The sequence below is a fragment of the Schistocerca cancellata genome, chromosome 6, assembly GCF_023864275.1.
Source record: "Schistocerca cancellata isolate TAMUIC-IGC-003103 chromosome 6, iqSchCanc2.1, whole genome shotgun sequence".
In the NCBI taxonomy this organism is placed as follows: Eukaryota; Metazoa; Arthropoda; class Insecta; order Orthoptera; family Acrididae; genus Schistocerca; species Schistocerca cancellata.
In genome coordinates this window covers 27,189,783-27,261,871 of record NC_064631.1, presented here as the reverse complement: position 1 = coordinate 27,261,871, position 72,089 = coordinate 27,189,783, and the positions used below count along the sequence as shown (strand labels likewise).

General features: G+C 38.8%; 1 protein-coding gene across 1 annotated transcript; it reads right to left on the bottom strand.

Annotated features, from left to right (window-relative positions):
- Positions 1–18,421: 18,421 nt before the first annotated feature.
- LOC126190977 (DNA replication licensing factor MCM4) lies at positions 18,422–68,804 on the bottom strand. Its single transcript, XM_049931646.1, has 15 exons — positions 68,673–68,804; positions 66,629–67,283; positions 66,382–66,545; positions 55,420–55,617; positions 55,063–55,297; positions 53,285–53,527; positions 48,605–48,833; positions 38,764–38,958; positions 36,299–36,475; positions 25,002–25,089; positions 24,751–24,911; positions 24,536–24,653; positions 22,001–22,242; positions 18,832–19,042; positions 18,422–18,739 (listed from the first exon to the last, which is right to left on the bottom strand). Exons 2-15 carry the CDS (start codon positions 67,269–67,271, stop codon positions 18,635–18,637), a joined length of 3,009 nt encoding a protein of 1,002 aa, XP_049787603.1. The 5' UTR covers positions 67,272–67,283; positions 68,673–68,804; the 3' UTR covers positions 18,422–18,634.
- Positions 68,805–72,089: the final 3,285 nt, after the last annotated feature.

The following is a 72,089-nucleotide window of genomic DNA, read 5'->3' as shown; positions in this document are numbered from 1 at the left end:
TGAGAATAATTGCTAAACGCCTCTGTACGAGCTGTAATTAATCTGTTCTTGCATTCGCAATTCGCACAGAAACTATTCGCAGTGGGTCGTAGTCAAACAGATCTGTGACCATCCGTGCTGCCATGCTCTCTGTATCTTCAGAATCCTCTGTTGGTCCTACCTGGTGCAGGTCCCACACACATGAGCAACGTTCTTGGATGAGTCGCACGCCGGATTACCAGATGTTCGTTTTTCTTACCGAACTGTTCGGCATATGATCCCCGTGTTCGGTCCCGAAGTATTAGTGGTTCGGTATTTTTAGAATCCCATTCATAGCACTAATTTATTTACCGATTTGTGAGACTCTGCTTTTAAAAGTTTCAGTTACGTGGTTGTAAGAAAAAGAGCTCCTACATAAGAAAAATATGTGCAGGTATCAAAGATGGTGGCTATTGAAGAACACTGATAAATACAGCTTTTACGAATCGATCGATGTACTGAATAAAACTTTAGAACAATGACAATGTCAAATGCAAGAACTCGTTTTTGTGGAAAACGGTTTTAAACGAAGAAGAAACGGCTAGTGTAAAAAATTATCGATGAGGGCGGCTCCATGCAGAAATGACTGTGTGAAAAAGAGTCTTCAATCACATGAATCATTTATGGTCTGGTGCTAGAAAAACATTGAATGTCGATAAAATAAAAGCACAATTATGCCTTCGTTGTAATCTGAAGTTTACATCATGCAGCTACTTTTACCAAAAACTTAAGAGGCAATAAGAATTCCATGAAAGTTGTAACTAGCAGTAATACGCATAATTTTTAATGTTTTAGTGTGTTCACCCGCAGTTCAGCAAATCCTTTGACCAGACAGTGTTCGGTAAGTTGTCAGTTTAATCTGGCAACTCTAGTCGCACCAGTGTTTTGTAAGCGTTCTACTTTGTAGATAGCATTTTCCTAGGGTCCTACCGATCATCCGAACTCTGCTGCCTGTTTTGCGTACAACTGAGCCTATGTGATAATTTCCTATCCTTAAATTTTTTTACAACCAGCTATTTGTATTAGTTGACTGAATCCAGTTGTGACTCACTGATATTGTAGCCATAGGATACTACGATATTTCGTTTTGTGAAGTGAAATATTTTACTTTTCTATATGTTTACCGTTGAACTTACAAATCCAATCGTGGAGGGCCTACAGTTTAACAGTGCCTCCAGACCATCGTTGCCACATGTGAATAAATAGGTAACTGAAAGAAACCCTAGAACCAATCGCATGTTGACATCCAAACTTTTCGATCGTAGCTGAAACTTATCCGCTTAGCCACCGAACCACACACCCACGCGGAAATCTTTAGGACTACTTTTCTTTGAGTTGTCGTTATTCTTTCGTTTGAATCCGTACCGATAATGTCAAATCCCAAACGTTATGTACATCACTACGAAAGCCTTACGATGGGGAAAGAATATTTTTTGTGAATGGACAGAAAATATAGTAGAGTGGAAATAACCTTTATTGAGTCATTGCTACTGACAAGGGACAATGAAGATTATCTTGTTGTTGAACACAATTCCAATCAGTTTCTGCATTAGTCCCTGAGTATTAAATTTCCAAGAATACATGACGTCCATCTTCTGTCCTAGAAGTTTAAAACGCTCAGATCCATTGACTATTTGATCTTAGTGTGATATTACAATACCGCTTTCATAAGACACATATGTAAGGAATTATACGCATTTAGTTTTGCTGCAGTATAGCGACAACCACACGCTGATGTCCTCCAGTTCTCTATTTACTAAATTAATTACATTAAACTCAGTTATTCTTTATGACATCTACAAGAAAGAGTATTTGAGTCATTTGTGAGGCTCAGTGGCAGGTCATTGATACACAGGATGTGTTAAAAATTCATGGGCAATGTCAGGGGTCTAGAACTTCACGCCAAAATTACGGAGAAAAGATCATTTAAACGTATCTGTTTTTGGGCTATTATTGAAATAACATTTTGTGTGATGTTACCGATCAAATTCAACCTGTTCAGCTCTTCGGAACATGTTACTGAATGTGTCCCAAGCAATTAGAAGACCAGTCCAACATCCCATTTGATAAAGTTATACGTCTCCAATAACCGTCCATAAGGACTAACAACTTCAAACCTTTCATAAAGATTTACAGTGTGTTTACTGCCATCGCAGGGTACGTTTGCGAAAACAGGCTGATCCCGTTCCTATCATTTAAGTGTTTTCATATATCCTGTTCCGCAAGTTCAATAAATCGTGTGAAATTCATTTTTTATGTGTGCATCCTTCCAGAGCTACAGTTTATTCTTTTCTGCGTTTCCTTTTATTTTTCTGCTACTAGCTTCGAACATGGCTCATTTTCAAGTGGTACATTTACTGTACCTCTAACGTTATAAACAATAAACTAAAATGACAAAGCGTAAATATGGAACACAAATATGACAAAGCAAAATAATGTCAGCATTCATAAATCACGCTGAACACCCCGTAATCTACCTCTTGAAAATAATTCATGCTCCAAAACGGTAGCGGAAATATTTAAAAAAAAAAAAACGTGAAAAAGAGAGTAAATTGCAGCTGCGATGGAATTCACATACAAAAAATACATTCCATATAGACAATACGTAGTTCTCCAGAAACTTCCCAAGAGACTTGCGTGAATATTTGATCCACGTTTGCAACTGTTAAAAAAGTATATTTATTTTACCTTATGCGTTTCCTTTTCTTCATTTAAAAGGTCAACAGTGGTCTGGAATGAAACTTTTTTTGTTCCAGATGTAAAAACAATTAATCACAGTAGATATTGGAGTGTATAAATGTATTTACATGAATAAAAAGAACCGTTTATGGTAAAATAAACACGTATTTCTTTAGTGTTTCGGGTGACAGATTCAAAAATCACTATGGCCATACCAATTAATTTCATCCATGGTTCCAAGAAATTTACGTAATGGAGGATGTATTATATGCACGTAAGGGAAATAGTAGTAACCTCATGAAATTGGCTTCAGAAATGTAAATCATGTGGACTCTCCAGGTAATGTCCAGTTTTATTTAGAAGGCAACTGGAAAACGGAAATATTTCTGAAGAGATGGTCGCGATCTTCCTTTGATTTGTATAGAAAAGGCAACTGTAGTTGAACCATACCTAAAATAATATTGCTGCCAGTTTCCAATGAAGCATCAAAGATCCAGCCGGTTGGCGTGAAAGAAGGGCGCTTCTAAACGCTTCGCCTACATATGGCCGCTTAGACTTCTCGCTCCACACTGCGGCACAGCGGAGTGTCGGGTGTGAGGGGGCGAGAGGGTGGAATCTGTGGTTAAGAAAGACCTTCAACGCCAAGGTGGGTAGATATTTAACTTGAACACCACGCAGCACAAAACCCCTAAATATGCATGTCTTCTGTATATACGTACCAACTGTATACAGCACATATTCTGGATAAAAAATTGAAAAGGCAACAAAAATGAATTGGCGTAAACTGGAGATTCGGATTAGTGAGGACCGAATAAACGAGATTCTTGTGGAATTTGGATACAACGAACGTAAAACAATATTTTAGTCTACACCACAACCATAGTTCGCAGAACTGTACTGATGATATAAAGCCAGATGAAGTCTTTATTCACCGCTGAAGTTATTCTGTTTCAGGTTACCACACATTATTGATCGCAGGCATTTGTATATGCTTCTCTCCAGTTCTGATCTATTAATGGCACCGCCAAACAACTGCATTATGACACCTCGTGAATTACACGATTTTGCATTTCCCTACACCTTTAGGTTTTGCACAAGTTTGGCGTCAAGACCTGAGCAGATATTTGAGCAGCTTTTTTTTTTCGGTCGAGAGTTTACAGCAGATGTGGGGTTCGAATGGGGAAGATTGAAAGATTTTCCTGCCGACGACACTAGTGATGTACCATAGAAATACTGTACAGTAGTTTTTGTGTGGTCTTGGAGAACTACGTTCACGGAGATGACGCGAGTTACACTGAACAGGTCCTTTGTTTCGTTCATTATTATAGTTTGTAAAGATAAAAGTAATAAATAATTTAACGTGAAGATTGTTTTTTTCTGCAAATTTTGGGAGCTCTCCAACGATCGACTAAACGAGTGACGACACGGTTTTAGCCGCCTCTCTACGAAGTTTACGACGCACTTTCCAGGGCGCTGTTTTTCTCGGGGTCAACGGCTTGTAACGTAACACTATACGGCTTATTCGCCACACTTCGCGAACGCTCGGCTTCGTGCAGAGCCCACGGGAAACCAATATTTAATTTAAAAAGTACCCACTAAGAGTCTTAATTTTGTCGTGTACTATCGGAAACATGCATGCATTTAAACCACAGTGAAGAATTATTAAACACATCGGAAATAGTCATTCGCTTCGCGCCGGAAACGGCTGCTGGCACTCGTAAGACCTACAGTGTCACGTGCTCTGACGTATGCCTCGGTTTTGCTATGGCGAAGTAGAGGCGTGTGATTGCGTGAACGACGGATCTACGACAAGGATTGACATTTTCACGACAATTAGCAATAGCAGAACAACGTATTGAGACATTTTAAACGCTGTGACAAAAGGGTAAATATCTCACGAAATAAAAACTTCTGTATGAAACAAAAGAACTATTCAGTGTGACTCGCTCATCTTCGTGAACGTAGTTCTCCACGAGCACACAAAAACTACTGTACAGTATTCGGTTTCTTTGGTACGACACTTGTCTCGTCGGCAGGTAAATCTTTCAATCTTCCCCATCCGAACCCCACATCTGTTGTAAACTCTCGACCGGAAAAAGAAAGTGGTACGCCGAGTTGTAATCCACAACGACAGGTTTATCAACGCATAAATTTTGTGACATTCTAAACAGAGCCGTAATTAGGTTGGGGCAACCATCGCAATGCCCGAGATCCCAAGGATTAGGCGCACCTGACTCAAGAAGAAAGAAACGAACAGGACAAGGAAAAATTGAAATGGACAAATTAGTAAAACCGATCTGTCATGTGAAGTTTTTTCCCTGTATTTATTAAAATAATAAAAATTGGTTTTGGAAATAATCTTGGCATATACATATGCCAATCATTTAGTCAACTTCAGCTAGCACCCTGTGTTCAGGGTGTATACGTACTCGCAAACAAAAGCAAACACTGCGTTAATGATCATAGAAATTGAAATGGTTTAAATTTATTAAGACGTTAAATGAAGATACTCTTAACACTCAGTAACGAAATCCGCCCCTGTTCGTAGCGGATAGAAACAAGTTAATAAGCACAAAATCATACACAGTATTTCGACTTCTATCGAAACAGCTATTCGGTCAGTTGCTGCTCCGAGAGGCTTCTCACAGTAAACAATTAATACTTCTTGTGTCAGATCAGGGGGAGGATTCACAGTGGCGTAACAGGGCATCTACAAATAGCACCCAAGGCTACAAATGAAACACAGCATCAAGCAATGACGACAATAGTGCTTAGTATTAACTGACCGCCAAAGGTTTAGCGAGAAGAGTCAACATACATTATCTGATCAAAGATACCCAGGATGATAACGAAACTTTGCCAGCGTCCAGCATGTACTATACAACTGTTGTATGTAACAAAGATCTTGGCAAAAAGATATGGCGTAGCCCTACTTTGCTCAGAGATGTAATTTGCTCTTGTTTACATGTATTAACGTTTCGCTATCACAGTGTAAATGAATACAGATTGTGTAAAAGTGTGCGAAGTGATGTACCAATTGACCATCAAAACGGAAACAGACAGGCAGACACTAACGGAGAAAAGCCGCCCATACTGTCGTCGTAAGTACAAAACTAAATTTTGCATTTATATCGACAAATAAACAGTGGTTGTAGCGATACATTAAAGCGTGCTCCATCTTCTTGTCATAGAGCCAGTACCCAGCATTATGCTAGAAATAATGATCAATCTTCCACAAAACAATCTGAAGATGAACCTGAAAATGTTCGAAAACTGGTTCATGAAATACTAGACAACTATTAAAAAAAAGGTGACTGTTTGCAGTATTATGTACAGGGGATAGACAAAATAATGTGAACAGTGATAACAATGGGATGGTTGTGTTTGACGGTCAGCAACGCAGTTAAGACCCGTGTTGCGCTGGACTGTGCGTGTCCACTACGGACTACGCATCAGTGCAGATTATTTACGTATGACAGCCTACACAAAACATGGAAAGACATCTGTAAACGTAATAGTGAGCGCAAATCAAAACTAAATGACATAAATCATCGTGCGCTAACACGAATTGTGTCAAAACAACACTGAACCACTGCGGCTAAAGTGACTGCAGAACTCAGTAGCCATCTTCGAGACTCCGTATCTATCGACACTGTCCGCCGAGAACTCCATAACGCGAATGTTCATGAACAAGCTGCTATACCGAAACCATTAGTGACGACAATCAACGCAAAGAAGTGTAAAACATGGAGTCAGGATCATAAATCCTGGACGGACGATCAGTGGAAACACGTCATATAGTCCGACGAGTCAACGTTCTCGTTATTTTCAACATCGGGCGCGTTTACGTCTCGAGAAAGCCAAAAGAAACCCACAGTCCTGATTGCTTGATTCCAACGGTTAAGCATGGAAGTGGAAGTGTGATGGTGTGGGCAGCCCTATCGTGGTTGTCCGCAGCTCGTGGTCCCGGGTTCGATTCCTGGCGGGGTCAGGAATTTTCACCTGCCTCAAGATGACTGGGTCTTTATGTTGTCCTCATCATTCATGAAAGTGGCGTGATTGGGCTGAGCAAAGGTTGGGAATTTGTACGGGCGCTGACAACCACGCAGTTGACCGCCCCACAAACCACACAGCATCATCATCTTATCATGGTATTCTGCTGGTCCCGTCATTACTCGCAAAGGCCTTGTACAGCCAACGATTATGTGAAATTTTAGGTGATCGGATGCACTCCATGATTCTAATATTGTTCCCCAACAGTGATGAATATTTCAGGACGATAATGCACCCATTCACACAGTCAGGACAATACAATCGTGGTATGAGGAGTACGCAATTGAAATGCACCTTCTTCCCTGGCCAGCACAGTCCGTCCACTATAATAGAACCCTTGTGGGCGGTATTGGAGTGCAGACTCTAGAGCCTCCCTCGTCACTACAGGAGTTAGAAAAGGTTCCGATTGAAGAGTGGCATAACATTCCACTGGAGACTATACAATCATTATATGCCAGCATTCCAAGAAGAATCGCAGCTGTATTACGGGAAAATTGGGGTCCAGCCCCTTATTAATAAACTGTTGCCAAGTACAGGTGTTCACATTATTTTGCTCATCCCCTGTATTTACATTCAGTTAACAGTCATAGGTTCTAAAATACCCATAATGGATAAGTTTAATCAACAGCCAACAGCTACATAAAGCCGAGGCAGGCCTAGTATACAAACAGACGGGGACCGTAGAGTATTGCGACATGTGGTTGTAAAAAAAAGTCGTATGAAATAAGCGGAAGGAATAACTCGTGAGTTTCTAAGTACAAAGTGCAGTCCAGCTATCGCAATGACTCTTCGTACGCAGTTAAAAAGAATGGGGTACGATGGTCGAGCAACTCCTCATAAGCCAAAAATTTCTGTAATCAATGATAAGCGACGCTTCAGGTGGTCTAAACAGCGACGCCACAGGAGAGTGGGACTGGAAACGAGTGATGAATCACGCTGTATACCCTGTGGAAATCCGGTGGAAGCGCGTGGGTATGGCGAATGCCTGGAGAACTTTACCTACCACCATGTCTAATGCAACCAGTGGAGAACAGAGGTGGTGGTGGTGGTATGGTATGGGGGTGTTTTTCGTGGTTCGGGTGTACTCCCTTTACTGCACTTTAGAAAACACTGTTACTGTGAACAGTAGCATAATAAGGCGAAAACTATAATTAATTGTATCAGCCTGATAATACACCCTGTCAAACGACACATTGAAATTATCCCCGTCAGAGTTGTACTCGTCATAAAAGTGAAGTGTGGATACACCCCATATTAATGTCCACTAACAGGTGTCCAGATACTTTCGATCAAATAGTGTATTAGCAGCTCGAGTTCCAGCAGCCGCTACCGATTCAATAGTAGGAAAGCGAGAAGCCAAGAAAATCTGAGCACACTGTACTGGGATTGAGGGTACAGACGGCACTGGCATAATAATCACATGTTTTAATTACACGTAAGCAGAAACAACAATTTCAAGTCGCATTTCATTCCATGTCTGACACACCTACAATTAAAAGGCAAATTAATTTTTCGACAAAAACAGAGCTTCATTCATGAAATTCGTTTAAAATTCGAAAGATTTTCTTGAAGGAAAAAAAAAAATTGTGTGTATGGGAAACATGTTTATCACACCACCGTGACACACTCGATTTAACGAATATGTCTGTATGAGCAAATACAGAATGTATAATTTGTAGTATTCAGATTTTTCTGTAATTAGAATATTTATAAAATTCATGTTCCTCCAACACAAACTGCCTCAAACCATGAAAAACAGTCTGGGTGACTGGTTTGCAAACTCAAATTATCCTGAATGTAACTGCAGTGTCGAAGATCTGCATATTCATTAACCATACATGCCTGTATCTATTTATGTATGAAAGGTGCAATCTATTTGACCCTGTGTTTTAGGTGCCAAGGTTAGCAGAACTTAGTTGTTTATCTTCTGATTGCTATCGTTGCTCCGTGTTGTTACTGCATGTCACGGGTTTTTGAAGGTTTTACTTACTGGGCATGGGCACATCCATGTTGCTCGCCAGTCACCTCATCTCGAAACTGATGCTCAGCAACGGCGTGGTCCCCTGCAGTGACTCCTGTATTGTTGAGAACTCCGTCGTGTTGTGGTATGTTGCTTGCTCTAATAGGATACGCGGAAAATAATAACCGCACAGTGAAGGACACTATCCAGCGATAATAGAAGGGCGTAACTGGACTGGGACGACCGCGCAGTGCCCCAGAAGATAAGGTGCCTCTGGCATTTAAAAAAGAAGAAAGACGAAAAATAGTGAAAAATTAAAATCGGAGGGAGAAGTGTGAAAATGTAATAAAATCGATCGGTCAAGGAAAGACTTTCGCTTTGTTAAAATAACCACAAGATTGTTTTGAAAATCATTTGAATGTGCGAGTCTGTGACTTTGTTGTCGACGTCAATTATCATTGGTCGAAGTAGAGAGGATATAAAATGTAGACTGGCAATGGCAAGGAAAGCGTTTCTGAAGAAGAGGAATTTGTTAACTACGAGTATAGACTTAAGTGTCAGGAAATCGTTTCTGAAAGTATTTGTATGGAGTGTAGCCATGTATGGAAGTGAAACATGGACGATAACTAGTTTGGACAAGAAGAGAATATAATTCGAAATGTGGTGCTACAGAAGAATGCTGAAGATTAGATGGGTAGATCACATAACTAATGAGGAGGTATTGAATAGAATGGGGGAGAAGAGGCGTTTGTGGCACAACTTGACTAGAAGAAGGGATCGGTTGGTAGTACATGTTCGGAGGCATCAAGGGATCACCAATTTAGTACTGGAGGGTAGCGTGAAGAGTAAAAATCGTAGAGGGAGACCAAGAGATGAATACACTAAGCAGATTCAGAAGGATGTAGGCTGCAGTAGATACTGGGAGATGAAGAAGCTTTCACAGGATAGAGTAGCATGGAGAGCTGCATCAAACCAGTCTCAGGACTGAAGACAACAACAACAACAACAACGTGAACTGTCCAAGACTGACGGAGCATCCTTCACGAGTGGCACATACAAAGAGGTGCAAAGCAAAATGAAACTTAAAGGTGCTGTAGAGACTAGTCAAGAAAGGGCACTGTATTTAGAAACGTATCATAACCTCAACAAATTTTTTTGGTCACAGTAGTCTCCAGTGATACAATTTAAAAACTTGTTTCGAGAGCATTGGATAATGCTAATGACAGACGAGAAACCACCTGTGCACATAGAGATTCATTGACGTCCTTCAGTCCATAACAAATACAGGGTGGCGCACAAAATGTGTTGCCAATTGTTTCTTTCACAATTTACGACGCACATTAGATATCCCGCAGGGATCTCTACAGCAGTACCAGCAGAGCTTGGAAAAACAAATGAGTTACGAAATGACATGTAATTCACGATACTGCCGCTAGGAGACTATATAGTAAGCAGCAATGGCTGACAATGGAAGCCTGACGACACAGGAACGATCGGCAATTGTGTTACTTTTTCATGAAACGAAAAGCCTTCTTGTGACTCAGAGGCGTTTTCGACAACAGTTTAACACACGATGGGTCCCTTGAAAGAAGACCATCCACAGGTTGTACGACAAATTTGTACAGGAAGGAAGAGTATTGGAAGCGAAGCGACCTCGGCCTAAGCCTGTTTGTTCGCCGGAGAATATTGAAGCGGTACGAGTTGCTGTACAGAGAAGTCCCGGGAAATCGTGTAGAAAGGCAGCAGTGCAACTGGGAAAATCCAGACGCTCCGTTCAACGCATTCTTAAAAGTGACCTCCATATCTACCCATACAAGATGACCTGTGCACAGAAGCTCACTGAAGAACACAAGCAGCAGAGGCTACTGTTTGCTCAGTGGGTGGAGGATAGGGAAGAAACTCTAAATAACGTTTGGTTTTCAGACGAGGCGCATTTTCATTTAGACAGTGTGGTTAACAAACAAAATGTACGCTTTTGGGCCACTGAAAACCCACAAGTGCTTCATGAACGACAACATTATGCTCCGAGGATTACAGCGTGGGCAGTAATTTCCAGTCACCGACTTATTGGACCCTTTTTCTTTGAAGAAACTGTGAACAGCGAGCGTTATTTGAGCATGCTTTGCAATAGCTTCATTCTACAGCTTCTTGCTACTGCTTTGCCCTTCAACAAGCAGTGGTTAATGCAGGATGGAGCAAGGCCAGATACTGCAAACACTGTGTTGGAGTTTTTACACGAGCTTTTTGACATGCAGATCATTTCGCTCAGGTTTTCAGGTAGCTTCAATGACGAAGCCCCCCCCCCCCTGCCCCCCCAATAGTCCAGACCTCAATCCATGTGACTTTTTCTTTGGGAGTACCTAAAGGAAAAATTTCCCTGAAACGTCCACGTGATTTAATGGAGCTCAGAAGACTTATTCTTCAAGCTAGCAGTGAAATTACAGAAGACATGTGCCATTTACGGAAGACATGTGCCGTAGGGTAATCACTATCTTCAGTGTTCGTTTGAAGGAAGTTAGGAAACGAAATGGTGGACATACTGAGCATATTGTATTGACAATAAAGTTTATATTCAAAAACAAAATGTTAACACATTTCGTGCGCCACGCTGTATAATATGCAAGAGTAAGAAATGCAATGAAATGAAGCAACAGGTCTTAAAAACATAAACTTACCCTTTCCAGCAAAAAGTAAACTGCTGTAAACAATTAATACACTGCCTAACGCCTCTCAGTTTGCAAGTATGGACGTTGCGACTGTATTTAACTTCTTAGGAACGGCACTGTCAGGAAAAAGGATGAGAGAATAGAGTTTAACGACCCGTGGAAGACGACATTATTAGACACAGGTCGCAGGATGGGTAAAGAAACGGGCAGTATCCTTTTTAAAGGAATCATCCCGGCTTTTGATTTAAAAGATTTAGGGGATATTCACGGAAAACCTCAACCAGGATGGGAAGTCTGGGATTTGAATCGCCGGCCTCCCAGCTGAGAGTCAAGTGTGTCTGAACCACTGCTACATATCGCTTGGTTGCTGTCAGAAATACCTAGCATCAAAGGATTATACGACAAACTACCTGACGAAACTTCCAATACCTGTGAAAGATGGGCCATATTATGTAACAAACAAATTAAAGCGGCAGAGAAGCTCTTCGACAATGTTTCCAAAGATGAGATGCCCGTAAAACGGCTTAAAATAACAGTTTTATCCAATGTTGACAATATTTATTCGCAACTGTCTACCTGTTATAAGGAACGAAGCGCGTTATGGATGCATACGTGGTAATAATGTTTTTTTAATCTACCGCCTGTGACGAAGATCAAAAAAATGAAGCACATACTGTTTCCAGAACAGCTAATATTGATGAGAACTTTATGTAGTGCCGTCTGAATGTATCTAACAGAACCCACGGCTGCTGCAAAATCTGTACATTCTTTTTCCAAGCTAAAAACATATTTAAAAAGTACTCATGTTCCACAGTGAGCCAGGACTTGTCTAGTTTGGAAATACTATCAGTGGAATAAAGGTAGCTCGAATGGAAACAGATTTGTTTGACTGGCGAGAGAGTGTAACAGAAGTGTTAGAAAATTTTAAGTGGCGTTGTTGTAGCTACAAACTGAAGAACGTGCTTCTAAAAATTCAAGAGTCATGTTTTACTGCAGAAACCGCGAATGTTCCTTATTCCCCTACGCATCCATGCTGCAGCGATCATAAAGATAAAATAAGGATTCATTTTTCCAGCGATTCGCACAGAACAAATGTAGATGTATAACTTACATAAAAAATGAAAGCGCACAAAATTCATATTTTTTGTAAAATAACACTATTTTGCATCTACCATCACAAGGAAAAGTCATTTTAGTAATATAAGAAGCAAACACAAGCATTGCACAAAAATATGAAAATGGAGAAATGTATGCTCGAATGTACTGCCCAGTCACATTAATGTGACCACCTGCTGAAAGCCTGAATGACCACCTTCTGCAGTACGTGTGTTACTCATGTTCTGGAAAGTACCCACAGAGGTGTGGAGTCCCGCCGACTCCAGGGCCGTGGCCAGCTGCGATAGGTCTCTCAGCTGAGGATCCATGAAGCGTACAGCCCAATCGAGTGGGTACCACAGATTCTCGGATGGGTTTATTTAAATCTGGGGAGTTTGGTGGCCAGGGGAGGCGATAAATCCAGCCTGGTGCTCTTCGAACCGCGCACCCACATTACGAACTGTGTGACCCATTGCACTGTCCTGCTGGCAGATGCCATCGAGCCGAAGAAAAACCAAACTGCATGCAGAGGTGGACATGGTCCCCAAGGATAGATGCATACTCGTGTTGATCCACTGTGCCTTCCAGAATGACGATATCATCCGTGACTGAAACGACAACATTCCCCAAACCGTAACGCATTGAAGGCTGTTTTCTTTTAGACGTTTCACACCATACACAGCAACAGCCATCGGTCCGATGGTGCATAAAACATAATTTGTCCCAAAAGCCAACATGTTGTCACTCAACAGACGTCCAGCTGCGGTGCTGGCGTGCAAATTCCAACCTCCGTTGCCAATGGACAGCAGTCAGCAAGGGGGGCATGAACCAGGTGCCCGCTGCGGAGGCCCTTACGCAGCAATATTCGCCTAACAACCGTTGAGGAGACACAGTTGGTAGCCCCTTGGTTCACTTGGGCAGTCAGTTCCACGTTGTTCGTGTGTTACACTTTAAGATACATCACACTAATATCCCATAAAACTAAAAATAATGACATAAATGTCTGGTCTTGAAATACTTTTACATGAGAGTCAAACGCTCTGTGATTTAAGAAGAAATTCATCGCACATTCTTACACGTAAGATAATTCATCTTGTGTAAAAGGTATTTTACTTTGCACGTAAAACTTCTCAAACCACCATTTGCAATATTTTCCCATGACCTGTAACAAATAGATTTGTTTCAGCAGTTGCCAGAGAACGGGCATTACTATGTGTACGCAGCTATGACTACGTATGAAGCCCACATGTTCATACATATACAGCATTAAGAGCACTTGCATTACCTCATAAAAGAAACAGGACACTGGAGAATATTCCTAGAGCATTGGAATTTCATAAACCACACTATAGTGCATAGTTTGGCTTAAAGTGCAGATCCGTATGTTCAGATTCACAAAGAAAGTAGGCTCCAACCTGATATTAACCTATTCGATGTGGGTTTCAGGATGCAAATTTTCTTGGAGTACCAGTACTGTATCATTTCATGTTTGATTATATTATTATGATATAATGCCATACATAACAGAAGACAAAAACGCGTACTTGAAATTCAGCAATCGGTTGAAACTAGCTATCAATGTGGTATGAAACACTTCGCTTCAAGTAAATTGACTGCCTCGGCGGAAAAGATTAATAAAAGACAAATTTCTTAAGAACCAACAAAAAGACGACTAATGGAAGTGCCAAAAGAGTTGAAATATAATAAAAATCAGATAGCTGAAAGTAATAATATATTTTAGTCTTCTTTAATTGTGTGTTTTAATTCACTTGATAGCTCCCAACCACAGAAATCAATAGTTTTCATTTGATGTGAGATCTGTAAACCAAGAGGGAACAGCAAAAGTCATTAAACATAAACATGGGTCACACGGATACTACCCCCTCCCCACAACTCAGACTGCTCTGCACATGGGAAAATTTGACAGCATGGGCGCGCTGCGAAATTTTTTTGGGTAGTGTCAGGGTACTTGTCGCTACTGCTGATACAGCTAACAGCCACACTGGAAGTATTCAGAAGCGGGAGAAGCATACGTGACTCAACTGCACATGTGCACAAGTCCACTGGCAATGTACTTAACGTGAACCGTTATGATGCCACGCTCATCAGAAGCACTCTGTACTTTGTTGTTATGAGGTACTGCATAGTCTTCGTCCTAAAGCCTTAGACACATTTTGCTGTTAGCAGATGCTTGTGTGTGCACGGTGTTTTTTTGTTCTTAATGGCGCATTTTCTCTGGAACATAAAAGTCTTATTTATTTTTTCCTCTCATTTATGTTTTATTGCTGCAGTATTATCCTGCAGTAGTGGGATACACTAAAATTGTTTGTTAGAATATGAGTACTTACCAGCCAAAATTACAAAAATTTAACTGAAAATTAAAATAATGAAAAATTCCCAGAATTCTAAAAAATTTCTGCGTTTTTCCCGGGGCGTATACACCATGGATATAAGAGCTGCCAACAAGTAGAAGGCCCTGATGACAGCCACCAGAAGAGAACGAAATTGTTGGCAAACACTTCCAGAATCAAGTTTACCAAATATGGTTTGGAAAGCAGCTTTTATGTGTTACACAGTGTGGGTAAAACTAACACCCTTCTAGAAGATAGAAGCTACTCAAAGCTTTCCAGAAACAAAATCTATCTCCAGCAATAAAATGTTTCCTAGGACTAACAAGATGCTTAAGGAAGTTTATCTCGTATTACACTACAATTGTCGAACACCCGAGCAATTCGTGGGGGAATAATCAGAAATATATTCTTGGGTATTCCCCAATATGAGTTAGCTATTTACGACTTCCACAGGCCTCTTATTGTTCCAGTCATTCAGCCTTCGATTACTAAATGTACCTATTTTTCCCTTCTCACCACTGGCTTTCCTCCCTTTCTTCTTTCAAGTGGTTCCCAGTTTAAAATGTTCCTTCCACCTATGGTCAGGCATTCTTTATGCATTCCCATACCACTAAAGCAATCTAATCTCTACTGTTTTTGTTATGAAGCAAGTTATTTCCATTCTTCTCTGTACCACTTGCTTTTGTTATCTTATCTTGCGACATTAACTGCAGAAACCCTCTCATATAGCCCATTACCATTGTCCTAATTTTGGTCCCAACTTTCCTTCTTTGAGGCCACATCTAAGTTGCTTGTGTCCTCACCAAACAATGAAACCAGAAATTTAAGTTTGAACAAAAGCATTTATCACACTCAAAGATATCATTTCATCTGATCTAGTTTTAAAAATCTACAGAAAAAATACAAATTCAGTCAAATATGGCTTTGGAACTGTTACTAAAAAAATCTCCAGATGATAAGTTACTTTTATTCTCTTAAATGGGTAAAGCAATAATACCTTAAGAAAAAAAAATTGTTAGCTTCAACTGAGGTTGGAAGAAAGCTGTGTACAGAGCTGGTGGTCTTGCAGCAATAAAACGAACACAAACTAAGGCAAAACTAAACCTGAAAACTAAGAACTTGGTTTCTACCAAGTTAAAAAATAAAACTAATGACTTACACGATTTTTGCCAAAAAGTTGTTAAGAACAAGGATCCCAGGAAAATAACGCCATTCTGAATTTATGCAACCTTGTCCCAATGGCTATTAATCATCCAAGTTTGAGAATGGTCAAAATGGCTGAATGTGGGATTCGGATGAATTTAAAAGTCTTTTTGCTGACGAGACCAGTGAACACCAGAGATGCCAAATAGTGCAGAATAATTTTTGTGTGTTCTTGGAGAAACTAAGTTCACAGAGCACACACGAGATGCACTGCATCATTCTTCTACAATTTGTAATGGTGAAATAACAAAATAGTTTATATGAAAGTTGGTTCAGTTTTTCTTACGCAGACAACTGCATTATCTACATAATTTCTGAACTTCCTATTATTTCAATACACCTTATTGAAGTATTAAATACACAGTGGTAATCGTACCAATTCCCTGGGCTCATCAGACATTATTTCTCTATTTGTGGATGTCTCTTCATTTAGGACAACATGCTGGGTCCCAAGTTTCATATTTCTGCAAATCCATGCTGTTTATCATGGTGCAAACATTTAATTCACGTTAGGTCATTTTATGCCTGGACTTCCTGTTAAGTCAGTTCTGCCAATCATCATCTAGATGAATGCCACACTATATCTCTTACAGTCATGGAGAACAATATTCATCTCCAGTGGCCTATATTAAACTGACCACAACAGCTGTTCTACTTCGGCTACAAATCTCATGCAGAGTGCTATAGGGATTTTAGATTTTCAGGAATATCTCACAGCACTTCTCACAAAATTTAATAGAAGCAATGATCATTCTAGAATAAAAGAATGATGATTACAGTATTAACTTCTCACTGAAAACTAGATAATTAGAGCAGGGTATTTGTCTGGATAAGACACTGAAGTCGGGCTTGGTGGCTAAGCGTCAGGCTGCAAAGCACGTGACTAGTCCATAAGCAATGTGAGATCACTAATCTTAAGAGGAAACTAGATAGTACCATCCACATATGAAAAAGTTGTTTAATAGTTCATCTCCATAGTTCGTATATTTACTTCATCTGAATTAGAGAGATTACCTAGAAAAATTAGCATGTTGAACGGAAAAGGCCAGAGTTTTTAGTAACATGCAGTTTTAAGTATGTGAAATTGTCAGCACATGTATTGTTCCTGGATGAAAAACTTCACTAAAATTATGGGATGGCAAGACTCTACAGTGAAGGTCTCTGTTGATCCATTGTGGATGTGGGACAACGGCTGGTCAAATGTTTAACAAATAAATTCACCAAACAGCCGTGCAAATTGAGAAGTTATTTTATTTTCACTACCGGTTTTGGCAACTCAATACACCATCTTCAGGCCCCATATGCACCTCTATATCAATATTGACATACTGAAGTGATCTGTTTCTTGGTGTCATGTCTTATCTACTGCTTCCTTTGAAGGCTTGACTGCAGCTCCCAAGCTGCAATCAGGTCTTCAAAGGAAGCACTCGAGAATTCAAGACATGCAGAAACAGATGCTCCCAGTATGCCAATATTGATGGATTTTGAGAGGCGCATATGGGCCTGAAAGGGGCATATTGAATTGCCGAAACTGGTAGCAAAAATGAAGTAACTTCTCAATCTGCACAGCTGTTTGGCAAATTTCTTTCTTGAAAAGTACAATGAAATGTTAAGAACACTTCTACTTCTACTCCAAAATGTGCTAAAGTTTTGTGAAGCCATCTGTTTATTTCAAGGAGCTGGATGGAAAGAGGGTGATCAAAATCTACCCCAATCAATATACAATGATACCACATTAGTAGAAAGTTTTTTTTTTTTCGGAAATAAAATATTCTGTATATATAACAACAGTCTTTTAGATAATGAATTCCGTCCACAAGCCCTGGGTGGTCCACTGGCACCGACTGACAGCCCTTTCAGCCCCAACCAGTGGCATCATCGAATGTTGTATGAAGGAGCATGGGGTCAGCACACAGATCCCCCAGCCTTTGTCAGTTTTTGTGACCTGAAGCCATTACTGCACAGTCCGGTAGCTGCTCAATTGGCATCATGAGGCTGGGTGTACCTCATTTAAGTCCTCCCACCAAGGAAAAATTAATGACAGTACCTGGAATCAAACACGGGTCCTCTGCATGGCCTTCTGTCATGCTGACAACACAGCTACAGACATGGACATTTTACATAATGAATCATTAAAAAATTAAATTGTTACGTAGACAAGGTGTAATTACTAAATTGTTTTTCTAACACATTTGGTCCGTGCATAGTCTTAGAACGGAATAAAACAATTAAGCAACATTATACGTCACATTAGTGCTATGGCTGAATTCTGATCCTCAATCATAACACTAATTGAATTAAACAGGTTTTCTATGTGGCTCATGAAATGCGCAGGCAGATATTAGATAACCAGCTGACATTTAATTCATTTGAAATTACTACAACACAGCAATATATAAGAGCGTGAAAAGCATTTAAAGTAGAATTTTTCTTGGGTTATAATGTAATTAATGCAATTAAAATGCAACAATTATTTATAGTTTTACAATTAATGTGCATACTTTGCAACTCATTAACAAGGAATTAAAATATGTCCACATAATATACAGTGTGAAACTGACAGTGAAAAAAGGACAAATGAAAAATTAACTTTACGAGGCACCCCAAAACTAGCTAAGAACATTCAGTCTGATCATATTTTTTGCAACCACATTGACGACACCATCGTCCTGCAAGTCCTTCAGCGCATCTTCAAACATTTCTCGTGTTATCATCTGCAACAAAAATATGGCAACAAGTTATATATATCTTTTGTGATTATTAGTGAGCAAATTAACTAGGGGACAAACTAGATTTCTTCACTCACCAGTTCAGAGCTATCTTTGAATTCACTGAAAGTCTTCTGGTAGTTCAAACTTGTAACTTTGCCCTTAGCACTAATTAATTTAGCTAAAGCTTGCTTCACTTCAAGGCGACGCTTACGGCCAGCTGTACTAATGCCTGTAGTCAAGATGCTTACATCAATCTTGCCAGATAGTGGGTCTGTTGCTGACTGCTTCAAAGCCTCTCTGTGTAGCCTGGAGGAAAAAAGAAACACTTAAGTTTACACATTATGTTACATCAGAAACACTTCAAATTTTGTTGCAAAATCATGATCTATTTCTGTTTTTAGTATATACAAAAATGTTGATCTGTTTCTTAGTAAACAGACCTTTTTTTTGTAACAAATTGAAGTAGTAGGTCTAACTGTCCATTTGATAGAATTGTCCCAAAAGATTCTAGTGCAGTGAAGCTATGATTATTGATGGACCATCTTTCTTATGATTACACTGAATGCCCAAAAAGTCAATAAATTTGTATTGTTACCCATTGTCAGAGATGTGACTGATTCACTTTGGTCTAGTATAAGAAAAGAACATCAGCCTTCTCACAGACAGCCAAGAAGTTCTAATTACATACGTGTGAATGTAAGTGGCACACAGTAGCTACTGACGCTGCAGCTGTGACTCACATATTTGAACGCTTCACGTAAGCAACAAAAAATGACCAGAACCTCCTTGTGCAAAACTTGTGCTTTCAGTGATAGGGCATGTGGCAGCAAGCATTATTAAGACTGGTCTCAAAGCCAAATTCAAACAAAGGCCATCACACTAAGCTCTCTGTAGGAAGGGACTTGTTCTTATCTATTTTTTACCTCTGGAAAAAAATTTAAGAACAGAGGTATGAGGAGCTTAATTTGGATTTTAACACCGAGAGTGACAAAATTTTTTTCTCATAATGAAATATTTTACAGCAATCACAATTTTTGTTTCAAACAAGAACCCCTAGGATCCAACAAGGCTTCCCTCAAGTGAAAAATTAACTTTATTTTTGCAAAGTTATGATCTGTCCGTTTGTTCATTGATGTCTCTGTTCACTGTAATAAGTTTAGTGTCTGTGTTTTGCGACCGCACTGCAAAACCGTGTGATGTAGACGAAAGGACATGCCTCTCCAATGGGAACCGAAAACATTTGATCGCAAGGTCACACGTCAACCGATTCCTCCACAGGAAAACACGTCTGATATATTCTATACGACACTGGTGACGGCATGTGCGTCACATGACAGGAATATGTTGTCGACCCACCTAATTTGTACACTTGGCGAATGGGTAAAAAGTTTCTTCTACCTTGCCCGATTTAGGTTTTCTTGTGGATGTGATAATCACTCCCATAAAAGTGATGAAAACATAAGAATTTGTCACATGAACTGCAACAAATGAATGCAACAGTCTCACAGTTTTCCCTGTGCTTTGCCAAAACGTATGTTTTGAACGTTTTCAAATTTTTCCGTGTGTAGACCGTCAAATCCTGCATATGTCCAAGCATATCTGAACATTTCCTGGAATTTTGGAGAGCGAAGTTGATTATGTATGAGTGCCTGAACATTGATAATTGTCTGAAAATAAAAAATTATACTTTTCACTCGAGGGAAGACTTGAACCATGGACTTCTCGTTTCGGAGCTGCTCAGGCTAACCATGGGACCACGGCACACCTGAGCTATTATTGTCCTTGATGTTGCCTATGATGCGCATGGACTACTCAGTATGTATATTTTGCTTATTTTTTTCATAGTTCCACACAACTTCTTCCTGTTTTCTCGATTGATCTGTGTTCAGTTTTTCAAGGCCTATCCACTGTGCCAACTTATAACTAAATCTGAGGAGGGTGCAATGGGGAGGTTCCCTTGTAAGCACCACCTACCATGATGGCAGCTTTGTGCTTTGTTTGAGAGAGAGAGAGAGAGAGAGAGAGAGAGAGAGAGAGAGAGAGGTGGATTCAAAGCTGCATGGATGTTGTTGTGTTAAATATTAGACACAGACACGCCAAATGTATTTCCACCTTCACTTAACACACAGTAGGTCAAAGAGCACTAGAGAAGGAATACAAAACAATCCAAACTAGAAACAACATTACATCAACACACTGTACATTTCACATTCAACATTTTGGTGGCAACTCGGATAAAATGCCGCTATATTTAGGTCTATACAAAGTAAGACTTGCTTTCTCCTCAGGGTACACTCATTACACTAACACAGGAGAAATAAATTTTTCAGCTCTGCCACTACGATTCTAAGCAACAAATGTCCCGTACAATAGGTCTGTTAGCCCAACCAATATATTTAGACGAGATCTACAGAACATCTAAATAAATTACAATTTGACACACCCTGTCAGTCTGAGGTAACTATTCACTCAATATTAAACATGACAAACTTCTGACAACAAATATCTAACTGTACTTAGTAAAACAAAGTCCACAAAATACATATGAAAATTACAAAATTTTCATGCACGATGAGAAAAACAATTCTTATGACACAAGCATAAAAAACCAATGCATATTTTTCAAAATTGAATAGACACCCGTATTGAGTAATGTATTTATTGGCATTTCCTTCATAGCAATGGAAAAGAAGTAGAATTGTTATCAAATTGAAATATCATTGAAAATAAAATGAACTACTTTATGTAAGAGATGCATAAACATGGAAACATATGTAACAAATGAACTATCTTTGATGTATGTATGCAGACTGTAGGAACAAATGAAAATGCTCAGGAAATTTGGAAACTTTGAAGCCAATTTTTTCGAGAATTTTTGCAAGTTGCATCATACTACTTTGAAAGATTTATATTTGAGTTATGAACTTCTCACATATTTTTAAAAAAAATTACAAAAATCCAACAGTCATGTGGTCTCATTGTAAAGCAACGCTCGTGGATACTTCTTTAATGTTTTGACCTACCAATCCTAGTTTCCACATATACAGATATTACATATCACTTATCTAATGCTCAGAGACTTTTCATAAATAAGTACTCCTGAACCATAGACCATCATTGATGTTATACACTAAAGCTTCCACAACACTTCTAATGTCACTTTTGGTACCACTATGAAGTCTCAATTAAATCAGAAAAGAACTGTTTTCAATTTTAAATCTTGTGGCAACATAAAATTTATTGATATTTGCTGACCCCACTCACCTATAGGCTTCTTCAACATCCAGAACTTCAACAACTTGAGAAAACCTTACTTTGGCATGAGCTTCAGCCAGACGTATGAGGGATTCCAGCTGGCGAGGGTATGCTGTTATCTGACCATGCCCACTGCCTACTTTACGCATATCGACATATGCTTGTATAAGTCTTTGTGATGCGAGCTCACTTAGTTTTGGATGAATATGCTCTTTGGCATAAACAACGTAGTCTCGTAACAAAGCCATATCCTAGAAAAGAAAGGTTACATTTCTTTACAGCAGGAGGAATGTTAATTTCATCTCTTGTTAAAGAGTAGCTGTATCAGTTATGATCAATTCGTACCTTTCACTACTCTGTACAAATACCAGTTACAAACACTAAGATTACATTGCCAATCATGTCTTTACCTTTGTCTTTCCTTTACATAAATATACAGGCTTCCTTCACTCTGTTTTCTCAAAAATTGACAATACCTTTGACATCCAACTCCTCTCCATGTTTTATTTGTAATGTAGCATTATTGTCATTGCTAATCATTTGAAATAATTATGAATGACTATAAAAGCAATGAGCAGCAGTCAGGAAAAGGTATGTATGACAAGATTCCAGCAGGAAGGACAGGCTTCTTGATAAATTGACCTGAACAGGGCTTTTCATGATTCACATTTCTAGCTTTCAATTTCTTAATGACAATTTATTCATGATGGTTTGTGTTCTTCATAATAGGTTTGGAACTGTTTTCTCAGTGTCATACAACAATGGCATATGCAATGTCTTGCACTGATGTTCAACAAAACAGCCCATTTTTTTCCTCACTTCGTGCACACTCTTTGTTCAAAACTATCCGGAAACGTGTTAGCAGGCATTACTATGGGACATTCCCACCTTTCACCTTTATTAAGGCCTGAACTCTGCTGGGGACACATTCAAAGAGATGTCTGGAGAACTGGCAGCCCATTCTTACTCAAAGTCCAAAACAGAGACAGAAGTGATGTTTGACACTGAGATTTGGAATAAAGTATATGTTCTAACACATTCCAACTGAGTTCATCCATGGATTCTCTGGAGGCCAGCCCACTTCAATAATGCTGTTGTCCACAAGCCACTACCTCATAAAGACAGCTTTGCGACAGGCTGCATTTTCATGCTGATAAATAAATCATCACCTCCTAACTGTTGCTGAACTGTATGTGTATCCTTCCAAATTTAGCATTGTCTTAACCATAATAAGTGGACCACACCCTAACCACAAGAAACACCCTCATGCCATAACACCACCTTTTCCACTGTTAGCACAACACTCGAGGGCAGGTAATGCTCTTCAGGCATTCACCAAATCCAAATTCTTCTACCAGATTGCCACAATATAGCACAATTCATCACTGCCGATCACTTGTTACCAACCATCCACTGACAAATTATGCAGCTCTTTTCATCACACTGAGTGTCGCTTAGCACTGACCACTGATGTCACTCTGTTCACCTCCTCAAGCATCACTTAGCACTGATTACATAAACATGGTCTACTATTATCAACTATTCTTTTTAACTCCCTAGTCACAGTAAATATGCTAGCTGGACTGCTGGTAGCAATTTGGAACTCACAAGTGATTTCTTCTGTTGATTTCACACAATTTTTTACAAAACACACAACAGTCCCTGTCCATCAGTACATGAAATCTGCATGGTTTTGGTTTAACTGTAGTTGTTCCTTCACATTTCTGCTTCACAATACTATCACCTATAGTTTACTTGGACAGCTTTAGATGGGTTGGAATGCCCTCGATGGATTCGTTACTAAGGTGACACCCGATGACTAGTCTATGTTCAAAGTCACTGAGCTCTGCTGACTGACGTATTCTGCTGTTCTACTGACAACACAATACTCCACTGCCTCCTATTATACTAGCAGGTCTGTCCCTCTTGACTCATATGAGCTATGGCACCATTCCTTATTAAATCTTTTCATGTCAGGTTGGTGATAATACCGAGTGTTCCCCTGAAACAACTCTGTCAATACATCCATCACCTTTGATCTGGAAATGACACTGAAGTTCCTTACATCCAATGACATGTACATGAGATTGCTACTTCAATGTAGTGTAAATTGACAATGGGGTGGTCATCTTTGTAGTGACACAGCTTCCTTTCCTGTGACGCAACAAACTGCCAAGTTGGTAGTATAGCTTTTGGAAATTTTATGGTACCTTTAAGGTTTATACCTGATGACGATGTTTGGTTTGTTGGGTGCTCAACTGCGCAGTCATTGGCACCCATACAAAGTCCCAATTTTTCCACAGTCCAATCGAGCCACTGTCACGAATGATACTGATAGTCAAATGATGAGGACAAACAGACACCCAGTCCCCGGGCAGAGAAAATCCCCAAACCGGCCAGGAATCAAATCCGGGACCCCGTGACCCAGAGGCAGCAACACTAGCCACTAGACCACAGGCTGTGGACAAGGTTTATATCTGAATCACCCTTGTAACATGGACTTTAAAATATGAGTAAAAATAAATAAATAAAAAATGTAATTACCATAAGTTCTTCTTGTTCTCTCTCACGACTCTGATAATAGAGTGAAACAAGATGACGTGCAAGTCGCCTGTCATACACCTCGTTTTGAGGATCAAGCATTAAAAAGATTAGATCAAATCTGAAACAAGATGATTTGAAACACTATTTGCAATCTATTGTTATGAAAAAATAAAGGAAGAAATAAAATATTAAAAAAGCATAAAAATATATCTTACCGGGACATTAATGTGTGGGGTAACATAATATTTTCTATAATTGTTTTGTTTTTGTTCCACTGAGATTCACAAGGATTTGCTGCAGCTAATATTGAGGTACGTGCATTTAGTTGACAAATAATTCCAGCCTTTGCAATACTTAATGTCTGCTGTTCCATAACCTGTAGAAGAAAAAGAAAGGCATGGAATGTATAACACATAGTATGTTTACAGGTACACCTACTGGTAAGACTAATTTTGATGGAGCTCACCTCATGTAGGACACTGCGTGTTGAATCATTCATTTTGTCAAATTCGTCAATGCAGCAAATTCCATTGTCAGCCAGAACTAATGCACCCCTAAAGCCACACAGTAAAAAGAACAAGTACTTATTTGAACACGAATAATACCAAGTACCCTGAAATAATGTATATTTAGAGTAAAACTTAGTCCTGCCTGTCCTATTCTTTAATTACGTTCAGTGTGTTCATTCTTCCACAGGGCCATTTGTTTCTGTATTTATATAATAACACTTTACAAGCTACCCTTAGTACCTGGTGAACAGTACTTCATACTATTATTTGTATTTTCTCTTCTGTTTCACTTACAAATGTGGTGGTGAAAAATCAGGACTTGACACACAAATCGTTATCTTGTTTTTTACATGATCCTTCCACACATAACACAGGAAGATTGCAATTATTTTACAGTCTGGATCAAATATGCTCCACTGGCCTTGCTCAGAAACATTTCAAGTAAAGAACACAGTATATAATTCAAAGATTCACATGTAAGCTCAATTAGCTTTTACATTATGCTTCTTATAACTGAATCACATGGATGCAAAATCTATCAACACAATTCTATGGTAGGTGAAAAATTCTATGCTATGTAAAATGGTGCACATCAATGTGGGGAAAATCCTGTCTTATGGTTATATATACCTTGAGTCATTCCACATTCCTGAAGGTTCTCTCATCTTCTTAATGGTATCTACGAAACATGATGAATGAAAGAACACGCAGTGCATAGTGTATTAGCTGTGTTTTCTCTTTTTGAAACCAAACAAACACCGGTGACTTGGTAAAACAGGATCTTAAAGTGATCTGCCCACTCCTAGACTTTGGTATGGTATTCAAACACAGACATTTTTTGTAGAGCAGCCAGTTTATCTTCATTACATCCACCTCAATCTTTCTTTCAGTAACTGACTTGTCTGTCAAGGGTCATTCCACATCAAATCAACAAAAGAAACCATCATTTTCAACGTTACCCTCTTGGATTTAAATGAAATTAAGTATGCCTATAGTACTCATAAATAGTACCACAAATTAATTTTTTCACATTTTTCTGATAAAAAGTTATCGAGTAATGGACTTTCAAAAATTGAAAAAAGACAAATTTTTGACTTGCAGAACAATGTTGTTTTCTTTACAACTCGTCTTCTAATTAAGCTACAACAATAAAATTTACGTCATTGGAGAGCTCTTTTAAAGAGCTTTAAAAATTCTCAAAAAAATATATGTGAAAGATACACTTTACATCTACATATTCTGAAAGTTTCAACTTGGGATGAGCATGGGATCACTATCAAAAGCAATTTCATATTTACCACGATTCTCCAAAATCACAGTCAGATAGGTGAATTTCTTTTATTTTGCAACACATGAAAATATTAGTGTTAGATTTTGTTAGATAGTCCACAAATTGTACTTTTGAAACAAATAACTGCTTATTAAACTTTAGAGCTAACTATTTATTAATAGCTGTAAAACCACGGGGAAAAAAAGGAAGCTATCTCTCATTTTAAATATTATATATAAAATGAGTCTTTGGTGTTACTATCTGCAATCTATTCAGTATTTTATCTGTGGTTAATATTGTCAGCAGTTTTCACCTATTGTTGAAAGTGACCCACACATTCTTTTGTTGTGAGGCAGCTGTAGTGAAATTATGTGATTAACTCTGAAATGTGTTTTGAATCTAGCTTAAAGGTACTTTTGTACAGACCTCACAAGAATCTGTAACTTTGTATGCCTACAACCAGTTAATGTTTGCATACTATTGACATAATGAAATATTTTTTTTACAGGAAGTGAAGGAATAGAGAAGTAATATTGTGTAGTATTGAATATAGAAAGCTGGGGCATTCAACTTCAAAAACATTTTTTAAAATTAGTTTGTTCACTTGAGAAATATAAAATGCCTAAAATTTCAGCTTTGTGCTGTAATCCATTTAATGAAAAGGGCCACAATAACCACAAGAAAAACTTACGGCCTGTTTCATAATGGATGATAGCAAGAAAAACTTTCTTAACTTTAAATCGAAAAGTGTGTGACAACTGCCATAAAAACATTGCACGAGTAGAAATTTGTGATACGTCTAGCACAGAAAATGATGATGATGTACTGTATTCTGTGGTGAAGCAAGAAAGTGAAAAGGTTTTATGTGATAGTGATGTACAAGACATTGCAGCAAGTGAGGCCTTAGAAAGGTTGAATGCTTCTTTGCAGTCCGTAGGTGAATCGCCAATTAAGAAGAAACGATTGTGTGAAGCAAAATATCCTAAGGAAAAACTAATTAAATTAACTTCAACAATTCAAACAAAGGTATCATTGCTTCCTTCCGAAAAAGAAGAAGAGGTACATGATCTCATGCAGAATCTGAGATGATCAGCCCGCTAAAAGATAAATTTCGTACACGTACATCTCGAAGTAAACAGATGGAAATTCTTACCGTTTTACCTAAAAGCTGGAGTGTTAAGAAGCTTCAAGATGAATTCAACTTAACAAATTACATGGCCCGAAGAGTAAAATATTTGGTGAAGGCCAAGGGAATTTTGTCTTCACCAAACCCAAAACCTGGCAAGACTCTTGATCAAACAACTGCTGATTTTGTAAGAAACTTTTATTGTTCTGATGAGATAAGCAGGGCAATGCCTGGGAAAAAGGATTTTGTGCTTGTGAGAGATAACGGAGAAAAACTGAAATTAAAAAAACGGCTAGTTTTAAGTAATTTGAAAGAAATTTACGCGAACTTTAAAGACAACCATCCAGAGCTCCACATTGGATTTTCGAAGTTTGCAGACCTATGTCCCAAAAATTGTGTTTTAGCTGGAAGTAGTGGTACACATAGTGTCTGTGTGTGTACTACCCATCAAAACTTTAAACTCATGCTGACTGGATGTCACATTCCTCAGCTGACAAAGGATGAAGATAATCCAATAAAAACTTTAAAAGACTGCATTGCAAGAGTTGTATGTAATCTGTCACTGCCTGCTTGTCATTTTGGTGAAGTTAAATTGTGCCCTGGCCCAGAAACATTTAAGACATATTTACAAGATTTGTCGAATACTAATGATATTGATAATAAAACTTATCAGCAATGGGTTTCCGTTGATCACACATCTTTAGAAACAATCATAAAATCATCTGACAACTTTATTGATTGTTTCTTTTATAAATTAAAATCGCTTACACGACATTCATTTGTTGCTAGTCAACAATCAACCTTCCCAAAGAGACTGAGAAATGAACTTAAAGAAGGCGAGACCTTAGCAATCTGTGACTATTCTGAGAATTACTCCTTGTCATCCAGGACAAAGTTCAAGGCTATCACTGGACAGAACATGCAAGCAACGATTCATTCCATTGTTGCTTATTACAAGGATGGGAACAAACACGAGCACACAAGTCTTGTAATCATATCAGAATGCCTAACACATGACACTGATGCTGTGCATTTGTTCCTTACTTGATGGACTTCCTGACTGTTAAATTCGGTAGAAAACCAAGAAAAATATATTATTTCTCTGATGGAGCAGCAGCTCATTATAAAAATAGGAAGAACTTTATCAACCTGAGCCATCATGAAGAAGATTTCCAAACTGATGCTGAATGGCATTTTTCAGCCACTCACATGGGAAGGGAGCTAGTGATGGTGTTGATGGAACAGTTAAACGACTTGCAGCTTGGACAAGTCTGCAATGGCCACACAGTGATCAACTCATGACACCAAAACAACTTTATATGTTTGCTAAGGATAACATAGAAGGAATGAACTTCAAGGATGCTACTAAAGAAGATCAGAAAAATGAGGAAATGAAACTTATGGAGAGATTTGAGAAATGCAGCAAAATTGTAGGGACACAAAAACTTCACACTTTTATTCCTTTTAGCAAGGACAAAATAATAACAAAAGTGTATTCAAACTCTGATGATAGTAAAATTGAACTGGTGACAGTTTCTGACAGTGATACAATACTGTTCAAAGACATAAAAGGATATGTTGCTTGTGATTATAATGGACACTGGTGGTTAACCTGTGTACTTGAAAAAAATCAAGAGGAGGATGTAATCACTGTTTCTTACATCCACATGGACTGTCACTATCTTTTACATTTCCAAGTCATCCAGACATTCATAAGCAGTAGGGAAGTAGTGGCAATCGTGAACCCTCAAACTGATACAGGGCGAACATGTAAGTTACCCAGTGAAGAAATGTTGATGTGCAACAGACTGATTAGTTCGAAGTATGAAGAAGTGCACTAATAGGACGCCTGTTTGTAAATAGTAGTAATTACTAACTGAATTTAGGTCTGATCTCGTGTATTCATCTTTCTGTGTTTTTTTTATTTATTAATTTTTTTAGTTTTCATTTTGTATTTATTAATTACAGAACCATAAAACATATGTTCTTTTGTAACTTAATTTCCACATTTTACAACAACATACAGCTGGTGAGAAATAGGCCTAATATCTAAAATAAATTAGTTTTTATGAATTTTTAAAGCACCACCCTTAACGTAAAATTGCTTTTGATAGTGATCCCATGCATGCTCATCCCAAGTTGAAACTTTCAGAATATGTAGATGTAAAGTGTATCTTTCACATATATTTTTTTGAGAATTTTAAAAAATACAGTTTTTAAAAATTCGGTAAATGCAACAATGTTGTCTTTTTTAACAATCTGATTATATATATATTGAACTAATGATGTTTGGTATCACATAAAAGCTATGAGCTTTCCAATGAAGTACATTTTAATGTTCTAGCTTAATTAGAAGACGAGTTGTAAAGAAAACAACATTGTTCCGAGAGTCAAAAATTTGTCATCTTTTCAATTTTTGAAGGTCCATTATTCGATAACTTTTCATCAGAAAAATGCGAAAAAATTAATTTGTGTCATGATTTATGAGTAATATATGCATACTTAATTTCAAAAAAATCTGAGAGGATCAGGTTGTAGCACTTGTTGATTTGACATGGAATTGCCCTCAAGTGCAATCATATCAGGCAGTGGCTACTGGAGTACAAATATTTGGCCACTTGGTCACTGAGCAGTATCGGTGGAGGCATAACATATGAAGAGAGAGAGAGAGAGAGAGAGAGAGAGAGAGAGAGAGAGAGAGAGAGAGAGAGAGAGAGATAGAGAGAGATTGTGAAGAGCAAGCCTGTTGTCGTACATGCTCTGTCCTAAGAGCAAGCCTGTTGTCGTACATGCTCTGTCCTGTGTATGTTAAGACATGACAACTCTCCTCTCAGTGTGAGATACTCAACTGGTCTACCTTAGGGGCACATCATAGTAGAGCCTCATAGTACATTATGTGCCTTACAGATTCCATAAAGGATGTACAGCTGGGGTAGAGTTATAATGAAGCTGTTTAAAGTCTCTTAGTCTAGAGTTCTGCTTAAAGGCATGTGCATAAAGCTGACGCTTACTCTATATGGCACTTGGTACTACTGCAGTAACTGCTAGCAAGTTAAAGCGAAATGTGGAGTAGTATTTATCAAAGAAATACGGCCAAACAACCTTCAACCTTCTCCGCACTGTTATCCTTCCTGGGATTACAATCTCTCACCACAGGATTTCAGTATACCACAAATGAGTCTCCTGGAGACAAAGACACAAGAAATTTGCACTTGTCAAGAACATCAGTTTCTTAGTTGAATGCTGAAACCCTCTGATATTCCACTGCAGTATTGAAGCTATCTTATCTCTGAGATTTCATTTTATCCTTGACCCTGTCTTTCAGCCAAAGTGAGATGCTTGTGACATTTGTAAGATTGCTTGAAAAGCTTGCAAGCTCCTTGACACAAATTTCAAGTGCCATTTCATCATTGGTTGAGCCATGGATGATCGGTCACAAACAAATGTTATGCTAAGGTCATGATCTGATGTTTCTTTTCCCGCATTGGCCCTGCGATTGACTGTAATTAAATTGTGCCCTGAAGATTGTGCTGTAACTCTGTTTAGTTGTACTGTTTTGCTTTCCTTTATCTATTATATTAATATGCAAACACTATACCTGGGTCACTGAAACATGTCACTAGACAGCTCACGAGTAGTTGGCTATACTGCAATTGCAAGATTGCAACAGCTGCCACTGCAGAGGCCCACACCTGACAACTCCGAAGTGTGTTTTGTAAATGTAAGCTACAATCAGTGTGTATATAAGCCATGGCATAATAATGTATACGTAAGTACAGCAAAGAACTTTTTTCTAACAATGGAGTGAACGATGAAGAAAAAGCATTGGTTAGTGCTGTACACAAAACTGGGAAATAAACAACACCCAAAATTAATGACAACGTCTATGAGAAGTCGTTCCGAATTGTTACTGGGATGTTGTTGTTGTTGTTGTCTTCAGTCCTGAGACTGGTTTGATGCAGCTCTCCATGCTACTCTATCCTGTGCAAGCTTCTTCATCTCCCAGTACCTACTGCAACCTACATCCTTCTGAATCTGCTTAGTGTATTCATCTCTTGGTCTCCCCCTACGATTTTTACCCTCCACGCTGCCTTCCAATACTAAATTGGTGATCCCTTGATGCCTCAGAACATGTCCTACCAACCGATCCCTTCTTCTGGTCAAGTTGTGCCACAAACTTCTCTTCTCCCCAATCCTATTCAATACTTCCTCATTAGTTATGTGATATACCCATCTAATCTTCAGCATTCTTCTGTAGCACCACATTTCAAAAGCTTCTATTCTCTTCTTGTCCAAACTATTTACCGTCCATGTTTCACATCCATACATGGCTACACTCCATACAAAAACTTTCAGAAATGACTTCCTGACACTTAAATCTATACTCGATGTTAACAAATTTCTCTTCTTCAGAAACACTTTCCTTGCCATTGCCAGTCTACATTTTATATCCTCTCTACTTCGACCATCATCAGTTATTTTGCTCCCCAAATAGCAAAACTCCTTTACTACTTTAAGTGTCTAATTTCCTAATCTAATACCCTCAACGTCACCCGACTTTCACGTCACCTGAATTCAGCAGCAACTCCATGCAGCTCTACTTCACCATCATCTTAATCAGTGCCAAAACCTTCTTCGCCTTTGTTATCAAGAGGAATCATTAATTGGTCATTCCTGTCTATAGTTCCATCTATAGCCTGTGCTGCTTTAATGAGCTTACCAACATTGTCTATTTTCTTCCTGCACGAGGCATCATCTACAGCAGTGCGACCTTCACATAGCAACCTTTCCACTTCTGTTATTGTAAAAGACTTTCTACTATTTTGAATATGAACAATGTCATTTTGGTGACAGCCTTTAATAAAGAGAAACTGTAGGTGACGCGATAACGCAACACAGCTATAAAGAATCAGGCGGTCGCCCACTAACACACAATGTTTACACAGTAGCCAGCAACATGGTAGCATCAACACCAAAACCAGCTTTTGTTGCTGTGCTATAATTGGTTCAGAAGACACAGTGCCTCATGTTCCTGGGTTGTTTGTCAATCATACTGCCAAATTTATGGCACTTGTGGGATGACCTTGAAATGACATGTTTCAGCAGCCAGGGTGCAGGTTCTTTGGCTATGCCTTTTTTTGGGCACTTGTTTGTTAAGGGCTGCTCTTCAGCAACTACATTTAAAATGCGGGTTTTGGGGTCATCAGTTATTGCTGATGTTCATGTTCTAGCATCATCAGTCTCTGGTGTAGGTTGTTTAACAGTGTTTTCTCTTAAATATCATCTTCACTTCCATTTGTGGTATATGCTTCTTGCCTTTATTTCTCATTCCCTTCTCTTTTATGAAAATGGGACACATGATTAGAAGGTTTTGAGCGATTATACAGACAGGTTGGATAATAGGGTGGTGTTTAATTTATGTACAAATGAACTACATCTCCAGCAATGATTTACATAAAAGATGACTGTGTGTCCATAATATTGGCATTCGATGCAATGTATAGATTTGGTATGAACTGTCATCCAAGCAAATGAATTCAACTGTAAAATGTTCTTGCAGCATGGGTATGCTGACAGGAAAGTTAAGGTTTAATGTATCATCACTATCAGTTCAAGCCCCGACTAAGGATGGAAATTGGCTGCATCCTTTTCACTGGAATCCCACCTCTAATGACCTCGCTGTTGACATGATGTTACACCCTAATCTTCCAACCTTCTTTCTTCAATGAAATCATTCGAGCATTTTTCATAAGAAAATTTAGTGAAACAACAAAAAAAACTTTCTAACTATGGACAACTCAACAAGAATTTGAGCCCTAGCATTGTAGAATGAAGTTCAGTTCCTCAGCGCCTTCTTCAGTCGTGTAAGCTAAAGGTTAGAATAAAGGCTACAGTCTGTTTAAGCTCACAGGGGCAAGAGCCATGGGGGCAAGTTGTTGGGAGTAAGAGCGGTATAAGGATGGACCTTGACATTTTTTACATTAGGTGGTCAATGGAATACCACTTTGGGTGGGAGTGTGGAGGCTTGTGGGTAAAATGTTCCTCAGTTTGGGGCGCAATGATTAGCAACAAAAGCAGGGGCTAAGGTTACTGTTAAGTTCTCTTGGTGATACATAATAATGAGGGGGTGTTAGGATTAGGGATATAAGGACCCACTGAACCTAGTTACAGATTTGCTATGACACACACACACACACACACACACACACACACACACACACACACACACACACACACACACCCCTAGCCCTCCAAACACCTCAATGAAACAACTATAACGGAGCTCCCAACTCATTACCAAAACTGGAACATCTTAACCATATCCTTTACAAGTGTCTCAACTACATATAGCGCCCATAAATGAGCAACGTTCAACCCATCTTTCCCAAAGTGGTATTCCATCATTTCACTCATTCTACACTCACATCCTCCTCTCAACAGTCCTTTTTTCTGTTGTATATCCCCTTTGCAATCCAATTCTCCACATTGCTGTGAGCCATACGTAACACCCCTGCCTGCAACAGAGTGAGATCACTGGAGCCGCATTCCTATTTCATGCACTTTTCTACTGCGCCCTTGCAGCCTTCAGCCACCCTTCCCTCTAACTCTCCCTCCTGCTTGCCACCTCATTTCTTCCTTTGTCCATTCTTTCCAAGCTGCAGTGATGGAACAACGCAGGTGGCCAGGACAATGCAACCATATTTATGTGTTTTTTTTTTCTTCACTTTTCCCATTCCTGCAGCAGCTCTCTCGCATCAATGTATATAATATCATATTAGCTCATAAATCCAAACTTCATTAGAGTGAAGGAATGCAATTTTACATTTACATCATACTACTCAACTACTTACTTCATCAACTTTTGTTGCCATGACTAGAAGGGTATCATTTTGCGATCTATCTCTCGAGTACAATGCCTCTGCAATCCCTTTTAAATTCCCATAGAGAGATGGTTATTGAAGGTACCTTCATCTCGTATGACATACTTTTATAACCAGATGTTAAGGAAGGAAGAGGAGTGTTTAACACCCTATTGACAACAAAGTTAGTTAGAATATGCAGAAGTAACACATGCAGCTGTGTAAGTAAGGATTATTACACCCACAATATCATTTGGACAACTGTGCCCAACACCAATAAAATTTCCTTTCACAAATCAACATCTTTAGCATTCTGAAATTTTAATTAAGCATGTGTGGCTCACCAATAATTGTTTCATTATAAAAATGTTTGTACCCTCTCTGCAGTCTCAAAATTTGAACCATATCTCAGTACCTTGACACACAACATTACACCATCATGCCTAACGGTAGTCACTCATCCTGTCGAAATACTACAGCTACCAGAGGAATGGTGGCACTGAGTAGGCCCATTTGGGACACTATAGACAAACTCAGCAAAGACTGAGGTGTCATTTGTCCCAAGTCAGAAGATTTTTTTTGTTGGTTTGTTTCAGAAATACCCTGAAGGCAACAATCACTCAGTAACTGTAAAATCATTCAATAAAAAAGTGTACACCATGCAATCAAAAGTAAGCAGACACCTTGCTGAAAATGACTTACAAGTTTGTGGCACCCTCCATCGGTAATGCTGGAATTCAATATGGTGTTGGCCCAACCTTAGCCTGAATGACAAGCTTATACTCTCACAGGCATACGTTCAATCAGGTGCTGGAAGGTTTCTTGGGAAATGGCAGTCCATTCTTCACGGAGTGCTGCACTGAGGAGAGGTATCGATGTTGGTCGGTGAGATCTGGCACAAAGTCAGAGTTCCAAAACATCCACAACGTGTTCTACATAATTCAGGTCAGGACTCTGTGCAAGCCAGTCCATTACAGGGATATTATTGTTGTGTAACCACTTTGCCACAGGCCGTGCATCATGAACACGTGCTCGATTGTGTTGAAAGATACAATCACCATCCCCAATTACTCTTTTGACAGCAGGAAGCAAGAAGGTGCTTGAAACATCATTGTAGGCCTGTGCTGTGAAAGTGCCATGCAGAACAACAAGGGGTGAAAGCCCCCTCCATGAAAAACACGACCACACCATAACACCACTGCCTCCAAATTTAACTGTTGGCACTACACATGCGGGCAGATGACATTCACTGGGCATTCGCCATACCCCCACCCTGCCACTGGATTGCCACATTGTACCGTGATTCATCACAACACGTTTTTCCACTGTTCAGTCATCCAATGTTTACACTCCTTACACCAAATGAGGCATAATTTGGCATTTACCAGCCTGGTATGTGGCTTACGAGCGGCCGCTTGACCACGAAATCCTTCTCACCTCCCACCTAACTGTCATAGTATTTGCAGTGGATTCTGTTGCAGTTCGGAATTCCTGTTTAATGGTCTGGATAGATGTCTATTACACATTACGACCCTCTTTAACTGTCGGCAGTCTCTGTCAGTCACCAGACTAGGCTGGCCTGTTCACTTATATGGTGTCGCTTCGTGTTTTCACTTCACTATCACATCGGAAACAGTGGACGTGGGGATGCTTAGGAGTGTGGAAATTTCACTTACAGACAGATGACACAAGCGACACCCAATCACCTGACCACATTCAATGTCCATGAGTTCCACGGAGCACCCCATTCTGCTCTCTCACAATCTCCAATGACTACTGAGGTCACTGATATGGAGTACCTGGCAGTAGGTGACAGCACAATGCACCTCATACGAAAAACTTACTTTTTTTTTTTGGGAGGAGGCGGTCCAGATACTTTTGATCACATAGCGTATATCTGAAATCAGCTGAATTACATCCACTGAATCAACAACTAGAACTGCAAATTCATAAAGAAATGAACTAAACATGTCAATTAAAACAATAAAGTCTACTTACGTTTGTAGGACAAGTTGTTTTGTCTCAGTATCCTTGGTTACATATGCTGTAAGACCAACTGCTGAAGAACCTTTACCCGATGTGTACTGACTACGTGGAACCAGATTGAAAACATACTGCAACAACTGGGATTTACTTGTTCCAGGGTCTCCACAGAGAAGTATATTGATGTCTGCTCTGTAAATGTAAAGCAGGATAAAAATGTTCTGATTAACACACACAAAGAATCTACAAGTTTCAAGAAATAGTAAATGTAAACTTTCTGTTTGCTAAGATGCCCAACAATGCAAATTATTTCGTACGGTACAAGAAGAGAGAGAAAAATCAGCTCGAGAGAAAGCAAACATTAAGACTCATTAAAATGAATTGCATATATGCAGTAACAGCTTAATTCACTGTCCCTTCGAGTCAAAGGTCTTTGAGGCTTGTGTATGATAGTTATGCTGGGTTTAGTAAACCCAATGGACATCCAGATGGACGATACGTACGTATCAGTATGTGTAGCATCTCATGCATCCAGCGGGTGCACCTTTGGCAGGAACAAGGCTGATATCACAGGCTGTCACATGAGCCTCCATAGCAAGCCAAATACGAAACCGCTCGATGGGGGTTTCTGCCTGTTTGCTGTTATGCAACTCGCCTGTACACGTGGATTCTACAATTGTTTACTGCGTGTTTAGTGCTAAAGTAAAACAACTTGTGGATTCCCCACCTCCACCAACATGGAATTTTGGTTACATACTATGCCATTCCAAATTATTCACTGAATGTGAAAAATGGGGAGTTGGTGGTAAGGTCTTATGGGACTGAACTGCAGAATTCACACACTACTTAATCTAACTTACACCATGGACAACACACACACACACACACACACACACACACACACACACACACACACACACACACACGCCCGAGGGAGGACTCAAACCTCCGACAGGGGAAGCCGCACGGACTGCGACAAGGCGCCTTAGACTACGCAGCACTGAATGTGAATTTCATGTCAACAGCTGCAGCTGGTATAGATTTATTACCCAAATGTGACACATTATAATTTGTATCGCACCTGGAATTAAACCCGGATTTACTGCTTATCACAAGCGGTCCCCTTACCCACTTTTGACCACTTGTGCAAGCTTCCTGGCCCAACCCAAACCTCCGTACATCACATTTCACGTTTCATATTCCTACCTAGGTCTCCCTTTAAGCTCACAACATTAATTGATTCTCCCTTAGAGAATGACATCACCATGAGGAATCGACACCATTCTCAAGTCATATGTAAGTGGGTAAGATACGTTTGGAGTTATTTCATCTAATGTGAAACCATCCAATATTAATTTTGATTGTGGCTTCGATGAATATTTCACGAACTATTATTACTGTTTGGTTGAAGGATTAATCAATTTTATGTCACTGTTATAGAATTTATTTGCATTCAGTAGGTGTTGTTTCTATGTGAGTATCACAACATTGGGCTTTTATGATTTTTGCATTCTGTATTGCAAGTAACTACTGGTATATGAAAGAGCATGTTCTGTAGCATTTTGAACCACAATAAAGATATAAAACCAATGGGAACTGCATCTAGCAGTCTGGAATTGAGCGAAAAGACCAAAGTTGAAACGCACACAGCTGAATTCTACAAGAGTTGCAGCACTTACTATGGCACTTTTTGTCTACAACATATAAGTTAGCAATGCATCAAATTCAAGCAGTGGGTGAACAGTTGTATGTAACGAATGAGGCGCAAAATAATGCTAAAATTGAAACCAATTGGTAACGAATAGTTCAAGAAACGACTCACAGGACGCTTAGTTGTAAGAGGTTAAAGATGCCTCACATTACTTTGAATTTGAAGATCCAGTATGGAATGGAGTAACTATATGGAAAAGACAGACTGTTACTCCACACACAAAGAAGGCACTGAATGGCAGATGAGCACAACAAGAAAAAATGCTAAGAAGTTTCAGCTTTCTAACTAAGTGCACAAGAAGTAGGGGTGGGAGTGGGGAGTTGGGGAAACGAGCACACATGACGCACACACACACAACTGTCATCTCCAGGCACTAAGACCTCACTGCATCCAGGGTGAGCACCAGCTAGGCTGGGGTGGGTGGTGGGGATATGGAAGAGTGAGAAGCAGGGATAACAGGGTAGAGGTGGAGGAATGAGATAGTGCTGCCCTGTAGAAGTGTAAAGGCACATAATGGGGACAGGATAGGGGGGCTAGATGCAGCATTGGGAGGCTGTGATTGTGGTTGTGGCGCAGGGTTGGTGGTGTGCAGGTGATTGGAGAAGCCAAAAGAGGAGGGGAAAGGACTATGTAGCTGGGTGGGATAGAGGGCATGTTTAATACTGGAATGTGAGTGAGGGAAGGATAGCAAGTGAAGGACGGGGACTCCGATAGGCATTCCCATTACAAAGTTTCTACTGCACCCCGTGCAAGAGATTAAAGGACTAACCTGAAATTTCCTCTTCCACTGTTGGAGAAATTCTTTTTCGTTCCCCCAAACAGTTGTAAGAGGATACCCTTCTTTATATCTTCATTTTCATAAATGGATGGCGCAATTGCATGTGCCAAGCGTTCATAAATATCATCCTTCTTTGACAGAGCTTCCAAGAGTTCAATTCTCTCTGGTGGGAAGCGGTGAGCTTTCCTGTGAAAACACAAAGGAAACTTAACAGAGTGTACACATTTACTGGAATACCAGAAATCCTATTTCCGTCATTTGATTCCTTGATTTACTGGGTTATCAGTCTCACTGAATTTTTCAAACTACAATTTTTTAAATGACAATGAGTGTATTTAAGACATAATCCATATCAATTCAGGCAGGCTAGGAAAAAATCTTACCTACATAGTCTCTGATGTGGACTTACCTGTCAAAGTTCATTTACTATAGCATTCAGATCTTTTTTTTTTAAGTTTTGGTATTTTTTTTTTTCAAAAATGCCAATCCATAAAATTTTGATTTTTTTCTGTTGGTTAGTACCATAGAGTTTCACATTCCCTGAAAAGGAGAGCTTCCACTTTTGGGTTGAATAGGTTCTATAAACAATTGAAATTTTTGCCATACACAAAACCTCTTATTAACACATTATCACATAACAGGCTCACAAAAATGAAAACCTAGCCTTATTTAACATAATTTTAGTTTTGAAACATGAGTAAGAGACTCATTTTTCAAGCATTTTAAACAGTTCCAAAGACTTGAAGGTTTCAATTTACAGAACTTCTGTGCACTCTGTTTTGTACTGAAATTAGCGAGACAATGAACTAAAAATGCGTTCCACTGCTTTAGTATCTTCCTTTGATATAGAGCGATGCCTTCCTGTTGAAGCAATAGGAACTGGAGCACTTACAATCTTCAAAACATTGTGAACAGGAAGCGAGCACTGATAGCATTGTTGCTGTCCTTCAGCTGGAAACCTATATCCAGCAACTGGACCAAGTGGTAGCAAAAAGTTCACTACAATTTCATTTAACTCATAACTGGTGTCTATAATCTCTGCAATCCACCAGTCACAGTCATACAAACATGCCACAAACATCTCCCTTCTCAGGTTGTGGAACTGAATATTATCGTGCTGTTTCCAAGGTGACCGAACGAATGAAATTTCTTCTTTCTTGCTCTTTAAATTGCGTGCATTGTGAGTTCGCCCATCTCTTTGAGTCCAGAAGTGTGTCTTCTTAATTCCTTTCACAGGAGTACTTTGTTTGGACCATTCTTTTTTCTGTTCACGGAATTCTTCGATTTCCTCTTTGGACAAAAGAATGAGGGCTGTGGATGTGTAAGATTTCACGACTCTTACAAAAGCCTCAGCATTCTGAATCGCAGCTATATTTGGTCTGGAAAGATTATGTTTTGTAGCATGATGCTTCAGCAGGCCTCCTACACCATCACAAGGCCCTTCCCATGACCAGTAGCACTGTATACCCAGTCAGTTGGCAAAAGCGACTTAATTCAAACAGCTGGTAACGATTTTTAAAATGACAAGGAGCATCATCAGAAATAATGATTATCTTCTCTGTCCCTGTTTGCAGTTGAAGAATTTTGCTCATTGCTATGCCCTGTGTCATCACTTATAACTGCAACACTTGTGGTCTTATCATAGAATGAAGGCTTTCACGACAGGTGTTGTCATCACTTAACACTTCCGGGCTGTCCTCGGAGGATGCCATCCACAGTCGAAGGCGAAACATCAGGGGAGAGTCTTATGTATGGACCACGGCATCTCAGCCCGGAAGTGTTAAGTGATGATATGTGGTCTTATTTTGAATATATGTCACTCCTGTAAAAACTGAAACCGGGGCATTACTCCAATGATACCCTTGTACTTCTTGTGCGAGAGTTACAGACCAGTTCTCAGCAAAATCACAGTGAAGCACTAAACATAGCCTTCCAGACCAAGTGTCTGTATAGACAGTCCTCCCTTTCGAGGGCAGTCACCACATTGTTGAAGCAAACAAGTCTCCTGCTTTATGTCAAAGACTACCACTGACTTCACATGCCCAACCAAGGTGCCGTGTCACACATTCCAGCAAGTTCTTCAAGGTTACCACACAAAGTCAAAATTTGTGCAGTGTAAAAAGAAACGGACATCTCTAGGCAGATGTGGAACTACCCACATAGGTCGTAGTGCATAAAATTTTAATCTTCCAAAATCTGAAGTTGTACAGTTGCTCTTATAAATTGCTGAAGTTTCTTTATTACTGTGAGTCATGTACCTCTTCACTTCACAACTTTTTGACCTTCAACTGTTACAGTTATAGTGTCTTTTGTTGGCACTCTGGCACAACAGTCTCATTTATCTTCCAGATAAAATGACTGCACTATTTGAATTTGAGCTGCTTCTACAGGATGGCCACAATAGGGATGTAATCTTCCAAAGACTCCTTTCACAGACCTCACATTTCTTGATTTGTCTACCACGTACTTGGATACTGATGGGACATGTTTCAAAATTAATTTCTTTGAAAATGTCTCTGGAATAATACTTAAAACTTGAACCTTTTCACTGTGGGATGCACAATATTCAACAGCTGAATTGATATTTGTGAAAAATTTGTAACAAGAGGTGTGGAGTGCTTTGGTTTATTTTCTTCTGAAGAATGAATTTCTACTTTGAAGAGTATGGTCAGTTTTTCTGTAGTGTATTCATCCATACCTTTAGTAATTTATTTGCACTTTCTTGATGCATAGAGCTTATGACTAAACTTCACTGACCACAGTTTCTTAACACGACTAACACATACCTCTGTAGTTGACTGATTCAGTGTATTTAATTCTTCCTCTATTGATGCAAAACTGCATCATCAGCACCATGTTCAGATACTATCATTGTTATCATTATGTCAAAACATTTTGAACACAAAACGTAGTCACTGGAAACATCTTCACTTTGAAACAGTATTCTAATGAGAACACTTATTGCCAACCTTAATGAAGTCTGTTTTTTGTTTGCCTTATTATTGTTGTTGTTGTCTTTAGTCCTCAGACTGGTTTGATGCAGCTCTCCATGCTACCCTACCCTGTGCAAGCTTCTTCATCTCCCAGTACCTACTGCAACCTACATCCTTCTGAATCTGCTTAGTGTATTCATCTCTTGGTCCCACTCTCCAATTTTTACCCTCCACTACTAAATTGGTCATCCCGTGATGCCTCAGAACATGTCCTGCCAACCGAACCCTTCTTCTAGACAAGTTGTGCCACAAACTTCTCCCAAATTCTGTTCCATACCTCCTCATTAGTTATGTGATCTACCCATCCAATCTTAAGCATTCTTCTGTAGCACCACATTTCGAAAGCTTCTATTCTCTTCCTGTCTGAACTATTTATCGTCCATGTTTCACTTCCATACATGGCTATACTCCATAAAAATACTTTCAGAAATGACTTCCTGACACTTAAATCTATACTTGATGTTAACAAATTTCTCTTCTTCAGAAATGCTTTCCTTGAGATTGCCAGTCTACATTTTATATCCTCTCTACTTCAACCATCATCAGTTATTTTGCTCCCCAAATAGCAAAAATCATTTACTACTTTTAAGTGTCTCATTTCCTAATCTAATTTCCTCAGCTTCACCCGACTTAATTCGACTACATTCCATTATCCTAGTTTTGCTTTTGTTGATGTTCATCTTATATCCTCCTTTCAAGACTCTGTCCATTCCGTTCAGCTGCTCTTCCAGATCCTTTGCTGTCTCAGACAGAATTACAATGTCATTGGCGAACCTCAAAGTTTTTATTTCTTCTCCACGGATTTTAATTCCTACTCTGAATTTTTCTTTTGTTTCCTTTACTGCTTGCTCAATATACAGATTGAATAACATCGGGGATAGGCTACAACCCTGTCTCACTCCCTTCCCAGCCACTGCTTCCCTTTCATGCCCCTCGACTCTTATAACTGATATCTGTTTTCTGTACAAATTGTAACGAGCCTTTTCGCTCCCTGTATTTTACCCCTGCCACCTTCAGAATTTGAAAGAGAGTATTCCGGTCAACATTGTCAAATGCTTTCTCTAAGTCTACAAATGCTAGAAACGTAGGTTTGCCTTTCCTTAATCTTTCTTCTAAGATAAGTCGTAGGGTTAGTATTGCCTCACATGTTCCAATATTTCTACGGAATCCAAACTGATCTTCCCCGAGGTCGGCTTCTACCAGCTTTTCCATTCGCCTGTGAAGAATTTGCATTAGTATTTTGCAGCTGTGACTTATTAAACTAATAGTTTGGTAATTTTCACATCTATGAACACCTGCTTTCTTTGGGATTGGAATTATTTTATTCTTCTTGGAGTCTGAGGGTATTTCGCCTGTCTTATAGATCTTGCTCACCAGATGCTTGTGTTTTGTCAGGACTGGCTCTCCCAAGGTCGTCAGTAGTTTTCTCCAAACGTCTCTTTAATTTTCCTGTAGGCAGTATCTATCTTAGTCCTAGTGAGATAAACCTCTACATCCTTACATTTCTCCTCTAGCCATCCCTGCTTAGCCATTTTACACTTCCTGTCAATCTCATTTTTGAGACGTTTGTATTCCTTTTTGCCTGCTTAATTTACTGCATTTTTATATTTTCTCATTTCATCAATTAAATTCAATATTTCTTCTGTTACCCAAGGATTTCTACTAGCCCTCGTCTTTTTACCTACTTGACCGTCCACTGCCTTCACTACTTCATCCCTCAAAGCTACCCATTCTTCTTCTACTGTATTTCTTTCCCCTATTCCTGTCAATTGTTCCCTTATGCTCTCTCTGAAACTCTGTACAACCTCTGGTTTAGTCAGTTTATTCATGTCCCATCTCCTTAAATTCCCACCTTGTTGCAATTTCTTCATATTTAATCTATAGTTCATAACCAGTAGATTGTGGTCACAGTCCACATCTGTCCCTGGAAATGTCTTACAATTTAAAACCTGTTTCCTAAATCTCTGTCTTACCATTATATAATCTATCTGATACCTTCTAGTATCTCCAGGATTCTTGCATGTATACAACCTTCTTTTATGATTCTTGAACCAAGTGTTCGCTATGATTAAGTTATGCTCTATGCAAAATTCTACCAGGCGGCTTCCTCTTTCATTTCTTAGCCCCAATCCATATTCACCTACTATGTTTCCTTCTCTTCCTTTTCCTACTGTCTAATTCCATCCACCCATGACTATTAAATTTTCGTCGCCCTTCACTACCTGAATAATTTCTTGTATCTCATAATACATTTCATCAATTTCTTCGTCATCTGCAGAGCTAGTTGGCATATAAACTTGTACTACTGTAGTAGGCGTGGGCTTCGTGTCTATCTTGGCCACAATAATGCGTTCACTATGCTGTTGGTAGTAGCTTACCCGCACTCCTTTTTTTATTCATTATTAAACCTACTCCTGCATTACCATTATTTGATTTTGTATTTATAATCCTGTATTCACCAGACCAAAAGTCTTGCTCCTCCTGCCACCGAACTTCACTAATTCCCACTATATCTAACTTTAACCTATCCATTTCCCTTTTTAAATTTTCTAACCTACCTGCCTGATTAAGGGATCTGACATTCCACGCTTCAATCCATAGAACGCCACTTTTCTTTCTCCTGATAAAGACGTCCTCTTAAGTAGTCGCCGCCCGGAGATCCGAATGGGGGACCATTTTACCTCCGGAATATTTTACCCAAGAGGACGCCATCATCATTTAACCATACAGTAAAGCTGCATGCCCTCGGGAAAAATTACGGCCATAGTTTCCCCTTGCTTTCAGCCGTTCGCAGTACCAGCACAGCAAGGCCGTTTTGGTTAGTGTTACAAGGCCAGATCAGTCAATTATCCGGACTGTTGCCCCTGCAACTATTGAAAAGGCTGCTGCCCCTCTTCAGGAACCACGCCTTTGTCTGGCCTCTCAACAAATACCCCTCCGTTGTTAGTTGCACCTACGGTACGCTGAGGCATGCAAGCCTCCCCACCAACAGCAAGGTCCATGGCTCCTTGGGGGGGTGTTTGTCTTATACAGGGTGGTCCCGAATTCATGGTACAAACTTTAATGGTAGGTACAGGACATTGTAACAAGGATTTATTGTATAGGAATGTATAGTCGCAGGTGACGCGGTGAGGCGTAAACAGGGGAAAGAGAAATGGAGTGATCGGTTGGTGTCACTGCCGGTAGAGGGCAGTAGATGAACATGATGTATCGCAGTAGGGACAAGCGCCATTCACAATTGTGCTGCCGTAGACGATGGGTGACTTTACGTATGCAGAAAAAGCAGACATGCATTACATGTACGGCCGTGCAAATGGTAACGCCAGAGCTGCGTTACGAATGTATCGCGCGGAGTATCCTAATCGACGAATGCCGGATCATAGAATTTTTCAACGGTTACATCGTCAACTTTGTGAAACAGGTACGTTCGACGTCAACAGACATGACGCTGGTCGATTAAGAGCTGTACGCACTCCAAGACTGGAAGAACGCATCTTGAACATAGTGGCTGATAGACCCGAGTCAAGCACAAGAACTGTTGCGCGTGACGTACACGTGAGTCATCAGACTGTATGCAGAGTGTTAAATGAAAATCGCTTACACCCCTTCCATTTTCAAAAAGTACAAGCATTGAATCCGGCAGATTATCCTCTTCGCGTGAACTTCTGCCAGTGGTTGTTGCAGCAATGTGCGTTGCAGCCGGATTTCGTAGGTCATGTGCTATTTACAGATGAAGCGACATTTTCACGCGAGGGTGTCTTTAATGCGCACAATTCCCATGTGTGGGCAACAGATAATCCACATGCAACGCGTCCACATGCGTATCAACAACGTTTCGGTATTAATGTGTGGGCTGGTATTGTGAACGACTTTTTGATTGGGCCATACTTACTACCCACGCGACTCTGTGGCGAAAGCTATCGTATTTTTCTGCAAGAAGTGTTACCAGAACTGCTGCAAGATGTTCCGCTCGCCATTCGTAACCGCATGTGGTTTCAGCACGATGGAGCGCCAGCACACTTCAGCACTGCTGTACGGAATTACCTGAATGCCACGTTTGGTGCTAGATGGATTGGGCGTGGTGGACCAGTCCCTTGGCCACCCCGATCTCCTGATTTCTCTTGCCTCGATTACTTTTTATGGGGACATCTTAAGAGTCTTGTTTATGAGACTCCAGTTGACTCAGATGAGGATCTCGTTGCTCGCATATCTGTAGCTGCTGCAGGTGTGCGTGAAATACCAGGCATCTTTGAACGTGTACGCCAATCGCTGCACCGACGCTGTCAAGCATGTATCGCTCATGGTGGACGCAATTTTGAACACTTACTGTAAACATGACACTTGTCAACAACGATTTCAATAAAATCTTTCGTTTTCCTTTCGGCCGTTATTTCCCCTGTTTACGCCTCACCGCGTCACCTGGGACTATACATTCCTATACAATATATCCTTGTTACAATGTCCTGCACCTACCATTAAAGTTTGTACCATGAATTCGGGACCACCCTGTATATCACTTTTATGTATATGCAAATAGTCATCACATTTCACTCTCCCGTGGCCCCAGTCAGAAGACATTTCAAACAGTCCTTTTCACAAAACACAATGCAACTGTGTCAACTGTCAAATTCCTCATGAAAATACAGAACTCACCGGATGGTCTCAGATTTCTTAGAAGCCTCTTCAGCAAACAAATTAGCACTGAACAACTACAATACAGAGATCTGCACTGAACAACCATGACAAAGAAACTGACAAGAAACTACAACAATGTGTAAGAAATATCTGCAACAATGAAAGTGAAAAGGAATAACTGCAACTAAGAAAGTGATAGGAAATAACTACAACAAAGACAACAGAAATAAACATTGTAGCAACGAAATTAGTAAGAAAAAACTTCAGTGAAGACACACATTACCCTTGATATTTTTTCTTTAAATAAAACCTGTCCAACTTAAAAGTGGAAGCTCTCCTTTACAGAGAATATAGTACTACATGGTACTAATCAACAGGAAATAAGTAACTGTTCTGAATTGGAATTCTGAAAGAAAAAATCTGTAAATAAAATAAAAAATTCAAAAGGGGACAGTAAAAGAACTTTGACAGATATGTCCAAACAGAGGATACCATTGTAATCATAAAGCAATTACCTTTCAAATAAAGAAAAAAAACTAACAAAATATTATAATTGTTACGGAGATACAGAATTTTCAAATTTTTTCCGAAATTCAAATCTTCAAAATTGTGTCGCAGTGCCACCTTTGGAGGCCTGTGTCTCACGGCAAGGAATTTTTTTTGGAGGAATCAAAAACATACATGTTTCACACTCCTGAATTTTAACATACGCTAAATTCAATAACATCTGAGACTATGAAGGTAACCCCCTGCCTGAAGTGATACGGATTATGCTTTAATGACCGCAATTGCTATTTTGGCTGTTGCGCAGTTTTCTTAGAGGATACAGCAAGAGCATAGCCAAATTATACAGACATCCAAAAACGTATTTAAACACGCACTACATATCTACGCAAAGACAGTCAGTATATCACAATAAAAATAAGTGATCTGCTTACCATGTCAGCTATTTATAGCATAAATTTTCATGTTTCCATGCGCTACATTGAACAGAATTCAGGGGAGGTGGCTTGTTTGCAAATGATTTAAAAAACACATTAGACATACACCTATGTAGATACCCCGCAAACCACTTTAAGGTGCGTGGGAGAGAGTACCCTGTACCACTACGAAACTGTCTACCTTAACTGTTGTTCTATGCAGGGCACTGGCGCACAGATTTTCAGTATGTGACAATGCTCCACTTTTAAGAAAACCGGAGTGTACACTGTTATCACTTTCCCCTCGCTGTTTCTTATGACTAAACAAGATGATTCTGCCACTCTTTTAACAAGTCTTCCGTTCCTTCAGCCAAGCAATAGTTGGAAGCATTTTTAATTTGCTGTCAAAATAAACTTCCCCATTTAAACAATTGTACCACGAAAAAATTGTGTGGAGGAAATGTTAAACACTAGGCATGACACTAAGATTTTACACACTGTAACTCAACTTCACTGTAACTGAACTCCATTGTTTGTCAGAGGACCCAGAAAATTACACAAAGGGAAGTTTGAACACAGAGTAACAATGTTCAACAGCTTATATGCTTGTTCCTCACATAAGAATTCCTCTGACTTGTGAATTTTTTTCTCTCATAAAACCGAAGGTTTTCCATTAACTTATTATGCATCTACTATGATCTCGCAGCGAACACCATCTGACGTGTCAGAGAGATTCAGATACGTATAATGCTGATCTTTTTGAACCAAAATTAACCACTAAACTTACAAGAAATTAAATTACAGAATATTGCTACTTGAAGCTGTCATGAATATCCCCTTATTTCTTTGAAGAGTTGGATGAGCATTGCTTAATTTTCTTCTAGCATGCTTCTGGGCAATAAGTTTCTATATATATTAAGGCACGCAAGTCTCTCACACTACTTCTGAACACGTTATTGTATGTTGTGAAGTACTTTGTTTTCATGGTGATTTCTTTCTTAACAAAAAGAGCTGCGGCTTCCGTATCAGAGGAGCCTTTTCTTGTGGTATCATGCCCTCTTCTGCCACCCCACCCTCAAACACTTGTCATTTGAAGCTGAGTGGCTTTTATCATTTAAATGTGGACTACAATTATAGTATTTTTATCTCATAATAACTGCAATAAGAACACCACCATAGTGGTGTAACAACTGTCAATGGCAACCTGTTCAACTAAAAAATATTAATTCATAGAGAATACAAATGGGGAATATAGAAGTTATCAACAATGAATAAGTTACCTACCCATCTTCCTGCTCGTGTAGGCGGCGATTATCTGTTTTCCGGTAATGCACAACATCAATGTGAGTCTTGTATACAGAACGCACACTACTGACTCTTGGGTTGACTTGCAGAGGTGTTGCACGGTATATTCCAGTCACTGTCACACGGTCACCAGCATGCACAGCATCTACCAAGTCATTATGAGCGAACAGCAACACTGTGTGTGGAGTTTGTCCAGCAGGCATGTCATCTGAAATAATTTATTGTATTTTAAATATCTTATTCAAGTCACCATACTTACTGCAAAACTTCACACTTAAGAAATGTTAAGGAAAAATTATAAGTAATCAGAAACAATGTAAAACAAGGGTCCATTTATAACAATAAATGTATTTTCACCCCACCCCCCACACGTACATACAACATGCATGAATTCAACATGCGTGAATTCCCATTGTTCATAAACAATTACACCACTGCAAAGAAACAAGAGTTAAGAATACTGGCCAAGCTCTTGATCCAGTAGAGATGGATAAAGGAATAACAAAATAAAAATTATTATTTCTGCAATTAGTCATAAACACCTTTTAAAATTTTGTAATTCCTGCCCTCCAAGACAGCTTTTCTTCACAGATTACTGGCTTTCTGCATTTATTTAGCAACTTTTAAGAAAGCCATTTAGGAATGTACCAGATAGTGCAGACACTGTGGGTCTAGGGGGTGAGGCAGTCACTGGCGGTTGTGGCAGGATATTTTGATGTGTTCGCTCAATCAGAAGTATTCCTCCCTCAACTTTTGAACAATTTTTGGTTTGATTGTGTCACTAACCCCAGTACCACACCACACACATTTTGCTGCACCAGAAATTGCTTTATTGTTTATTGATGGTGTATATGCAGACGGGGAGCAGAGTGGTGGTGGTGGTGGTGGTGGTGGTGGTGGGGGGAGGTAATTCCCAGATCTCCCAGTTACGAATACACTTTTTCCTAAATGAAAGCGCACTTTTCCTGTGTGAAAGGTTTTCTATGGGAGCAGCAAAACTTATCAATCCTTTGAATAGTGAAGGTTTTGTACACCAGCATAGAACTTCCCAGCACTTAGGAAATTAAACGCAGCAAGAAAACATTGAGTTTTGGAAAGATCTTTAATGCACGGCAAAACTTAATGTATTGCTTTTTTTCTGATGGTGTGGTTAGGCAGGATCCTAAGAACACTGCTTGAATTGCAGCAGCTGAATATTTCTGACAAGCAAGATTATAAATTGCATTACTGTGCACCAAAAATTTCACGGGTTACCTGGCTGAACATATGTTCCATCGAGCACTTTGATGTTTTTATAGAAAGGCTAATTAAGGGTGAAACTGCTTAAGAACTCAGTTTGCACCGTTTTTTTGAAGGATAATTATACTTTTTGCCATTATTATTTCATAATTTGTAATCTATGAAAGAACTAAAATAAGTATGAAAAGCTAACTGGAGTCGTGGTCTTTTCTAGCATGTGTTATCCTTGAAGATACATCAAACACAATGTGCCTGCGAATTTTTAAATAATGGCATAAATGGCTGGTCTTCTGTACTTGAAATTTTTCTAAGTAGCTGGTCCATGAAGTGTTTTGAATGAGAATTAAACACTCCTCGATTTAAGAAATACATCGCACATTCTCACATGTAATACAATTGATTTTCCATAAATGGAAATTTACTTTAAAAGTAACACTTCTCAAACCACCATTCACAATACTTTCACATGATCTGTTAGAAATGTTACCAGTTGTAACATTGTGCTCATCGTAGCAGTTTGTTGTTACGAAGTATTGCGTATTCCGACATTCTGCTGTTGGCAGACACTTGTGTGTTTTTGATTTTGTGAATGGTGCAGTTTCTTTGCAACTGAATTTTTCTTTTGGTGTAATTCTCTCTCTGTTTTATTGCAACATTATCATTCTGGATTAGTTGGCTGATGTAAAATTCTCTGTTAGAATATCATTTCTTACCAGACAGAATAATAAACATTTAACTGAAATCTAAAACAATGAAAAGTTCCCATAATTTTAAAAAATTCCTTGTTTTTCCTTCATTTCTCTGAATGAGAAACTTCCCAGGTTTTCCCCAGGGTGAATACACCCTGTTATTTCAATATATTACAAACCTATTTCCTCAACACATGCTTGGAATGCACTAGAAGAGCACTGGATGTTAATTTGTTTACGATCAATGCAATAAATGCTTGTTAATAGGTCACACACGTACATATTATTCATTAAAGAGAGCTTGACTTCAATTTGTCATCAATCACAACTAAACAGACACATGCGTGGTAGCACGCCAGGAAGCGTCATCATGTGACTAGCAAAGAGAACAACTGTGCAAGATAAATCAGTTCATACTTGATTACAGGTTGCGATAAGTGAAGTCATATACCATCCATGGTGTTTGACGTAATCAAAATTCTGCAAGAGGCAGAAACAGACAAGTATATGAACTGTTTACGAAATAAGTGGAAAGAAATATTAGTGAGAATGGTTTTCTCTTTTGCATCCTTTTGAGCGGCTTATATACTTACATTTATAAATGAATAAAATATGGAAAAATTGTAACTTTTGCCATGTGGGTCATGAAAGTCTTAATTACTCAGGGAAATTTGTAATTATTACGACTGATTCGTAATACATGGCACCTTTGCATTCGTTATTAGTGACTATTTTGAGTTTAGCTAGTGTTGAAAACACAAAAAATCTTGTTACACATGTATTTCAAGAAATAATTAAACAGGTAAAACATTGCAACAAAATTACTAAGAAAATCTTAAATGTTTTATGTAAATATTACTCCACTAATAACGCTCAAACTGGAACATAAAATCTGCATTGTTTTATCACTTAGATTATGTTCAACTGTAACTTACATTAATGCAGGCAAATACACAGTCACAGTATCTTAAGTCTATAATCACAAACAGAAAGTTATTCTTTGAGACCACATTGTAATAGAACTGGTAGTACAATTTTAATTCTGATAACACCCCCCCCCCCCACCCACCCACAGTAAAATTTCTGAATTATCTGAATGGAACCACAAACAGACCCAAAATATACTGAATTAATTCATATTTGGTATCTGATATTAGAATAAAATTAACAAAGACAATTAATTCATATTTGGTATCTGATATTGGAATAAAATTATCAAAGATAACTGTAAAATTAACAAACATTGAATGCCTTGTAAAAACAGCAGCTATGAAACTGTTGCAATAACATCATATTCCACTTATTCCTGACAAAGGTTTTGTTGCTACTTTTGCAATTTTATTGTTCACAGCATTATGAAGGACAATAATTAGTGCCAAGTCATGAATAAATACAAGTATTTGTGCACGAGAAAGGCATAAATGCCGAAATTGCGACTGGGAAAATTAAACCTCTGATTGACAGAGGCAGAACATAACTTGCATTGAATGCCCTGCCATACTGCTCCTCTAATATAACATGTCCAAAACACAGTCATTATTGAGTTGTCTCTCTCAAAGTCAATAACTGCCTGTTATATTAACTATAATAGTAACATGGCTGTGGAAGCACTTTAATTTTGGAAACTGGAAGTGAGGTATTGGCAGAACTGAAGCAAAGAGGGTGGGTCATGAGATATGCATGAATAAGTCAAGTTAGCAAGAGCACTGCCTCTAAAAGGGAAAGGCTTCAGGTTCAACTGCTGATCCAGCACACAGACTGAATCCACAACAATTACAGAGTGAATGATTGATTCTGGAAACAGTTCCAAGCACTGTTTAAAATACTTGAGAGATGTAATGCAGTAATGAACCAAATTAGGTCAACTATTGTTACAGTAACAAACAAGCAAAGTAAAACCTACAGACATAATTAATTGATATATAAATCCAATCATTCTACAAATATTTCGAGACTGCAGATGGAAACATGCGGCAACAATTGCAAATAATGCAATGTAAGAAACAAAATAACATAAGCTCAGCTAATTCTGTTGAATGTTTCTTTTATTAATTTTTTTTGACATTACTGAGACAGACCAACAAACCTATGAATTAGATTTTCTGATCATCACTGTGTACTTCACATTTACTGTCAGGCTTCAAAAGCAAAACAGAAGTGACTCCACACTACACTGTAACTAACATTAGTCTTCAGAAAACTGAGCGAAGAACTTCAAACTATAGACTCCAAGCACAAAAATTTCACCCTAACCTTTTCCTCCTCTTAGTTATACAGGCAGTATGATGTGGACAGTAAAATAGGTTGCACTGAGCCAACAGCAATACTACTTAGTTCTATGTGAATACATTCTTCAGAATAGTTTAGCATACAATACTGCTAATGGAAACTTTAAATTACCCAGTTAATATCTGTATTAACCAACCCCAGGAACAGGTGTTTTTGCTATATTCATTCAAAGTGCTCTTTCACTCTCACAGTAATACAAGAACAAGTCATAACTATCTTCTGGTAATGCACATTAAACTATTACTTAAGATGAAAAGTTTCTCTCACAAAAGGCTCAACATCTCATCTTTAATTAACACACAACAAAAAATATAAATGAAGTTTATGCAATGAAAAATAGCCTACTGCAATGAAGATATGAAATAAGAAGGAATGGCAACAGGGAGAATGACGAAACATAGTTACATAGACATAAAAATCTAAACAACTAGCATATACATACCAGGTGATTCCTGAAGTTTCACTATTTGTTTATCTGTGAACTGTGACCGATTATGTACCAATGAGAAACAGTGGTTTGTATTACAATTCGTACACAGGGTAGGCTCTGCAATTCGCCCACGATCAATTTCCACAGTTGTACTGAATGAGCACACAAGGCATTTAAAAAACGCTTCTCGCATATCTGGTATGATATTTGATGTTCTTGTTATCATTCCACTGACAGTAATCAACTGGTCAATATCTGCAAAACACATGTATTTCTTTTTATCTACAAACAAGTCAACTAAAATTTGTTTTTCAATAATACCAACAGGCTAACAGGATAGGTGAAATAAAGGGCTGAACCTGAGAAATTTAGAAAGAACTTCATTAAAGACTGCATCCAATCAAGGCATAAAAGATGTTACAGTTACATGTACCACTCATTGCCTCATATTTTTACATAAGAAATTAATCATGGATATTAATGGATTCTTCCACCACAGGACAAATAACCAGTGCAAAATTGTGGATGTTCTACAGTATTAACTAATTTCATTAACCATTTTTTTGGCTTACAAGACAATCACCAGACTTTTCATTTATAATTAAGTAATTTTGCATACACATTTAACAACAATAACAGAGTATATGAATCACATCTGAGTCACCTCATTATTAGTAATATTTTAAATTACATAAAAAGTAAAGTAAATAACTTGAAAACATATTAGTGTATTTCATAGCACTACTTTTTTAATCATACAAAATAAAATAAAAGCCTATATAGTGACAGTAGAGATTACTCATAAAATAACAACAAATCAACAAAAATAACCAGTGTTTGAATATATAATATGGATTGATTTAAAAAATGTAGTCACAGTGGGGACAGGAAAAGACGCATATAAAAGCTGTAAAAATTGGCAAGCTTTCGGATTGGCGGCTTCTTCTGGTAGAAGAGTCGCAGGTGAAGGAAAAGGGACGAAGAAAAAGGATTAGCAACGTTTAGGATCACTGAGGATGTAATGTCTTACACTAACATCTCTCATGCCTATGGCTGCAAAGTTCAACATCCTCTTGATATCAAATCTACCACCTCTTTCCTAATCATTCTAGTCAACCACATCCTAAACCACCATTATTTCACTTTTGAAGATCAAATCTTTAAACACACCCATGGTAATGTCGAGTACTCGCACAGTACCCTCCTACGTCAATCTTTTTTGTGGGCCATTCAGAGGAAACCTTGCTAGCCTCTCAAACCCTAAACCTGTTTTTCAGGTTCAATGATGATATCTCCGACTTCTGGACTCATGACCAAGACACCCTGTCCTCATTCCTCCAACATCTTATCTCACATCAACTTCACCCATTTCTCCTCAACACAATGTGCCACCTATCAGGATGCTCACCTCTACCTCTCTGATGGCTCTATCCACATTAAACCCATTAACCACCAACAGCTCCTGCATTTTGACAGCCACTTCTACACCAGAAAATTCCTCCCGTACGGCCTTGCCTACTTAGGATGGCATATCTGTAGTGACAAGAACTCCTTTGCCTCTGGACTGGAACAACTGAACAAATACTTTGCCAGGACTAGAGAATTATGGCAAACCAACCTTTACTCTTGAAATACTTAATGTGTACTTTGTAAGATAAAATTTGACAAAAAACAGAATAGCAAGTCAGTCATGAAGCCATCTAATACGAGTATTGTTTTTTTAGGCAGCTTTCCTACAACATTAAAATAATATCACTTAAAATTATTAACGACAACTTCATCCAACATACCTTCTGGGTTTAGACCCCTCATGTTTCTTGTTTTATGGGCGTTGAATGGTCGTACTTGAATCTGGTGTTCCAAAACAGCAGCTGGGTGACGCTCAAAGAACATCTCATTCACTGCCATGTCAAACGTAGGAATAACTTCTTGCGGATAACACACCAACTGCCTGTACAGTTCTTTATCGAAAGATTCTAAATGTGCACAATTCACATTCAAGAATGGTTCTTCCAACGTATGAATCTAGGAAAAACAATCTAATTACTATTACATTGAAATAATGAAACAATACTATGTATTGAACTACATATTTCAAACAGTGGCAATTAAAGTTATCAGTAAGAATGAAAATATGTGACCTCTACCTCTTCCAACTTCTGAATGTAAAGTGGTTGGTTAACATCCATTCCCTCAGTCCGTTCATCATCATCTGCTTCTGGATCAACATAATTTTCCACAAAACGCTTGAATTTTTCCTTGCATCTGTTTACGACGACATCTGTTCCCCAGATGACCAACTGCGGCTCTGCTTCAGGACCCGGTTGTTCTTGAATTGTGTCCAGCTGTGAAAATCACCAATTAATTTTTAAAATTGCATTCTTGGTTTCCTTCCCATCACCTGTGTGTGCCCATGTATTCTACACTACTTCATTTATCAGTCTATATCTCTCACGCATATCCCTTTCCTCAAATATACACTGATGAAAATTTAGAGTGAATCGGCTTTTGCTGAGAAAATAATTACCAACTTGTGATTTCTTCTTCCAGATATGTGATTGTTTCTTTCATACTTCCGATGATTTCCTGCAATATAGTAAAGTGAGGTGATTCTACACAAAGGCAGAACTATTAAAACTACGTGCACGGTTGAAATGCATACTTTTCAGATATTTGCTACCAATAATCCAAATCAGTTCAGAAGATGACCGAAATGTTCACAAAAACAGTACAAAAAATAAATGATTGAGCCTAATTTCTGTTTATTCTAAATTTTGACTGGATGATAGAGAATCATGAAACTACTCTATTACAACCTAATCACAATGTAACATTTATAACCTAATCACAATATAACATAGATAGATAAAAAAATCTATCTCATCAAGCAGCAGTAGGGCAACACACACACAAAAAAAGGTTTTACTTATGCAAGCTTTCGGAGGGGCTTCCGGAGCCAATGGCTCTTTCTTCCAGCAGAAGGGTTGAAGGGGAAGGAAGAGGTGTGAAGGGAAAGAAACTGGGTTCCTCTACAGTTCCCTTCCCTTCCCCTTCAACTCTTCTGCTGGAAGAAGGAGCAACTGACTACAAAAGCTTGCATAAGTCCTTTTTATGTGTCTGTTTCCTGCCACCACTTGGTGAGTACATTTTATATCAATCCAATTGTGTTATATTGTCAAAAATTGATTATTTTTGTTGTTACAACCTAATAACAAGTATACGTGCAATGATATGTCAACAATTTCAGTATTATTTCATTCCCCGCCTTCTGATTTCCTTTGATTAGACAATTATGTAGAGAGGTGTATGTGGCTCCGAGCACCATGTTTGTAAACTTGTCTTTAATATTCCAAAGCACAAAACTGTTACCGTTACCACCCACTGTAGTACATTGAGTCTTTGAATGACACTTTCAAAAACCAGTGAAGAGTCTCTCAAGCTTTTCCACACCATTAAATTAATTCAACTTGGAATGTATATCTAACAAAATACACAAGAACAGTTACTAAACCTTCTGTGCAGAGATTCATATTCATTTAGTTTTCTTAAAATGAATACTAGGTGAATAGTTACCTTACTAACAACCAGATTCAAACAGTTGTTCCAGCTTAATCCACCCCTGATAGTTGTCACCAGAAAAATGATTGTTGTTATTTGATACTAGTCATTTACTGGAGATGTCGTAACCAGAAACACCTTTTATTTTCATCTATTTTCTTGTTATCAGTTATGATTTGACAGACAATTTATAAAAGGAAAACATGTCCCTAGGCAAGAGGTGCTCTCTTATGTGCACTAGGAGGACATGTGGAAAAACCTGGAGTCTTAGTCACTCAACGGATCTCAATCCAATAATCAGGCCTATGGTAATTTGTGGAGTGACATAGTGGAATAAAGTACAACAAAATGTGGATGCTCAGAAGCACAAGGAGGTGCAGAGATTGGTCTGCCTAGCCATAACAATGGAATTAGCAGCATTCCCACTGTTGCGGTAAGCATACAAATGGTCGGGGGAAATGTCAGCTGACTATGCAATAATCTCCAGCTGCCGCAATAAATGTTTCTATGTAACCACAGGAGAGTGAGCAGTGGAAGAAAGAACCATGATATCATTCATGTGACAGCCTGGTTTACTCAAAGGTTGAAAACAGATGAAGTTGCTAGAGGTGGAGTATACAGGGTACAGCCTTGACTGAAGTGGCAATATCTCTAGGGGAAAAGAGACTACAGTATTTCAGTTTGGGGTATTCGCTATCAGAATGTGTGTGAAAGAAAACTTACACAGGTGTTACAAGGATCATAGCAGCTACATTCATTCAGACAGCCAAGCAGTTCGACTCGCCCACCAGCCCAAGCAACACAATCAAATATTCTTGCAGAATGTCATGCAACCCTTGCGATTCTGGGGAAAAGCAACAGGGTAAACTTGCTGCGGGTCCCTGGTCACTCAGAAATTAGTGGTACTGAACAAGCTAATAGGCTAGCCAGAGCACAGGTGGTGACTCCATTAGTTGGACCGCAAATCTGTGTTATCATCAGTCTACACTTCATAGCCGTTATCAGGATTCAACCAACATGATTATCGAGCTGAGTGCCATCTATGTATATGATTCCTAAATGTAGGTTATCATTGTGTAGAATATATGTTGGTAAATTATAGCATCACTATTTTCCTTGGGACCACGGAGCATGTCCATCCATACTACTTGGCTGGAGACATGAAGGATGTCAGAGAAGTGTTTTTGTGCATAGATGCAAATTTGGGAAATTTGAGTCCACTGTGAAGGTCCTCAAGCCTCGCTCGGCCAGTGTGTCTGTTCAGAAATGGTTTGTGAGCAGTTGGATACTTTGGTTTTGGAACAGAGCAGGACAACAAGGGTGTTTGGGGCACGTAGCTGATTGTAATCACATAGCTGACAAGGAATTGTTGACATCGGTCTCTCAAAGGTGGGACATCCACTTTCACATGGTGACTGTCGACAGGATAGCTCCAGCCCAAAAAAGCCGCAAACAGGCCATCGGTAATCACGTCGCCCCCCACTTTTTTTTTTTTTTTTTTTTTGGGGGGGGGGGGGGGGGGGGGGAGGGGGGCGGCAGAAAATTTTAAAAATTAGAAGCCTGATTTAGACCTTTAAACACTAAATTCCAGACACTTTCTGACCATAAATGAAGAAGATTTTTCTGGAATAAAAACAATTCTAAATTTTAAAAAAATCAGCATCATCATTTGTGTCAGCTTCGTCTTTCTGGTAATGTAACAATTGCCAAAGGAACAAAAAGACATCTTATTTCTTGCAGTTTTGACAAAACAAGTAAAAATATCTTTAACAGATTAACACTATATACAAAGTGTTTTGTACTTCTAAAAAGACAAATAACACCACTGAGCAATATACCACAAAATTACAAAATGTCATTGGTCTATAATAATTTACTACCAGTGCGCAATTTTAAAAATTGACGAGGAGATGGCCATTCCTGTAATAGCATCACTGTGGTGTGTATTTGTAACTATGGATAAATAGGTGAACTGCGCATCTTGTGACGTCATCTGGTTAGAAACACCACTTCGGCCTACAGACTCATGAGTTGAACCTTGTGATGTCACTTGGCAAAAAAGCAGTTTTATTCCTATAAATAAGCTAACACGAACAGAACGAAAAATTTTTGTTGTCACTCAGCATGATCCATCTTGTTAAGCTCTATTGACGAAATTGTTCATAGACAGGTCTACTACATGCTCGGGAAGGAAATTTTTACAATCTATAACATATTTTAGTAGCATATGATCAGCAAAATGTAAACTACCTGTTCAGTATTTTTTTTAATCACCAAACTGTAAAATGTCTATTCCTGTAATTTTTTAATAACTTTCCACAACTCCGTAATTAAGGTGATAAATCTGTAACAATTATGGACAATCCGCAACAGTTTGCAGCCATGCCAGTTGATAGTTTTACTTCACTATGGTGGATAGGACCTCATAACTGAGCTGTAATGGTTCTGCTGAACCATAGGTGACACAGACTAGGCAAGAAGATTTAGCCATAATAAAATGATCCGATCTGCTCCACTGGTGGTGGTGTTGAGGAAACTGAAGATGTGAAGTTTCCTCCTCATATAGTTTGCCTTTAGTTGGTAATGTGAGTTAATTACATTAATTAGTTGTCAAATAGTACAGGCAAAAAGTATGATTATTGAATACTTGTAGCAGTTTATCTCCTAAGCAAAGTGTAGTATTGGGACGAATCAACTATAGGCTACAGAAATATACAACAAGGCTATAAAAATGTACAACACAGGATTTCACTGGTGAGAAACAATACCCATGATTCTCAGCAGTCATGTTTTGTGTATAGCTCTGTGAAGTCGACGTTCTGCAGGGTACAAAGATGTAGAGTACTATTCCCTGTGGGAACTCATCGTCTTGAACATTTTCACTATTGTGGGTTGTGCCCATTCAAACACAAATCAGTCGAAGTGATATAATGGCAGGCAGCCCTGAAAGCTTTATTTGTTAATGTGGTAATGCCATGTTGTAGGTGCAAATGGTCAGTAGTGAATGGGGCTTCTTGAAAACCACTAAAAATAAGCAAGGATCATATTACTGCTTTAGCTTGTACTAATGCTACTGGTAGCTGTCCATGGCCTATGTTCGTCATTGGTAAAAATAAAAAAATGCTTTGTTTCTAACACGTTAACATGCCTGCATGCACACTGCGTACATATGGCAGAAGAGTGCAGGGATGTGTAATATGAATTTCACAGAATGGTTTAAGGGAGTTTTTATACTGCCTGTAAAAGCTTATCAGTCCAAGAATAGTAAAAAAAACTGCTCCTTAACAACGCATCAACTCATCCACCACTGTTACCTTAAATGAAAAGGGCGAGTTCATAAAAATGAGTTTTCTTTCATCTAACATAATGGATACAGGCATTCAGATGTTCAAAGGCATTCAGATGTTCAAACAGTATTACAAAAAAGAATTGTTATCTTAGAAAGAGAAGGAAGTCTTAAGAAATCATAAAAATATTGATTTGAAAGATATGTCCTACATTCTTGCAGCAGCTTGATATAGTGTAAAGGAGAAGAATCTGGGGGGAAAAAAGAAAAGAGCCTGGAATAAACCTCTGGGTTTGGCAATCTCAGTCTGATTGTGAACAATGAACAGAATGACACACTTGACATGTACAAGGTTAAAAAAAAAACCTCAATTGCTAGTCAGTGATAAAGATAATGATCAAGAATGTACAAGTGTAGATGATGCAGATCCAGAGTATCAAACCATGCAGGATAGAGAAACTGTAAACATCCAAACTGGTACAATTGATGCTGCCAGCATCGTATCAACGAGGGCCCCAAAAAATGTAGATGAAAATTTGGCTGCTTCTCATTTATTTACACGTTTAGATCCTTGTGCTGGTTTCAAGCTCAAGATGAAAGTGACCAGTATTAGGTATCAGTCCTGAAAAAACTGTGTGACTTATGTGCTGCTTGTAAGCGGGTACACTTGCTTAAACAGACAAAAAAAATCGTTTTTAAAGCATTTATTCTTTACGTATATGCAGAATGCATATTATGAAATATTTTTTTGTTTACTACGCTGCACTACACACCATCCTCCTGTACCTGCCTTCCTAATAATAAGAGAGGTCATGTCATAAATATGGGTTGTTTTATTGGTAAATACATGTATACAGTTCAACTGCCCAAATAAATCCAGTTAAGACAGTTGACACCCTTCTGTAATGGCAAGATTAACACCTGTTTAATACAAACATTGGAATGAGCAGAATATACATTCTAGTGCCCAAATAGCCTGATAACACTATAGTAGTGCCTCATAAGGCTATCTTTCATTCTGGTTTTAAAATATTTAGCAGTTTTTCACTTGCTACATGATGTCTGGCGAACTGGCGGAGTATAGTACATCGTTTTCATTTGTTTGTAACTGCACTAATGTGAGTCTCTGTAAGAGTTAACACACACACACACACACACACACACACACACACACACACACACAGAGAGAGAGAGAGAGAGAGAATGAAATGTTATGGTTTACAGAGGACAATGTGCTCTTAATAGGAATGAATATGCATTGACACACTTCATAATGAGATTGGAGCAAACCTTTCAAAACATAAATTATTTTTTATATTTCTTTTTATAACAGGATGTATTCCCGGCATTGAAAGGATTCATTAGCAAATGTTTGCTGTTACAGCTATTATTTTACCTGAGTGTCACAATATCTGAAATCAGGATTTGTAAATTAATAAACATAAAAATAATCAATGTAGAGCATGTTATTTCTAAATACAGGGTGTATACGGGGACAAGGAAAAAAAATTGCCGTATATCCCATTTAAAAAATATGCTTTTTCCCGGGAGGAAATACACTTTTTCGGTGCTAGGTGACAGTGGGTTTTCCCTCAGAACTGTAAAACTTATCAATACATTGAACGGTTGACGTTATACACACTCACGTACAACTTCCCGGAAAAAAAAAAGAAAAGACGGGGAGAGAAGTTTTGGAAAGACCTTTAATGAAAAAAAAGGAGAGAAGTTTTGGAAAGACCTTTAATGAAAAAAAAGGATTGAAGTTTTGGAAAGACCTTTGATTTGCAGCTACATATACGCTGCATATTTTCGTATTACGAAAGTATAAATTCGAATTGCACCAAACACAGAGCATTAGTTTCCGGAGCGTTGAAGCTGCGGTTGCGATGTCCTTGTGTAATCTAATCATATCTCATGCCACGTGATCTTGCGAGCCGATGACAGCAGATGTACAGAGCATAGGACACGTGTTATACTCAGCCAATAGCAAGATCACTGGGTACATAGCACGAACACACAAAGAGGAAAAGTTATAGGTTTACATTAATATACATAGTTTAGCTACTAGAAAAGCTAAGCTTTCACATATAATATTGGTCTCTACGATTAACAAGCTACAACAGAAGCTAAGCCTTCACATGTAATATTGATCTTTTTTGTGTGTTTTATACTTTAAGCTACATCACACAAATGGGCCCGTAAATTTAAAATTATGACATAAATGTCTGGGCTCGAAATTCATGTAAGTAGCTGGTCCTCAAAGTGTTCAGTTTTAAACGCTCTGTGATTTAGAAATTCCTCCCACTTTCTTGCACGTAACATAATTCATCTTGCGTAAAAAGAAATTTACTTTGAAAGTAACACGTTTCGAACCACCGTTCGCAATACTATCCGGAGACTGTTAGAAATACGTTCGATTTAGCAGTTGCCAGAGAGCGCCAGAAAATAGGCATTATTGCACGTGCGCAGCTGCAGTGGTGTAGGAAGAGCGCATGTTCGCATGTATAAAGCACTAAGAGGGCTTACATTACACCATAAAAGAAACAGGGCATCAGAGGATACTCCCCAGGGCATCGTAATTGCGTAAACCATACTAAAATGCATAATTCGGCTTGAAGTCCATATTTGTTTTTTCCAGATTCACAATGAAGTAGGTCCCATCTGATACTCTACGATCTCATTTTTGGTTGTTTATTATGGCATAATGTCATACATGGCAGTATATGATAATGTGCACTTGAAATTCAGCGAACAGTTGGAACTAGCCAATACTGTGGAATGAAACACTTCGTACTAAATAAAATGGCTGCCTCAGCGGAAAGATTAATAAAGCCTAATTTCTTTAGCAAACTTGCAAAACTAACTTCACTGTTCTGCAAGGCGATTAATGTTAGACTGCAAATAACTTGGAAATAAAATTAAATCAGAAAACTGAAACTAATAATATATTTTTGCCCTCCGTAATTATGTGAATGTATTTTGATTCCCTTGATAGCTCCCAGCCAGAGAAATCCGTTTTGTTTTCATTTCACGAGGGAGCTGTAAACCAAGAGAAGCAGCGAAATCACTAAACGTCACTAACGCGAACACGGGTCATGTGGAGACTACAACTACCCCACTACAACTCAGACAACTCTGCGCATGCGCGAATCTGGCAACTAGGGAAAATTTTTTCTCATGTGCATCTGGCTGTTTGCTGTTACTGCTACTGCCCATATAGCTAACAGCCACACTTCAAGTAGCGGGAAGCGGGAGAAGGTACTGCTCATACGCGAGTCAACTACGCATGCGCATCAGCTCGCTGGCAAGTGGTCAAACGTACCTAATGTGAATAGTTGTGATGTCACGCTAACAGCAAGCAGTTTATTGTTGCGAATAATTACATAGTCTTCGCCCTACGGCCTTTTGACATATTTTTCCTATTTGCAGACGCTCATGCATGCACGGTGTTTTGTTGTTGTAAATTGTGCATTTCCTTTGCCAATAAAATTTTATTTTTTCCCCTCTTTTCTATTTTATTGCTGCAGTATCATTCTCCAGTAGCAGGATACAGTAACATTCTTTGCTAGGGAATCAATTCGTACCAGTCAAAATTACAAAACTTTAACTGAAAGCTAAAAGAATGAAAAATTCCCGGGTTTTTCCCGGTTTTCTCCCAGATGAAAAAATTCCCGTGTTTTTCCCAGATTTCCCGGGTCGTATACACCCTGTCAATACTACAGCACTTGGGATGCGTGAAACACAAAATAAAATTGCCAATATGTCAGCTAACACAGACCTATACTACAGATCTATCTGTTAGCACCACCTAGAATCTGTTTTTGAGAAAGAATCATTAATAATATTTCAAATCTGACAGTGCAAAACTGTTGCACATAATCAATAAAAGAAATAACTTTGTAACAAATGCAAAATTATTAACAGAAATATCAGTGTGTGGCAAAAAATAGAATTTGATGAAAAGGCCACCCACCACATGTGAATATTTCATATATTAGTGGCATACCATGTACTATCATCCTGTTCGCTGCCTTCAACTTGATATGGTGACACACTGACACATTCTGACCTATTTTGTGAAGATGAGCAGCATGTGGACACCCATTTGTGAAGTTTAGCTAAAGCAACAAATGCTAGCTACTTCTCTTAAATATTACTATTGGCGCTAATTTACTCATACTGATAATTATGGAAACTGGGCCTAGATTACTTTGTATACATGCATTAGGGAGAAAAACAGCTACTGTTTTTATCTTAAGACTTCAGACAAAGCATTTATATAACTTTATACAGACCACTATCAGCTGTCCAGATAAAGTCAGGCTCTATCTAATACAAATATTAACATAATCCAAAATTTACATTCCCAAGTCAAAATATTCTGATAAATTGTAGGAGTGCTAGTGAGGTATTTGCCTATATCTTTGAATATTAGGGGATTTTCAATTTTCTGCCCAAAACCCAGTAGCAAACTGTTGTAAACTTTTGGGTAAAAAGATCAGGGCCAGTGGCATACTTACACGTTTTGTGTATCAATGTTGTCAATGCTCAATGTGAGATATGAGAGGAATGAAAGGGTGTGTTTTTCAAAGCAAGAGAGAGGAATACTGTCACATTCTCACATCAATATACCACAACCTCAGAAATTTTAACACACTACAAAAAATAATTCAAATATTTGTGGCAACCAAAATTATAAATTTAATGGCTCAATTCACTCACAGCACTGCAAGCAGTGCTATTAGGTTCCAACTTAATCACAACCTTGAAATTTGTGACATTTGGAAAAAAGGTAACGTGACACGAGTGAAGATAATTTCAGCAATAGGAATTCTCTCTCTCTATTCTCACCTCTCAATAGTTATGTGGAAGGTAGCATACCACTGGCTAAGCGGAACTGAGGTGTTGCCGACCTAAGAGCAGCAGAGAAACATCGCTCTGACTGGTACTAGTCCTGATCTAGACATGAAGGACTTCTGCACCAGACTCCATTCTAAATCCTAGAGAGCAAATGGTCTATATGAGAATTTTTTTCACTTCTAATATTATGGCTGTTAACTTTGCAATCCATTGTGAATTCTCACTTATTAGTAAGTATAATTACTGACACTTGAGCATGAGAATCTGCAGGTGCGTAAGGACACCCTCCCATTGGATACTTTATCCATACGCTGGCACACGTCCTTGTGTTCCTGTCACTCGTCTTGGTGAGCATCACTAACACTGACCCCACACAATGTGTATTTAATGGCACTGCCCCTGACTGAAGACTCTTCTTGAACATTCATTTGAAAGATGTGGATTGCCAAGTGAGAATTTTTTACACTATTAATACAGTACGTACAATCTCTCACTTTAAAATTTACATTGAGTGGAAGGCAATGAACTGATAAATGCAAGGTACCAAATAAAATTCAAGTAATGTGGTCTACCAGTCACACCAATATTTGTCAGTTGGTAGCCTTACTTGCTGGCAGTCAGCACATGTATGGAAGCCTTGAAAGGAAAATGATTTAGCAGAACTTAAAACAACCATCTTTAAAAATACACATGATATAGAATGTGTGCCACAATAATCACATAAGTCCAACACCTTTCCAAGACAATACTAAAGGTATGGTATGGTGCTGGCCAAGCAGATAAGACTTCCGATTCATGAAATTCTATTTTCAGAGTACAGTCTTGTGAACAGATAACATAATTCCCCATACTGACCTATGATTTGGGAATAAACACAAAATATCATGAAGACTGGAAGTTTATAGAGAGAAACTAGAAACCAGTATGTACTTTCATGCTAGATAAATGCATCATTTTCAAACCACACATAATCTGCATAGGTAAGTGGGTGTCTTCAATGAACTACAAACATTTAGTAGCAGGCCTATATGTAATTACTTTTAACACTGGAATTCAACTGAAAAGGGAAAAGAATAAAGATATAATGGTAATTGGTAAAACGCAGGACAAGTGACTACTGAACAATCTCAGACCATGAACCATGCTCCGTGGGGACTGTGATGGAGGTAAAGTGAATAAAGGTGCTACTAATACACACAAGAAAAAGGAGCTAATGTTGACAGAAAGAACAAAAGTAAACAATGTTCCCTACATGGAAGTGCTGTTATCTTAAGACCATAACATTTGCAGCCTTTTTATGGTGTTTCAGTAACTATAAAACAGCGAGAAAATATGTATGTCAATTTATAATGATTTTATTGTGAGTCCAATTAGATAATATAGATGTAAATGTTTATATACTCACTGGTTCTGCATTCATATTCACTTGGCGAATTCTCTTGTCTGTCCTTATGTCAGATCTCATTCTAATTGGTGTGCCTCGAATACCTGATCGAGGAGTCCGTATTGAGGAAATTGAGCTTGGGGTACCATAGTTTAATGGTGAACTCAAATCTATTTCTGTCATACCTGTCAAACAAGAAAATTAATAATAAATTACATATTACTAACACAAAATAGCAATCATAGTTTTGACACTTGTATACACTTACCAAAAGGACTCGATGGATTAAGACTTATTGCTGGCGAAGCAGGCGGAACTGACTGATGATCTGATTCCGAAATAATACTTGGATCACCAGTGGTTACACGTCTCCGTTGACGTGGTGTCCCTACACCTGTGGATACTGAAGACTTTGAGGGTGTGTCCCGGGCACGCCGCCTGGAACTAGTAGGTGTGTGTGTTGGTGGGCCTGCTCCGGCTGGTGTACGTGGATTATCACTACCTGCTGCACTTGTCCCATCATCCAGATTTTCTTCAGCTGTTGCTGATCTGCGTTGACGTTTAGCTGGTGTTCTCTCCGTTGACGCATTGCTTGGTCCTTGTTCAGCGGCTTGTTCAGGTGAACCATTTTCTTGTTGCTGTGGTCTCCTTGGAGTACCTCGCCTTGGTGTTCCGCGGCGTGCTGGACTCTGTGTATCTTCTTCTTCCACTGGCTGCATCCTACGAGGGGTAAGCAATCTAGAAGGTGTACCAGGGGCTTCTTCACCTCTTTCACGACGCCTTCGAGGTGTGCCCCTTCCGGGGGTAGAAGGGGCATCCCGTGATTCTGAACCAGCCCTTCCTCGTCTTCGTGATGGTGTTCCATCCTTCCTTGCAGAAGATGGCTCAGAATCTTTAGTTGGCGTTGGCATTATAGTTTATAACTGCATAAAAGAAAATCATTACCAAAACATAGTTATAATGTAAATCTTAATTCTAATCTCTAAACCAAACAATGTCATGAATCATTAATTCTGACAACAGACTTGATGTTATAAGGAATTTAGTGAATAGGAGAAAGGACAACCAGCCACAGAACTGGACATCATGACTACTGAATTGAATGAAAGGGCTATAACTGATGAGTCACAGGTAGCAAACATATTTAACAATCATTTCTTAAATATAACAGAAGTTCCAGAGAAAAATCACAACAGTATGTCGAAAAATAACTCTCATAAGAATCACTCATACAAATGTATCACCAATGTCCCATGAAATAAGGAAAATTAAAAATTTCTCAAAAATGAAAGCTCATTTTGCTTTGACAGAGTTTCCAATAGAGTACCAAAGATTTGTTACGCTATAATAAGCCTGGTTTATCTGAAAATTTTAACATGTTACTAACTCTACGCATTGTTAAATCCCTCTATACGAAAGGTAATAAGAGAGATATCAATAACTACAGACCTGTTTCCCTGCTGACATTTTCCAAAACATATGAGAAGGTGATGTATTCTAGAACAGTATCTCATCTTAACAACAACATAAATAATATCTATAACATGCCATAATTTGGATTTCAGAAGAGCTGCTCTGCTGACAATGCCATTTACATGCCCACTCATCTGCTTTTACAAGCATTAAATATAAAATGGTACTGGTCAGTATTTTTTGTGACCTATTTAAGGCACTTGAGTGTGTGAAACACAGAATTCTCCTAGATAACCAAAAGAATGCAGGAAGTTGTACTAGGTAGTTCAACCAATTCTGACTGGGGATAACTCACATGAGAGGTTTTCCCATTAGCGTAAACAATCTTAGGTATAATATACAACAAGCAGAATTATGTTCTGTGGTAACTAATCTTCACGAGAGAAAGTCTTCCTTGCTTACAAACATGCTTTAAGAATAATAAAAGATGCAAACATACTATCATCTTATAAACATCTATTAAAGAAATTGGCCACTTTCACTACTGCTTCACAGTATACATATTCCCACATAATGCTTGTTGTAAATGATCCATTACACTCCAAAAACACTGATGAACATAACTAAAATACCAAATGGGACAATGACATTCATTACTACACATTACAGTTCTCTTCAACACAGAAAAGGCGCACAATACTGGGCCAGAATTTGTGGTCACTTATCCAGTGATATAAAATATCTGATATAGCAAAGTAAAATTTGGAAACAAACTGACAAAGTTTCAGCTTACGAGTCCTTCCACCCCGACTGTTAGTGTAATTCGTAAAAGGTGGTGAATTGAAATTAGTTACAGCTGCATAACTTATAAGGTTTCAAAACATTACATTTCTACTTACCCCACGCTGTAGTAACGTAATACAAAACAAACTTGACTAAGCTTCACCACACATCTAATCTCCTAGGTCGCACAATACACACAAAGCGCGGGAAATTCGCGCGCGCTCAAGAGCTTCAACGGAAGACATCACAATGTAAACACAAAAGCTGCAATTCCACGAACTATTGCCATAGGTATCGAGAGGGTAATCGATCAGGAACACGGCTGTCTAAAATAGTGACCGTGGCAGTTGTCATTTAAAATTTTTACTCCATACATTATACTTCGTGGAACTGTATATATTATTCATTTAACTTGGGAACTGCAGTCCTAGTGGCCACCAAATATCATACTAGCTGTTACGATGCTTGCTGCAAGACTTGCTTTATAAATGACAGTTCGCAATTGACAAAACAAAGTAACGTCATGTCAAAATATTGCACAATTGATTACAAATAGCGGCATTCACACAAGCCGTCCATGACACTGAACAGTATGTCACCGCCAAGGTTTCTCGGGAACAATGTTTTGGCTCCGAAGTTGCTGACAGGAACTATGTCGTCACCTGCAAAAACATTTTGATCGCTCTCATTCATGTTACAACAGTTGATTCTGTGCTTCCGTGTTTTCTAAATATTTATTTCATATTTTTAATTTATTTTCATGATATATTGCAATTGTCTCATGACGACCTGAATATTTTTTTCCTTCAGCGTGATTGTATTAGATTATTTGCTGCTTAGGAAAAAGTAACATATTGGATAAGGTAAGGAGGCTCTAGGTCTTTCCTTATAAAACTTGTCTGACGTGATTTTACGTCTATATTTTCGGTAGCAAATAAATGTTGATATTTACAATGCTGTTTCTCTTCTCAACAATTTACGATATGAAAATGATCAAAAACATCCATTATAAAGTTATTTTGTTCATCAACAAATTATATCACTGTTAATTTGCAAATTCCGGAACTATACCGCGACTTTTGTGTCACGGATGTTACCTCACAACCTCACTTTCACCGGTCGGTACTAGGCTCAGCGAATTGCCATGACGTTGATGTACCATCTAGCGCGAATTTTCGACCATTTCATGGTGACGTCGCCTGACTTTCAGTTCCATGCTGTTGACATACAGTGGTAATCTACCTTAAATCATTGTTATTTGTGAGTTCGTAAAGCCCTATTCACCAGTTCCCTCAGCCCAGTAACGATCCGTGGTATTGAGATAATGAGGTACCATTCTAAATACAAGAAATCGAAATATAATATCTGAAATAAGGAACCAGTAGTGTAAAGGTAGTGTAGCTGTGGTCTACTTTTAGTACCTCACCTTGGTGCTCTGAGGAATGTTAGGTGCAAAGCAAACTTGGTAATGAATGTTGACAAAATTCGAACAACAATTCAAGTTGGAGAGTAGAATCTACGAGACTGCTGACGTACCATCAGAATTTCGGAAAAGTATCATCTGCACCAGGGCTTAACAACTGGCCGGTTTTGAGCGCGAGCACTCGCGTCTGCTCAGGCACGTGCTCGCGAGCAGGTGCAAGGTCGCGGAGTAGGGAGGGAGGGAGGGAGGATAGGGAGGGGAAATGCGCGCGCACGTATGAATAGGACCGCAGCGTGCCTATTGCATTCGCGCCGACTGTGTAACGTTAAAAGTACTACAATCATCTCTAACAGTCACTTCGCTGGTCAAGAATCACGTCAAGTCGCCGTTGTGTAACCCCAACCATGCTTTCGCAGTTCAACCCCCATTGGGAGGAATTGTATCTGTTTACAGAAAAAGATGGTGTTGCAAAATGTTTATTATGTCAAAAAACGCTGAATTCTTTTAGGAAATTTAATTTGCAGCGATATTATATGTCGTACCACGCGAAAGACTACGGAAGTGGAAAATGTGATGGACCAGATCGTGCACAGGAAGTTATTAAACTTAAAAGGAAGCTATCCGAAGAAGATCTGGATGACGAAGAAAAATCAACTGAGGCAGCTCTCAGAGTGAGCTACAAAATTGCTTTGTTTTTAGCAAAATCCCTGCGCCCCTTCACTGATGGCGATTTAATAAAAGATGTTTGGTAGTTGCAGTGGAACATTTGTGTCCATCTCAAGTTGAACAGTTTCGGATTGTGCCATTATCTGACATGACCATTATGCATCGCATACAGGACATGGCAGACGACGTCCAGAGCCAGCTTGCAAATATCTATAAAGATTTTATGGCGTATTCTCTAGCTCTGGACGAAAGTGTTGATATCACTGGAACAGCGCAGCTTTCCATATTTATTAGAGGTGTTAATAGAGATCTTCAGGTGAGGAAGGAGCTCCTCGATGTAGTAGCCATGAAGAATACTACAACCGGAGGTCAGGACATGCGGGGACCAAGCAGCAATCGGTATTGTAATTGTAAACTGTCGAAGCTGCGTTGGTAAAGTACCGGAACTTCAAGCGCTGATAGAAAGCACCGAAGCTGAAATCGTTATAGGTACAGAAAGCTGGCTGAAGCCAGAGATAAATTCTGCCGAAATTTTTACAAAGGCACAGACGGTGTTTAGAAAGGATAGATTGCATGCAACCGGTGGTGGAGTGTTCGTCGCTGTTAGTAGTAGTTTATCCTGTAGTGAAGTAGAAGTGGATAGTTCCTGTGAATTATTATGGGTGGAGGTTACACTCAACAACCGAGCTAGGTTAATAATTGGCTCCTTTTACCGACCCCCCGACTCAGCAGCATTAGTGGCAGAACAACTGAGAGAAAATTTGGAATACATTTCACATAAATTTTCTCAGCATGTTATGGTCTTAGGTGGAGATTTCAATTTACCAGATATAGACTGGGACACTCAGATGTTTAGGACGGGTGGTAGGGACAGAGCATCGAGTGACATTATACTGAGTGCACTATCCGAAAATTACCTCGAGCAACTAAACAGAGAACCGACTCGTGGAGATAACATCTTGGACCTACTGATAACAAATAGACCCGAACTTTTCGACTCTGTAAGTGCAGAACAGGGAATCAGTGATCATAAGGCCGTTGCAGCATCCCTGAATATGGAAGTTAATAGGAATATAAAAAAAGGGAGGAAGGCTTATCTGTTTAGCAAGAGTAATAGAAGGCAGATTTCAGACTACCTAACAGATCAAAACGAAAATTTCTGTTCCGACACTGACAATGTTGAGTGTTTATGGAAAAAGTTCAAGGCAATCGTAAAATGCGTTTTAGACAGGTACGTGCCGAGCAAAACTGTGAGGGACGGGAAAAACCCACCGTGGTACAACAACAAAGTTAGGAAACTACTGCGAAAGCAAAGAGAGCTTCACTCCAAGTTTAAACGCAGCCAAAACCTCTCAGACAAACAGAAGCTAAACGATGTCAAAGTTAGCGTAAGGAGGGCTATGCGTGAAGCGTTCAGTGAATTCGAAAGTAAAATACTAGGTAC

Coding starts and splice junctions, on each gene's coding strand:
- LOC126190977 (XM_049931646.1), bottom strand. CDS start 67,271: ATGCCAACGCCAACTAAAGATTCTGAGCCATCTTCTGCAAGGAAGGAT. Junction 48,834..53,284: donor GAAACTTCAGGAATCACCTG/GTATGTATATGC, acceptor AAATTATTTCAG/ATGACATGCCTGCTGGACAA. Junction 36,476..38,763: donor AGTGGAAGAGGAAATTTCAG/GTTAGTCCTTTA, acceptor TTACATTTACAG/AGCAGACATCAATATACTTC.